This window comes from Alosa alosa, chromosome 22 (assembly GCF_017589495.1).
Source record: "Alosa alosa isolate M-15738 ecotype Scorff River chromosome 22, AALO_Geno_1.1, whole genome shotgun sequence".
In the NCBI taxonomy this organism is placed as follows: Eukaryota; Metazoa; Chordata; class Actinopteri; order Clupeiformes; family Clupeidae; genus Alosa; species Alosa alosa.
In genome coordinates, this window is record NC_063210.1 from 14,637,182 (window position 1) to 14,709,270 (window position 72,089).

General features: G+C 44.0%; 2 protein-coding genes across 2 annotated transcripts; both read left to right on the top strand.

Moving 5' to 3' along the window:
* Window positions 1–12,391: 12,391 nt before the first annotated feature.
* kcnj16 (potassium inwardly rectifying channel subfamily J member 16) lies at window positions 12,392–38,692 on the top strand. Its single transcript, XM_048233541.1, has 2 exons — window positions 12,392–12,496; window positions 36,837–38,692. The coding sequence occupies exon 2, from the start codon at window positions 36,847–36,849 to the stop codon at window positions 38,002–38,004; it is 1,158 nt and encodes a 385-aa protein (XP_048089498.1). The 5' UTR covers window positions 12,392–12,496; window positions 36,837–36,846; the 3' UTR covers window positions 38,005–38,692.
* Window positions 38,693–45,985: 7,293 nt separating this feature from the next.
* Window positions 45,986–53,752, top strand: kcnj2a (potassium inwardly rectifying channel subfamily J member 2a). Its single transcript, XM_048233905.1, has 2 exons — window positions 45,986–46,136; window positions 49,428–53,752. Exon 2 carries the CDS (start codon window positions 49,701–49,703, stop codon window positions 51,009–51,011), a length of 1,311 nt encoding a protein of 436 aa, XP_048089862.1. The 5' UTR covers window positions 45,986–46,136; window positions 49,428–49,700; the 3' UTR covers window positions 51,012–53,752.
* The last annotated feature ends 18,337 nt before the right edge of the window (window positions 53,753–72,089 follow it).

Here is a 72,089-nt window from a genome sequence, read left to right on the forward strand (position 1 = left end):
CATACACTGGCTCACAGTACCATCCCAGGGTGCCACAAACAAACACCATCTCTGGGGTCCGTCACACAGGGGGTCAACCTAATCTCACACAGGACACCCACTGGACATGCCTCCAACGGCCTCACAGCAAGCGACACCCACTGGACATGCCTCTAATGGCCTCACAGCAAGCGATCCCACTTCTGACACCATATGTAGCAACTGTAACCAGGGATGGATTACTGCACGGGCCTACTGGGCCCAGGCCCAGGGGCCCAAGGGGTCAGGGGGCCCTGAAGCCCAAGCCTTTGCATGGAATCATTGCCTCAATATCAACAAATCAGGATGTAGGCTATGAATCTGATTGAATTTAGTACTGGCCATCCCCAAAATGCACCAGAATACAGGAAATCACATCAAACAAATTAAAAAATTTCTGGGGGAGGACCCCCAAACCCCCTCTCCCACATATACGACAATTAGTGGGGGGGCCCTTAATACATCTGGGCCCAGGGGCCCAAAAGTTCATAATCTGGCCATGACTATAACTCTCTAGTCTGAACTGTTACTTTACAGAGGTCTGGATTTTTCTCCATCATTGAATAATGCTGAAGTATAAACTCATGCTCTCGTGAAAGAGGGAGAAACGCCCACAGAGAAGGGCCTGAATGAGTGGAGGGAGGAGGAGGAGGAGGAGGAGGGGGGGGAGGGAAGGGAGGGAGGAGGAAGGGGGAGAAGAAGAAGGAGGAGGAGGAGGAGGAAGGGGGGGAGAACAGGAGAAGGAGGAGGGAGGAGGAGGAGGAAGGGGGGGAGAACAGAAGAAGGAGGAGGAGGAGGAGGAAGGGGGGGAGAACAGGAGAAGGAGGAGGAGGAGGAGGAAGGGGGAGAACAGAAGAGGAGGAGGAGGAGGAGGAGGAAGGGGGGGAAACAGAAGAAGGAGGAGGAGGAGGAAGGGGGGAGAACAGGAGAGGAGGAGGAGGGGAGGAGGAGGAAGGGGGGAGAACAGAAGAAGGAGGAGGAGGAGGAGGAAGGGGGGGGGAGAACAGGAGAAGGAGGAGGGGGGAGGAGGAAGGGGGGGAGGAGGAAGGGGGAGAACAGGAGAAGGAGGAGGAGGAGGAGGAGGAGGAGGAGGGGGGAGAACAGGAGGAAGGTTCCCAGGAACAGGAGAAGGAGGAGGAGGGTGTGGAAGGGGGCCTGGTCTGGCTGTGGGACTGTGCTGATGGCTCGGGTCTTCTCTTTTACTGTCCCACGCCGGTTCACCCCAGGATACGGCCTCCTTCCCAAACAGCCAGGCGTTGCATTGCATATAAAGCCTGCTACATGGCAGCGAGAGAGAGAGAGAGAGAGAGAGAGAGAGAGAGAGAGTGTGGTGTGGTTGCTGTCCTAAAGCATTCAAACTTCCACGCCTGTCTGTCTCTGTGTGTGTCTCTCTCATAAACTGATGAAAAGCTGTTTCTGTGTCATGGAGAGAAAAAAAAGAATTTTGCTGCTAATGTTAGCTGCTAATGTTAGCTGCTTTGTTTGCTTTTCCCCTCCGTGTCCAATTTGTCCATTTACATTTATTCATTTAGCAGATGCTTTTTCTAAAGCCACTTACATGTCAATTATATTACCAGGCCATTGTTACATTGCAACTAAGGGTTAAGTGCCTTGCTCAAGGGCACGACTGTGGAAGCCGGTCAACTGAACCCACAACTTTTCTGGCTACTGCATGCTAGCCCAGCTCCTTAACCACTACGCTACCACTGTCCTATTCATGATCCCAATTTGCATTTTTTTTTTTATGTGTTTATCTTTTGTTAAGTCCATTCATAATTAAAGGTCAGAGGTCAGGCTAACTTAATCTGGACATTACCCTCATGCCATAACTTCTGCCCAGACAACACTATGTTGCAGCCTCATGCACAACTTTTATTAGCTACTTTCTCTCTCTCTCTTTTACAGATACCGGTATCAACATCTCTCCAAGCATGCTTTTAGGCAACATGGGCATGAGTGTGAGAGAGCATGCCTCCGTCGCTTTCTCTCTCTCTCTCTCCCTCTCTTTCACTCTCTCTCACACACTCTTTTCTTCCTTTATTTAATTATCTCAATGGGATCTCACAAGTTTTCCAGACACGAGCCTCTTTGATGTCAGTGTTTCCTTTTGCCTCCGTTATGTTCTTTCACGCTCTGTCACAATAAGCCCATAAGAGTCAAAGACTGAAGTCAGGCTGTGGCTTTTGTTTTTAATGTGTTCACTGGTGTGACTTGCGAAAAAGTCAACGAGAAACATGGAACACTATACAAGCTTCAAAGCTTCTATCAAAACTGCAATTACGTGACAACCTTACTTAATACGCTTAATTAATCACCCCGAAATGTTTGTCGTAAAACAAAGCTTACGAGATCACAACACATGTCTTCAGATCCGTTTAAGGGGCAGCGTGGGGCCTGTCAGTGGCTTATCAACAAAGTGGCGCTCGGAGAGAGAATCGTCATAAAGTTGCTGAGTCAACCACAAGAGACACTCAAAGAAGAAGAAAGCATGGAAAAAACATGGCTGGAACCATTTACAGGCCCCTCTTCTCCACTCGCTAACTACAAATAAACGCCAGTACATTTTCCAAAGCTATGCTAGCTGACAAAGGAGGATGGTATGTCTGTGCGTGTTTATGTGTGTGTGTGTGTGTGTGTGTGTGTGTGTGTTTATGTGTGTGTGTGTGTGTGTGTGTGTGTGTGTGTGTGTGTGTGTGTGTGTGTGTGTGTGTGTGTGTGTGTGTGTGTGTGTGTGTGTGTGTGTGTGTGTCTGCGAGAGAAAGAGAAATGGAGGGAATGGAAAGAAGCTTCATTTAAGGCTTAAAGAGCTGATCACTAGTTTCTAGTTTGAAACAGGCTGGTCACCATCATCTACAATTTATCGGTTGTATGTGATGCTTCCCACTTGCTATTCCTTCAATACACCTTAAAATAAGATACAACATAATGGATCCTTTAATGTTTACTACTTGTTGTAATTGATATAAATAGTAACAAACTGCTTGTCCTACTTGTTTTTATCCTTCCTTTTCCTCTACTCGTTTACTTCTGTTTCCTCATAAACACGCCGTTAAGTGAAGCTCCAGCTAAATAGGGCAAGGCATTGCATAATGTCAGGCTCTGTCTGTCTCTGAAGTGCTGCCGAATGGGTTTGCCTGTGGAAGATTCCCTTCCCCTTGATCAGTCAGCCACTTCTTTATTGTTCCCTTCCTTGTGTGCTTTGCACTTAGTTCCACTACCACACATGCTGTACACACACACACACACACACACACACACACACACACACACGTGCACACCACACACCCACACACCCCCACCCACCCACACACACACACACACACACACACACACACACACACACACACACACACACACGTGCACACCCACACACACCCCCCCACCCACACACACACACACACGTGCACACACACACACGCACACATTCTTGCTCTTTGTTGTCCTCTCTTTCACACATACTCGCTCCCTCCAAACCTTTAACTCTCCCACTCTCTCTTTACTCTTACACCACACACTCTCTCTCTCTCACACACACACACACACACACACACAGTAACAACACACAAACACATATAAATCCGAATTAAAAAAAATTTTTTCGACAGTGTCCAAACTTCTGTGTCCTGTACTAAATTTTACAAGCTCAATAAGTATTCTAAAAATTGCTCTGGACAACCAAGAATGCCTTGCCACCACTGGACGTGGGACTTTGACCATCAAACGCATAATCAACCCAGCTGATGTGACACAACAACATTCATGCGAGACACTGCAACAGGTTCTCGGTGAGGTGCAATACACATATTCAGTATACTGCATTTCTCCAGAACAAGAGACAAAGGAGCTGGCTGCAGGTTCCTTTGCAGGACCATGGAGTGCTGAGAGCTGGCTGTCGTGATTTAGCGTGAGTACACTGTGCTATGATGTCACTGTTGTGTGACCAATTTCATGGATTGTGATGACAATTCTAGGAAACGTTCCTTCTTCAGAAAAATGGTTGAACACCGGCAAATAGTTTGAACCGTATGAGAATGATGAAGTTAATAGAGAAAGCAGAGAAGACTTGATGGTAACCAGGAAAAAGATTTCCATTTGCACTTGAGAGAGTGGTGCTACCATTATTGTTTTTGCTGGCCATTGGGGGATAACCATTAACCTGCTGCCTGTCTTCTACAAATGTCTCTCTATCTCTCTCTCTCTCTTACCTAATTTACCTAATTTGTAACAGCCCTATTGAATGACTTATCATACAGTAAGGTCCCGCCGAGTGATGGGGCATCAGCCAGTGTTAATCCTCACCAGTGCTGTCAGTGAACACACAGCACTTTCGCAGCCCATAGTCTTTCAGGAAAATTATTTTCCATCTGAGACCTAAATGACAGAAGAAGAAAAAAAAACAGTATTCCTGGATATATAAATAGCACTCTGTCAAATGAATCCTGCATTTCATTTGTGTGAGGACCATTACTCTGGCATCACTTTGGTCCTCTAGGAAACCAGAGGTTGATGTGATGCGTCCAAGGAAAGCTAATAAACCCAAGCCTCAGAGAGACAAGAAGAGAATAGTATTTTTAGGGGCAGCTGCGTTCAAATAACAGCAGGGCATATCCAAATGAGGGAAAAACTAACAGATTAACCTTCAAACTAGGCGCAATGGCAAAACATGTTGTGTGAATTTGTTTAAAGAAAAATGTAAAAAATAAAAAAAAAGAATCTTCATGGTTCTGATTATTCCACATTATTTAAGGAAGGGATGACTACATTGGGCCAATCAATACAACGCCCATTAGGATTAGAAGTCATTACGATGCGCCGATTAGAACAAGTGAATGGCGGAATCACATCAAACACGCCATGGAATTTAAGAATGGAAAACATCTGAAGACGGAACGGACACCGATTCCACATTGGCCTGTGCAGCTTATCTGAACTCATGTATGTTGTCATCGTCACAGTGTCATGTCCATGCAGAGGGACAACATCATACTTCAAAACAGTGGCCTTGGGAACCAGGCCTAAATTGGCCACTGCACAATCTACTCCCAGTGAACAGTTGTTCAGTTCTTTTCCATCGTTTTTTCCTTTTTTTCAGCTTTTCATTTTGTTCATTATTTAATGGAGACTCACGCCTAGTCAAAGCCATTGCACATTGTACCACTGCAAAAATTATGATTATCTATACAGAATATTCAAAATACATCAACACGTCTGACTGTATTGTAGCTTGACTTTACTTTTACTTTAGTACCTTGCCTCTAGCCTTGAGCCACATTTACATTATGTTATATTGACCTACCAGCCCTAGATGTTTTCACAGTTCATTCAGCTACCAAATAATCTCTCTTTCTAAATGAAATCTCAGACCAGGAGGGAGACTTCAGCAGGATGAAGGGGATGAAGTTAGCGACCGCTAACGCCAGGAAATAAAATGAGGATTTATTATTTTTTTGCTTTGGGGAGACTCGACAGTAGATGATAGTGAGACAGAAATATGAAATTCAACATGGAAAAAAGGAGGGATGTGGGGGGGGGGGGTGGAAATGGAAAGCTGTGAGGCACGCCAAGCCGTCAGGTCTGTCTGTCTGGGGAGGGTCCAGGCCTGGACTGCTGACTGTTTCCCCTCGTGCTGCTAACTCACATTAGCATCACAGAGGGGCCACACCAGCTCTGACATGCAAATAGTTGGGAGAGGCTACATCTAGAAGATACACGGGAGGCCTCCACTGTAATCAATCACAAACAGAAAGTAGTAGGTCCTTGTAAGCTTCACAAAGGAAAAAGCAAAACATACCTTCGAGTGTCTGCATTTGATGAGAATTTCGCTGAGCGTGTTGAAAAACTGCCAACGGAACCTTTGAATGCCACAACTACTTTAAGAGACTTCCAACATGTATCCAGAGACTATGACAAAATCTCATTTGCACTAACATGTTATTTAACCATGTTGAAAATGATAGCATTCCACAAGGTAAAATAAGTCAGTGTTCGTTTTATGAAAAGGATTGAGTGATCTTTTCATCAGTGGCCGAGGCCTAGTGAAGAAACCCTTCCTTTGGTCATCTTAATGATTTACACATGAGACATTACACTAACCCGCGGTGAACCCCCAACCCTGGTACTGCGTCTGTATACAGCAGCAAGGGTGGCCGACAAGCTCCTTGCAGTTCCGTGTTTGCTTGTTTGTCAGCAACTGGGACGCATCAGGGAGAAGGACGGACGCTTTCTGAGCCATTAGGCCCAAAACACCGAGAACCCATAGGACCCACAGCGACCACATCAGGGTCAAATGTGCAGGGCAAATGTTACAGCAAGGCATTCTCAGTGTCAGCCATCCGCTGTTACAGTAGGCCAGCGGAAAAGACAAAAAAAGAAAGAAAGAAAGAAAGAAAGAAAGAAAGAAAGAAAGAAAGGAAGAAAGAAGAGAGGCAGGGAGAGAAAAGAGAGAGACTGTTGGGTGGGGGAATAGAGATGGAAAAGATGGAAGATTAAAGGAAGCCCAGAGAAGGGAAAGGAAAAAGGGAGAAAAAAAGCACATAGTTTGGAATCATGCAGCACTAATGGAAGGAATTAGACAAATTTATTAAAATATGTGATGTATTAGTTGGCGTTTGGACATGGTCAGGATAGCTCCAAGTTGGAGAGGCTACTGTAAGTTATTTAGAACATACCGACTATGACGCCACAATGCAGCACAGAAAGAAAGATGTTGCTCCGATGGTTAGAAAGCTCATTCTTTAATTAGTACGCGGCATTTTGGATCAAGATTCAATTATGCACAACAAAAACAGCTTTATGTAAAAACCCTGTTGTGATGCAAGAGAGACAAAATGAATGAGGCATAAGAGGGCGTATGTTGCGGATATAAAAGTCACAACAAGCCACGAATTTAATATTGTCTCATTGAAAGCATGTACACCCCCAAATCTTTGGGTGACATTTTTAGCAGCAAGGACAATAAAAAACAGGACAACATATTTCCACTGCGCTATTGAAAGCATGTCGGTTAACCAACAGGCTCGTTTGGTAGGGCCAAAACCATACTGGTCTTCATCTTGTCCATCATGGGTTTCATAAACCAAAGTCTCTCACACAATCTTCCTGCTTAAAATACATTGCACTCCTTCACCTAACCACAGGTGCATTTATAGTAGAACATGAATGACCCAGTTAAAGGTATAATCTGTTATTCTTGATGAAAGGTTGTTGACATTTGAGTTCAACCAAAGTATTGCCTATCCCTAATAATGATGCAACATTTATTTGGTGAAACTATTTATGGCAAAGTCCGAGCCAGAATACTTGCTGAGACAGGATTATCAGAGTTTTATTGAATAAGGAGCAATTAGCTGACTATCACAAATTATCAGATAACATCATGGACTCCATCTATTATGTGAAATTAAAGAGACCATGCAGAAGATGTTTGTGTAATCTCACAGTATGACACACTATAAATTTATTTTTAGAATATACAAATGAGAATTTGCTTTTTATTTATAATAACTAGATGTACCGCAGAGCGGTACAAAATATGACCGCCGCCCAGTCCAGCACATGTTTTCCACAAAAATAAGTCACGCTGAAAGGCATATATGATTCTAACTGTCTCACTGAATTGCATTATGCACACTTGCTAGACAACAAGTACCAAAACATGATTAGTTCATAGATTTCACATGTAAAATACATTTTATACAACCTCACCCCCATCTTGCCTGTTCATAATTCTGAGAAATTCTTGAATTATGTGCATGTGTGCATGTACATGTTTATGTTTATGTGTGTGTGGGTGGGTGGGTGTGTGCGTGCATGTGCATGTGCTTGTGTGTTTGCCTGTTTATGTGCCTGTGTGTGTGCATGTGCATGTATGCATATATATGTCTACTGTGTGAGTATGTGTCATCTGTAGGATTACTGTGAATGTATGTGTGTGCGTGTGTATCTGTTTATGCACATGTGTGCATATGGAATGGGTTTACATGACCCCTGGAGGCAAACATACACAAAAAATTGGTCATCCTAGGCCCTATGGTTCTCAAGATATTCACAGAAAACTGTGTCTGCCCTACCCTCCTTTCGAGGGGTCCAGTCCAACGGGGGGGCTACAAATCAAAACGAAAAACGATGATTCCATGCTATCCATGTGGGGTTACATGCCCACCAAGTTTCGTGTACCCCGGTCTTTCAGTGTCCCAGGAATCCTTGTTGGTGTACGGTCACTAAATGTACACATAAATTATTTTATTGTAAGGCCCCCCATGAACGAAAGTCCACAAAACTTGGCATGCATTCGGAGGGTGTCATAATTATCCTACACTTTCAATTTCGTGCAGTTTTGACCATGTCAGCCACAGATATTGTGATGAAAACACCTAATTTTTTGCTTTTTAATTTTTAACTAGGTGGTGCTATACATGAAATAAGTGGTAATGGGATAGGTTGACATGCCCCCTTAAGACCAACATACAAAAAAGGTGGACCTCCTAGGCCCTACGGTTCTCGAGATATTCACAGAAAACTGTCTCCGGTTAAAGATTCGGTTTACTACAAAGCATGTTTGACGTGGTGTTGGGCAGCTTGTATTGCTTTGTTTTGTGTCCCCATTCAAGGCATTCACTTCATTATCTTCATCCATCCTCCTCACAGTATCACCTTTCCAGACTCCTTTCTTTCGCTAAATTCAAGCACAATGACTCTCGCACAATATGTTCTGGCACTCAAACCAGTTTGGCCGAGCGCGTCATTTCAACGTGGCCGTTTCTACTGATATCAGGTTCCTGTTCCCATTAGAAACCATGAACTGGGACAAGACCCACATGTGGAACTCACATCACATGAAAGTTGTGACTGCATAACGGAAAATGCTCTATAGCTGAAAACACATCAGCATATTTTGAGCAGAAGTTATAAAAAGCTCAAGGAAAGGCAATAAGGCTATGAAAGTTAATTTTGAAAATGTTCTCCAATGTGTATAAGATGAGATAATGACACAGTTAAAGGCTTCTCCAGTTGGCCATTAATTCACACTGTTCCCCAAAATACCGTCGCTCAGGCTTGCGCAGGTTCTTTACATAACAAAGAAGGTAGCCTTTCCTTCAGACGTAATAACACTGAAATAACTGCAGCAGCATATGCTGCTGTCTGTTTTCGTTGCTCATCATGACACTTACTGTCCATACAGTACATTTGACAGTGTCAAGTTACTTTTTTTGAACTACAACATCATAGCTCCCAAAATGTTAAACACTGCATAACCCCTTACGCCATATGCTAACTTAGATGTCATAGTATCATCTTGAGAGCTAATACGGTCAACATGACATTTGTTACATCACTGGACAATTACTAGAGATTACAGCATCTACATTGACATATTCATGACATGCTTATGTAAGTTTAAGTGCTGCACTTTTGGCATATCTAGACTGTTGCATTCTACCATAGGCATCCCAGAGTACAGTGAACTAAGACCACACGCCAACACACGAGGTGGTCTCCCTCTCCAACTTTTAACAGTGTGCAATTCTTATATAGCACAAAACAAAAATAGTAGCTTCTTTGACTACATTTTTATTACCAAAACCAATTCTGTTGGTCTGTCCAGTCCTGGAACTCTCGGAGGACATGTAGTTTTAGTTGTTCTATTTTGTCCATTCTGTCTATGAATGAAAAGAGCTTTTTGCAGAGTATGGCATGAAAGAAATAGACTGAAGTAGTTTTAATACCGATACAATGCTGGTGTTATTTGTGCAAGGAATGAAAAATAGAGTGACATCTTGTTATAAGATGGGTTTTACTGGTCATTAAGTTGTTGTTATTCCTCTAACTATGACAGACACCAGTTCTCATTGTGGCTCAGAGATCTGAACATACAACCATCAGTGGCCTTGGATGGCACTCACTTGAACTATTCATCTTTTAACACTCACAGGCTGCCCATGTTTGGCAAACATAGGCTGACGCCAGTGTGACCTTGACCTTAAAGTGTTCTTATGGGGATTGCATCATCAGGACTACCATACTGCTAAACCAACTCACCAACTACCATATACTTTAACCATGTCTGGACCAAAGAGATTAGTTTTTGGTTCTACTCAGGTCAAGTCAAGTCAATTTATTTTTTATAGCACATTTAACACAACAGGGTTAACCCAAAGAGCTTTAAGAGTACTAATCTAAACTTCATTCTTCATATCCATAGCCTGCACATTCAGTCATTATATTTCAGGTAAAATAATTGGTTATGCTTCTGTCAATGTGTATTGCATCAAGCATGGACAAGTAAAAAAAGTATTTTCTTTGTGCCTGTGATGTATAGACACAGCATTTCCTAACTTTCCTTGTGGAATTTCCATAATACATACTTTTCTGTATGGAAAAAGTACTATTGATCCAACCATTAATGCCACCTTTTCATTACTCTTATAAACACAGGTGACTGTCAGATAGTGTTTATTGTGGAAAGAACTCTGTGTACAGTACATAATATCTGGACCATCCCTACTGGGAACCTTGAAAGACTTTGTCAGCAGATCTTTGTAACTCTTCTGATTTTCAGTGCTTTTGAGGCAGGGCAAACTGAAAACCAAGACATTAGCATCTATTGAAAGATTGAGGATAGCTATTTGGTATTAAAAGATTAAGAATTAAGTATTAGCTATTGACTACTGAGATATTAAGGATGTATTAGCAATTAGCTATTGAGAGAACAAGAATATGTACTGTATTGTATATGTATATATGTATTTAGCTAATGTTAGTGTGGTTTAACTGGTGGAGCAAATTGCAAACAATACACCATTATCACTGGCTTGTCACTGATACAGTTTCTCTCCACATTTTTACAGACATAATGTGATAATGAATCAACATGAGACAGGAACACAATGGGAGGTTAACATGTCTCGGTAGTAGACATGTTAACCTCCAACTCTTTGGCCACTATTGTTTATCAGTGCTTTAAATTCTTCACATCACTGTTTTAAAGTTGCCCAGCAACTCTGCACCTGCTGGTTGAGGCTGAAAAGATCCTATTTGAAACCTCATTGAGACTTAGGCTAGGATCACACAGCAAGTCTTAATGCTTAATTCTGATTTTTTGTTGTTGTTGCTGAAATCTGATTTTTTTGTGTGGCTGTTCATTGTTTTTTTTAAATGTGGCCAATATTAGACTCCTACCCCACTGTGGACTGGTGACAATCCTAGACTAACCCGCATGTGTGGCCTGACTGCCTGACTACCTTCGTTGCTCTCTTCCATTTCCAGAGTGATGCTATAACCTTGTGATGCTATAACCTAACATTGATGAATGTCAATGAAGTCACATTCATTCTGATATAACTATTCAGACAGCGGTCACATGGCAAAAAAAATCCCACCTGTATCTGATTTATGGGGCCACATATGGAAGAGGCCCAAAAAAAAAAAGATTCCATGTGACTAGCACTGTTTCTCACTGTTGTGACAACATCAGTTATGTCACATCAAGTGAATAAATCACATTTGGCCTAGTAATGTGACCCCAGCCTCTGTGAACAGAGAGTAGACACAGTATTATATCAAGGACTGGAGATGGTGTGTTATGCTGGGCCACTGAGGATGGCAGTGGGTTGTGGTGAAAAGTGTGACGGATAATGACCTAGTACTCCCACCTTATTGTGTGCCCAAGTAAAGGAGACAATCTCATAAAAAGTTCAGGGACAGTTCTTCAGGGTTGCTGTTGTCATTGTCCCTCTGGGGACAAGAAACCCATAACAAGAGACAGGCTGCAGCTACAATGAATTTGAACCTGATCCCTGAGGCGTTTGTCTAGAGTGTAAGCAGAACAATCTAAAGAAAATACTGTACCTACATAGTGTTCTTAGAGAAAGGACGCTGACATATCTAGGGCTGGCTGTAATGAATATTGTCTGTAACACATTGTAAAGTATACATTTATACAAAATGCATACAGTAGGTTATAGTATCTATAGGGAGACTATGATATGGTTCATCTTTAAGCTGTTCATTCTGTTCATAAGGCAATTGCAGTACATTGGTGGACTGTATAAATCTGGCTACTTGGTTAATGTGTATTTAGAAAACTACAGAGCTCCACTCCAGAGGGAAAATGTAATATATTCATGTTTGTGTGTGTGTGTGTGAGTGCGTCCGTGCGCACTTTGTTTCAGGCCTGTTTAGTGAAGCACATCATGTTTCTTTCAAAAGATGGAACACATACACCCACCCTACCTAACTACCACCACACTCACACACACACACACACACAATGTGAACTGTACACAGATGGCCTTGCCTTAACTACCTGTGTTCCAAGAAGGTGTTTCTTCTTCTCTGTGTGTGCGCATGTAGGACTGCAGGTGGTGGGCTGGATCTCTCTCTCTCTCTCTCTCTCTTTCTCTCTCTCTCTCACACAAACACACAGTTGCATTGCCTCCACTGCTCCTGCAGATTGTGTGCTCCACCTTCACCTGCAAAGGTATGAAATCTGAAATCTCTCTCGCTCTCTGTCATGCATTATCGCTATCTATCAGTCGAGTCTTCGAGTCTTTTTTTATCCTCATTCTCTTTTTTCCAATACTGTTTGTTTCCATATCTTCTTGTTAAGTCTTCTCTTATTGTATATACTTGACATTGATTTTGTCACCAAATACTTGGACTGGACTCTTAGCCGGCGTTCAGCAAATCTGCAGGATACAGGAAATTTAAGGACAAAGAACTGGATGTTCATGGGTATAAGTGTTTTTGGGCGTATGGGTGTGAATCAGAAAAAAAGAGATGGGAGATTGGACAGAGGGTGTGTGTGTGTGTGTGTGTGTGTGTGTGTGTGTGTGTTTTAAAGTGTGAGTCAGGGGGTTTGAGTGACACGAGTACAGTAAGTACAAGTATGAGTATTTTGGGTTGCTGACCCTAAAATTTAAAGTTGTCTCAGCTTCCAGTCCGACCCCATTCAGTGTGTCTACATGTATATGTGTCTGTGAGTGAATGTGTACGTACGTGTGTGTGTGTGTGTGTGTGTGTGTGTGTGTGTGTGTGTGTGTGTGTGTACATTAGTGTGCATGATTTTTCCTGGCTTCCTGAAGTTGTCACTGCGGGATCAGATGTGAGGCATGTGGACAGAGATAAGTCCTGGGGGTTGGAGAAGGAGGCTGAATAGGAAGGGCAGTAGCCCAGGCTCTGGGGCTTAGGAACAGAAGGATATGTGTGTCTTACGCAACGTGCGGGTCCCAGGAGCGAGGGGTATGCGAGGTGCGGAGAAGGAGAGGGGTGTGTGGGTCTGAGGGTGGAGAACTTTTTTTTTTGGAGACAGAACACAGTGTGATCTATCTAAGGCATGTGATAACAGGGGGATGGAGCACATCACATGAGTGACTTGATTTACAGATTTCTCATAACAGTTATCAGAGATGGAAAAGTTCTCTCTCTCTCTCTCTCTGTGTGTGTGTGTGTGGTAGGGCTGCACGATTATGGCCAAAATGATAATCACGATTATTTTGATCAATATTGAGATCACGATTATTTATCACGATTATTTCTCAGTAACTGAAGTTACTTTGCTTTTTAATCCAAAATTGAGAAATGCTCAATTGGCACCAGAGAAGATTATCCTAGAATAAAAAAAAATTAAAAAAAAGTCATCTATCGTAGCCATTATTCTCAAACTATTTGCATTAAGTTTATACCACTGTAAGTGGAATGATAGGCAACCAGCAATGATGAGAACCATTTAAAGTCAACATACAATTTCACTATGGCTATATTTTACTATATTAAGTTGTGAGTGACCTTTGGGGCCTACATTGTCCCATGAGCCATAACTGCAACCATTATATTGTTCTTTTGTTAGCTTTAAGCCTAGCTCAGTCATTATGTCATATCACATCACCTCCTGCCGTGTAATGAGCTGCATTGAACACATGAAGATCTATTGAGAACACCAAATCCATATTTCCTGTTATTTTGGTGAAAGTAATGTAAACATAGTGTAATGCCTTACAATCCAAAGACAGTAATATTGTAATGTAACAAATTACTTTGAGATGACAGTAACAAGTGTAACAAGGTGGACCTTAAATGCGTTGCAGGTGACCCAAATAAATGGATAGGAACAGAGAGCTTTGGTCAATAATTGTTGCTTTTTATTTCTCTTGAACTGCTCCAGGAGGGGGAAAGGAGACTTGGTCAGGGGGAATGTCAGACAAAAACAAACAAAAATAACTCAATAAACTTGGGGATAACACAAAGACAAGGACACAGGGAAAATACCTGGGTACAGCTGTGACTGTCTTTTAAGCACTAGTTAGCAAAATACCATACACAGTCGCTCAACTAGGAGGGAACAAAACTGTGCTCACACTCACCCACAAGTGCCACTACACTGCAATCATCAGGAGTAAGTAATCAATCACACTAAAGAACTCATGAAATGGTTTGAAACCCACACTGGCCACTAGGGCATATACTAAGAAGGAGCCTACTGCTATACAGGCATTGGCTATCTAGCAGAATGTTACAATAGGTCACAGCTAGGAGGGGCAAAGAGACAAGAGGAAACAAATGGTGGTTAAGAGGGCTGCTCAAAAACACTGGCCGACTAGGCCAGTGCCGACAGGGTAGGAGAGGGGAAAAGCAGAAAAACAAACAAACTGGGGATGAACAACCAACTAACTCACCCTGACCATAAACCAACCTAGCGCCGCTACTTGGCATTGGAAGGCACAATAATGGGCTAAGGACACTAGGGGCATGCAAACAAAAAAAACACAAACTAAATTTAATCAGGGGAAAACAGTGGTCAGGCTGTCACGCTGACAGCCAGCTGTGATCTACTGTATAGCAAACAAGAGAACAAGATTTTACTAATAAAATACATCATCTTCAATTATCACATATGCCACATAAGTCATAATTTTACAGTTATCAATACAAAGAACTTTTAATCAGTACAAAATGTATGCACTTGAATCTTAAAATATAAATAACATACAAATACATATATTTTTAGACCCATGTAGCAACCCCAATCATTACTGCATGGTTAACTGGCAGTACAAGTAAGCCATTGCTGCCTACCTTGGCCTTGTTTGTGCTATGGGCAAGAGGCCCGAGGAGTCAGAGTGGAGGAGGGAGGGCGCGTCAGCTATAAATGGAAAAAAAGGAATATTGAGCCAATGTACAGGGCATAGCTAACGTAAAGGCAGGGCCTGGTTACGGCAAGACAGAACAACAGCTGTAGACGTCATTGCTGCGCTACGAACACAAACACTCAACTATGCTACTTGCTAGGCTCATTAGCATGCATCGCCTACCTTGATGAACATGGGTAGCCTACTAGTCAACTGTCGGGTGAAATAAGGCAGGATTCCAGGGAGCTTTCGTCACACACTGCAGTGAGAATGGGCCATACGGAACAGCACAATCAGCCAACATACTTAAAACCCACCATAAAGCTAAACAGTATGCATCGTCCCCCCTTACCGTCACTAACCAAGCAGCCCAAGGTTTGTTTGTTGGTTAGCAAGAGAAACAAACATAGCTAAAGCCCACCGACTACGATACTGCAGTTCAAGGTGAATCACAACCGCATCCGTTAGCCTAGTATAAAAGTCCACCTACCGATGCCCAGCGTGAAATAAGCACAAGAAAACGCTCCTGTCCTCCAGAGTAGCCTACTGCCAGCGACGGCAACTTTCATCCTACGAGTCTCACAGAACACCATTATATTTCCAAGGAGTGATGTGCCCATTGGTTCCGTGTCATGTCCACAGGTGGGCACAATTGGTGTGCGCCTAATCAGTAGGCCTGCTCACACAAGTAATAAATAATGCATTACGCTTTTGAAGTAACTTGCCCAACACTGCTCTTCAGAGTGCTGCAGAAAGTTCCATTCACATGAATGGGCCTTCCCAACGTTCGGGCCTATGTTAAATCTACATAAATCACCGGCAAAGTATATAATCACCGCTGTCAATGGCAACGGGTTGATTAACGTCTTTCATATCCCTCCGCAAGACGTCTGTTCACTTATTGCAATGGAATTTCATTGAAAGGGAAAGTAAGCTAGTAAGACGTTGCCACGCAACACCTGAAACTGTCAAGTTCCTACAATTCCTGTCAACATAACAATAGAGGCTGTTGCTGAAGCGTCAGCATAAGCGTCAGCCCTCGTTGCAGCCGTACTCGTTTAAGACGGACGCGGTCATGACGAGCAAGTTTACCTGTGCAAGGTTCACCGAGCACAGGCGCCGATTAAAGGCAAAATGTGCCATTCCACCATATCTGTTATCACCGCCATCGCCGAAAATGGCATCATGCCAAAAGGGGCAGAAATCGCCTTAACCTCCAGCAACTTAAACGGTCCTCACCTACAGAAACCTCCTTCTCCATGGGCTTGTGGAACTGTCAATCCACAGTCAACAAAACGGACTTCACAGCTGCCTATGCCAACCACCTTTCGTTGGAACTCCTTGCTCTCACCTAGACTTGGATCAAACCAGAGAACACTGCCACCCCGGCTGCACTCTCCACTCACCTTACACTATCCCACACCCTCGCCCATCTGGACTGGGAGGTGGGACGAACCTGCTGATCTCCAACAAATGGAAATTCACCCCGCTACTGCCTTCAAACAAATATGTCTCATTGAATTCCATGCCATCACAGTGATAAGCCCCAGCAAAACTCTATGTGCTGGTCATCTACCGCCTCCAGGCCAACTAGGCGACTTTATGGACGAACTTGACACTCTGCTATCCTCCATCCCTGAGCATGACTGTCCGCTTCTTTTGTTCTAGGCGATATGAACATCCACTTAGATGCCCCAGGCTCAGCGGACTTTTGGCCCTGATCCACTCCTTTGACCTCAAACTGGTTCAAAGCCCACCTACTCACAAAGCTGGCAAAAGCTTGACTTGATCTTCACTCCGGAACTGCAGCACAGACACCCTCATGGTGGCGCCTCTCCATCTTTCTGACCACTTCTTCATCCAGTTCAACGTCAGCCTGACAGAACAGCCTCCGGCTCCTCAGCCCGATGGTCGCGTTCATTCGCAACATCGGAACCTGTCTCCAAGCACTTTTCCTCTGTGGTTGCCTCCGCTCTACCTCCACTCAACACCTTCTCCTCTCTGGAGGTTAATGAGGCCACAGACTCGCTCTGCTCCACACTGAGCTCGTGTCAGGCGAGCTGTGCCCTCTTACCACAAGGCCAGCTCGATCCAAACACTCTCATCCATGGCTAAATGATACCCTCCGATCATGGCGCACCAAACTCAGAGCCGCGGAGAGGAAATGGCACAAATCCAAACTAACTGATGACCTCAAAACTACCAGACACTCCTGACCTCCTTCTCAGTCAGCATCACTGCTGCTAAGACGGCTTTCTACAATGACAAAATCAACAGCGCTACAGACACTCGAAAACTTTTCTCAACCTTCAAATCGCTACTCAACCCTCAGCTGCCTCCTCCTCCATCCAGCCTTACTGCAGATACCCTCGCCTCATTTTTTACAAAGTGGCGGCAATCAGCAGTCAATTCTCTACATGCCCACTCAACGCATCTGACTCAGATACCGCACTCCTACAACCTCTAGGGACTGCTGGAACATCTTTTTCAGCATTCACGCCTCTCTCCGAGAGTGAAGTATCTAGACTCCTGACATGCAGCCGTCCTACTACATGCTCGCTGGACCCTATACCTACGAGCCTACTTCAGTCCATCAGCCCGACCTTCGCACCAGCTATCACACATGTGATCAATGCCTCACTAACCTCCGGCACATTTCCAACAGCGTTCAAAATGGCCCGGGTAACACCGTTACTTAAGAAAGCTTCTCTCAACCCTGCTCAAGTCGAGAACTACCGCCCTGTCTCACTCCTGCCTTTCCTATCCAAAGGTATTGAACGAGCAGTCTCCAAACAGGTCTCTGACTTCCTTTCACAGAACAACCTTCTGGATCCAAATCAGTCTGGGTTCAAAAGCGGCCACTCTACGAAACTTGGCTCTGCTGTCTGTAACAGAAGCCTTAAAAGAAGCCAGGGCGACCGCTCGGTCATCAGTACTCATTCTGCTTGACTTATCGGCTGCCTTTGACACGGTTAATCACTGCATCCTTCTCTCTATACTCACTAACATGGGAATCTCCGGTTCTGCTCTCTCCTGGTTTGAATCCTACCTCACAGGGCCTTTCGTTTAGCGTATCATGGCTTGGTCAGCTATCTGCACCTCACCATCTCACCAAGGGGTCCCCAGGGTTCAGTGCTGGGCCCCTTCTCTTTGCTATCTACACCACCTCCTTGTGACAGATTATCCGTTAAGCATGGCTTCTCATACCACTGCTATGCAGGCGACACACAGCTCTATCTGTCCTTTCCACCTGATGACCCCTTGGTTTCAGCACGGATCTCGGATTGCCTCTCAGACATAGCTACATGGATGAAGGCACACCACCTCCAACTGAACCTCTCAAAGACTGAACTGCTGGTCCTCCCAGCTAAACCTACCATACACCACAACATTAACATCAAATTTGACTCCCTGTCTGTTTCACCTACTAGGACTGCAAGAAATCTAGGAGTTGTTCTCGACAACCAACTAAACTTCTCAGATCATGTTGCCTCAGTCGCCCGGTCATGCCGTTTTGCACTCTACAACATACGGAAAATCAGGACTTACTTGACTCAAGATGCTACCCAACTTCTGGTTCAGGCAATAGCCACCCCACGACTCGACTACTGCAACGCCCTCCTGACAGGTCTCCCAGCCTGCGCAGTGAAACCACTTCAGATGATCCAGAATGCGGCGCGCCTGGTCTACAACCAACCCAAAAGGGCACATGTTACCCCGCTGCTCATCCAGCTACACTGGCTACCTATGGCGGCCCGCATCAAATTCAAGATCAAATTCAAAATCAAATGAATGCCCTCATACAGACATACGCTACCTCCAGACCCCTGCGCTCCTCAGACGAACGACGTCTAGCTCTACCACCGGTTCGCTCAGGCCAATCCAAACTTTTCTCATCTGTTGTTCCTCGTTGGTGGAACACACTGCCAGTTCCTACAAGGGCAGGGACATCCCTCTCCATTTTCAAAAAACTCCTGAAGACCCAGCTCTTTAGAGAACATCTCCTCTCATAGCAACACTTACAACAAGTCTTGCTGATCCTAGCACTCACTAGCCGTCTTAAACTGACAAGTAACTGTTAAAAACAGCACTCACTGATGCACTTATTCTTACTGTACTCTAATGCTTTTTAAATTGTCCTAAAATTGTTGAGAATTGCTCTAAAACTTAAACTGTTTACCATGTTGTAAGTCGCTTTGGCTAAAAATGCGTCAGCCAAATGTAATGTAATGTAATGTAAAAGTTCTATCTGTGTGGCGAACTATTTATTTTGTCAGCAGAAGACACGAAACGGTAGCAAAATAATTTTAAAGACCCATTGTGTTAGGTTTCTTTTCTCGTTTTGGGAAGTAGCCGTGTAATAAGCGGGATAATGTATTGTCCGCCGGAAATTATCAGAAAATAAGTCCCTTCAGGTCGAAGCAAAACTACCAAAATTACCAGCGGACAATACATTAGGCCTATCCCTTACATAATTCATGGATCCCGACGTTAGCTCAACTCTTATTATAGGCTATATCGGAGGAAGCAAACAAGGACTAAAAGTTAACGTGATAAAAAGGCATGTGTGGTTTACGTCATGTGATGTGTTTCACGGTATGAGTTGAGAGCCCTGCTTTGCTTATGTTGGTTAACTTCACTTGCCTGAAATCCGAAATATTTTCGAACAACGTTTGATCCGTTTCGAGGGACAAGCTCTTGGCCTTCTGCTGTGCCACACATTTGATTTTTGATCGTCGTTTTTTGTATAGGCTAACTACCCTACTCATAGTTAACATAATTCTACTAGTCCACAGTGTATCCAAACTGAGCAGTGCATCAGGCTGAGCAGTGCAGGGAACAGCTGTCATTGGTAGGCTGCATGCAGGCACTAGTCAGACAGGTTTAAGGAGCGCTTGATTTGTATTTTAGCGGATTGTATGGGTTGCCAGGTTGGTTCTATGGGTAGAGCACGCATTTTTAATATCGCTCGATCACGCAAATTTGATCGTGGGAAGCCAAAATCGTGATCGTGATTAAAATTCGATTAATTGTGCAGCCCTAGTGTGTGGTGTGTGTGTGCGTGCGTGTATGCGTCTGCGTGTGTGTGTGTCCAAAGGCTTTAATTCCATAGTATTGATGGCCCTAGCAGATGCAGACCTGAAATTTATTTACATAGATGTGGGAACAAATGGCCGGATTAGTGATGGGGGGGTTTGGGCCAAGTGTGGGCTGAGTCAGGCACTGGAAGACAACACACTAAGCATACCACCACCAAAAGGACTGCCTGGGTGTCAACTCCCTGTGCCTTAAGCGGTTGTGGCAGATGAAGCCTTTGGTTTGAAGCCATGGATAATGAGACCATACCCAAGAACACAACTTGATAACAGCAAGCAAATTTTCAACTATAGGCTCTCTCGTGCACGTCGGTGTGTTGAGAATGTTTTTGGAGTTTTAGCCAATAGATTTAGAGTTTTTCGTCAATCAATTCCACTGGAACCTTCCAAAGTTGTAACCATAACTAAAGCGGCATGTGTTCTTCACAATTACCTGCAAACTGGATCCCTTACCCGTTACACCTATACCCCGCCCAGTCTGGTGGATCAAGAAGACACAGAAACAGGTCAGATAATTTGTGGGGCATGGAGGCAGGAACCAGAGTGTTTGAGTCCTATTGCAGCCTCCTCAGACAGAAACCCATCTTTACAAGCAAAACAAGTGAGAGAGGAGTTCTGCAGCTACTTCAACACAAATGGAGCAGTAAGCTGGCAAGAGAATGCAATTTCCTAGTTTAGCATTCTTTTTCCATGCTGCCACTACTCAGGAATGGTTACTACTTGATAATAAATTGAACGATACAAATCAAATACATGTTGTTTTTTTTATTCTCAGCCAGTCTGGCAAACGTACATTGACACACTTAAATATAATTGAATACAAAGTGTGAGCCAATTCAATTACTTGCCTTTTCAGCTTTTTTGCTTTGCTCTCTGGCATGTCATCCAGCACATTCTCTAAGTAATGCAAAAACCCTGCATGTGATGAGGAGGCCTTTCTTTTGAGCACACCAATGGCATAGTCCATGGCCTCAGAAGCCTTGTCTAGTTTTTTGTTTTTTATCTGTTTTTTTGCTTTTAGAATCAGACACAGCCTTGTGATCATCAGGGCGAGATGACATTGGAGTAAGAGGTGCCATGTTCTCTGGGGTCTGGGAGGTTGTTGGAACAATCAACTCTGACGACCTAAACGAATTTAAATTGTCTGAACTTTAATCAGGGTTGCAGGCATCACGGAAAAAGGACAAGACCTGATAATATTTCCACTTCGGGACATAGACATCGTCAGCTCCAGCCCCAGACTTGTTGCTAATAAGCACCAAGCTGTGCTCCCGTATGAATACAGTCCTAAGATTCTTGAACTTCTTCTTCACATCTTCCTCTGAAAAAAAAAAAACCCAGGATTATTATCAAATGTAGGCTACACCAGGCGTTTAAGAGACAAAAAGAGACCAGGCGTTTAAAAGAGACAGGCTTCTATTTGGGACTCAGCTATTGTTTGAAGTTTTACGGTAAATTGACAAATGTATGGTTATGGATTTGGCAGACGCCTTTGTCCAAAGCGACACACAAATACAAAACAACATAATATTTAAAATTGAACAGGGAACAGATTAAAATGTTGGTCAAACTATAATAAGGAGAATAGTAATAATAAACAACAATATAAATTCAATCAATAGCCTAATAATAAAAGCAATGAAAATGAGGGGAAAAGCATAATTATTTGGGTTTGCGTTTTTGTAGTGCAGTATTGTATGTTTATAAAGCACATTTGAAAAAAATATATTGGCTGTGTTGCCACATAGCCTACTGTGGGTCCTATTTAGAAATGGCCACTTCATTCGCGCTTGCTGTGTGAAATGTATTACAACTTATCGCCACAAGGTGGCAGTTTAAGTCTGCTGTAGCATTGCCGGTAAACAGAGCAGCGGATTTTGCAATAAAAGCTACATGCTCAGAGAAGTTAAGTCGGTCATCAATTACAACGCCTAAGTTATGTGCCGATCTAGTTGGGGTCAGTGAAGTTGAGTCAAGCTGGAAGTTACTATTAATGTAGGCCAAACTAGTTATAAGAATCACAAGCTGTGAGAATCACAATAATAAATACTGATGCCTACCTTACAATAATGTTAAGCTAACGTTACATGAGTTGCCGTAAACATACAACTAATGTTAAAAGCCTTTTCAAAAGTTTTCTCTATCCCACGTTGGTAACTTAACTTCCGCATTTGCACTGCACATTAAAAACTTATTTTCTCCGCATTAACAAAATATTCGACAGTGGAGACAGAGAGGTAGAACATTTCTCAAACTGTGGGCCGCGGAGACATGCCAGGTGGGGCGCGAACTGACGTGAAAAACAGGAGTTTTTTTAATTTATTTTTTTATCTGTAGCCTAGGCCCAGGTAGCACCCGGCGCAATGGACGACTGTGTTATTCATAGGGCTGTGGCTCGTGTCAAGGCAGCTTAGTTAGTCCCGACCTGAATGAGATTTTGAACGAGGTTGTGAGAGTGGTGAATTTCATCAAGACCCAGCCCTTAAAAGCGTGTCTATTCTCCGCACTTTGAGAGGAGATGGGAGCTGACCAAAAGGCTGTAGGCTACTGTTTCACAGCGAGGCAAGGCTTTCCCGAGGTAAAGTGCTGTTGCGTGTTTGAGCTCCGAGTCGCCTCTTCTTGGAGGAAGAGCGCATGTTTGAATCTGCAAGCACGTTCACTAATGAACATTTCTTGACGAAGCTGGGCCCAGTTTCCCGATAACGACGGAGACACACTCTTAAGAGGGTTTTCTACGATTCATCTTACGATCGTTCGTTTGGTTTTTCCGACTGTTTCCCGAACATGCTCGTAGCGTGAACGCGCGTGCACTGCTCTTAAGATGCTTTTAAGGGGAGCTGTCCACGTTAATAGTTCTGAAATATCCTCTGATTTGATGGTGATGTCCTTCGCTGTTTCTGGGTAGCATGGTGATGTCCTTCGGATGGTGATGTCCTTCGCTGTTTCTGGGTAGCAAGTGACTGCTACGCTAAATCCCCACTAGCTAGCGAGTTAGCCATCAATAAACCAAGCTAAACACATAGGGCTCACAATAAAACGGTTGAGCAAACACATTGTTCAAGAGACTATCAAATCACATTACAAAAACGAAGTTCACCCAAGGGTAGGCTACTTACAATTTCAACAGCAACAAAGCCAAGTCAGAGTCCGTTTTGCAGTCTAGAAATTACAATCTGACTACATTTTTGAGTATTTCCGCCGAGTTACATCCGGATGTATAAGTAGCCTATAAGTATATATACTTTTTTGATCCCGTGAGGGAAATTTGGTCTCTGCATTTAACCCAATCGGTGAATTAGTGAAACACAAACAGCACACAGTGTACACACAGTGAGGTGAAGCACACACTAATCCGGCGCGGTGAGCTGCCTGCTACGACGGGCGGGCGCTCGGGAGCAGTGAGGGGTTAGGTGCCTTGCTCAAGAGCACTTCAGCCGCAGCCCACTGGTCGGGGCTCGAACCGGCAACCCTCCGGTTACAAGTCCAGAGTGCTAACCGTGTTCGGACCGCGACCAGAAAGTTGCATATTCGGTTTTTCCGCGGAGAAGCACTAGGGGGAGACGAAGCACCCACCAAACGACCCAAAAAGTGTTGTAGAACCATCAGAACGACTCTTAACCTGCATAATTGACCTTTCGCGAAGTCCCGCCCCCCTTAGTTACTGTTGCTAAGTCCGACAGCTAAGACCGGAGTTGACTAGAACTTCAATGGTAGCTGTAAGCCTGTGTGTAAAAGTTACAACCTAAGAGGCTCTTTTACAGAGCCACGGACTTGATTTCATTTAGATATTTCTAGGGCACCAGGTCATGTCATGTAAGGAACATGGTACTGCAAATAAACGGAAACATAGTCTACATTGCAGAGCGACTTCAACTTTATTAATTTATGGTGAATAAATGTTATACTACTGTGCACAGCCCCATGCTTTTCTGACGAGGCGATGCTAGCACGTTAGCAGCGGTTAGCTAACTATGCTAACCTTAGTTGTCTACGAGTCTCCTCTAAGTGACAATCATTTTATACATAATGCTGGCAGTGCTGAGAACAATAAACAATCTTGTTTATCTTACTTACATTGAGTTAACTGTTTGGCTTAATCCATAGATGTGGTGGAGCACTGTTTCATTGTGGTTTGCTAAGGAGTAAGCTTAACCCTTTGCTTAAAATAGGGGAGAGCTGAGAGGAGATAATTTAATCTAATTTAACATAATAACAAAAAAGCATAATCAAGATTGAAAGCCATTATTCTGTGCATTGGTGTTGCGTTAATCCCACACATGTCGTTTGGCCGTCCCTTTTCCATTTACATCACTATACAATTCCATAAAACCGGAAAAAAATCACGGCTTGCAATGCATTTCTATGGAGCCGTAAGGTGAAGCTGTCGGACTTTATCTACATGTGAGCTACTGGACTGCCATTGGCTCAACCGCGTTCGATGGGCGGGGTTTGCGATAGGTCAATTAAGGTCATTTTTGCTAAAAATTGTTGCATAGGGCCTCTTTAAATTCTACATGACCGATGTTATCTTGAAATATTTAATGAATATAGCAAAGACATTAGCCTATATAGCATGGTTTTAGAGTGCTTTCTCGAACAATCGCAGACACACTTTTACGAGGGTTTTCTACGATTCATCTTACGATCGTTCGTTTGGTTTTTCCGACTGTTTCCCGAACATGCTCGTAGCGTGAACGCGCGTGCACTGCTCTTACGATGCTCTTAAGGGGAGCTGTCCACATTAATAGTTCTGAAATATCCTCTGATTTGACGGTGATGTCAGGTGACTGCATGTCACAGCTATAGGTCTACCATTTAAACTTCGGATCTACACATTAATTCACATTAATACGAAAATAGAAACACTTTGACATCTGCATGTAAGCATCCCAAGTAGGTTATATACCACACAGAGACATAAATAATTGTAATTATTTTAAGATTAGATTGTTGCACCATGCAATATTTTTTCGCGGTGTCACTTAAGAACACGTTTGAAGATAAGAAAGAAGTTGAGTAAGAAAGAGAGGAAATGTGTAGGCTTAGATTTTGATGCAGTAGGCTACAGACTACACCGCATGTTGCTTTCTCTGCTTTTTACCTCATAGGCCTAATAAAATATTCACTTAGCAAAGATAATGTCAAACTATTCTGGCAACGTCTCGTTTCATAACTTGATTGCATTTTTGTCCGCTTTTCATCACATTATTATGACCATTTAATGTAGGCTATTTTGCACGCTAAAATCTGATTCATCACAGGTAAACACAATAAAGAATGGGAACGTAAAATGGATTATGTATTCTAAGTTGTAATTCCTCTGTATGTCCTGTTGGTGACCTCAGTGAGAAGTACTGTTAAGGCGCTCTTAGCGGTAACGAGTACTCTGGAGCACTCGTAGATCTACGAGTGTTTTCACGACGCTCTTAAGCTACGATGGTTTCGGGAAACAGTCGGCAAATCTTAAGACGTTAAGACCTACCTTAGCAGAGATGCCACTGATTATGGGCTGCTGCGGTAAAACGTTCAATGATGCTTTAGTCTGAAGCTGGAAGAAAGTGGTGAGACGGCTAATATGGGCTTCAAATCTTGTGCTCTTTAATAAGCTATTTAAACTGTTAGGCCTACATCTGGCATCAAGATAGGGCAATTTGATCTTCAAAGCTGCCAATGTGGCAAGCTGTCAAGCCATTTCATGGCGTCATTATTTCATGTAGGCTCTCAAGGGCAGGATTTCACTGTGAATACGATAACGGAGGCTAACTGAATCTTAGGCACAGAATAAATTGAGAAGTTACTGAGTCCAGTTGTGAACAGTTGCATTTTATGTTTACATTTTTAAGTTCAGGGTATCACCCTTTCAGGGAATCTCGAGCTTTAGCATGAAAGAGAAGAAAACGAACTCGGGCATCTCATTTAAAAACTGCATTCAAATGAGTGTGCCAAATGGCAAGTAGCCTAGCTAGTTCTAATTCTTTTACAGATAAGACTACGCCATGCTAAATGGCACCTCACATTTTCAACACAATTGGTCAAAATGTTTCAATATTATATGGTAAAATAGGCTACCTTGTTTTCAGACATGTCCTTGAACAGACGTTTCTGAATAGGGTGTTGATAGTTGTACGATGGGCTGTTCATCACATAGCCTACATTTCCATTGCGTTTCTTTTTATGTGTAGTTTGACAAGTGTTAATCCATAGTATAGCTTTTGGTCCAGGTTGGTTTAGCTTCTTAGGTTGGTAGCACACTATGGAATGGTCTGTTGCAATCAGCACTGTCTGTCATAGGATTGTGATCTGCTGATAATAATGTTGCTGCTGAACAGCAACATAGTATATATATTATATATATATATATATATATATATATATATATATATGTATATAATGTAAATGTCTCATAATATAATATTTTTTTAACACAATGCTGAAAGTGATCTCTACAAGACAAGTCGATTAGACTTTCAAGTTTTACCCCAAAAAAGTGTGACAAAATATTGTAGATTGCTAGTCAGTCTGGCCAAGGATAATGAAGTGTAAAGAGTAGTTCAGTGGTGTCCTTAAGATAGATTTCCCCCAAATACCATTTCTGTCATCATCTCCTCATCCACATGTCAGTTGATTGTCAGCGATTGTCACTAGGCTCCCTATGTTGATGTTTGGTGGAATGCAAAAGAGTTTGCCAAAATAGTCTCTTCTAGTGGATTGGTGTTTCTCTACACCATGAAAGAAACTGGTCACTTTCATTTCTCTGGCCAACTAATTTCAGGCCGAGCCGTTAAGCCGACAAGCCTTCTCATGGAACTCAGAATTTTTATGTTTTCACCAAATTACCCCCATTAACCCATTATATCATAATATTGCTAAACCAGCACTCTGCTGACTTGACTGGGGAGCGTACCTATGTTCCCCCGGGTCCTATGTTCCCCGCTTTGTATGGGACCGGAGAACATAGGACCCTTTTTAAAACCCTAACCATAACCCTAACCCTAACCCCGAACGGGGAAACTACTGTAGGACCCGGGGAACATAGGGATGACCCCTTTGAATGAGGGAGCTGCTACTGGAACCAGGAAAAGTGTTAAAAATAGAAGAGTGGGGTGATTGCAGGCAAGGTCAGCAGAGGAGACTAGTGGCTTATGGCAGGTGAACCGAGAGGGCGAGCCTGGCCTCACCCGAGCACATGGTTTCATGTCACTGATCCTCGCATGGCTAACAGGAATGCTTATTTGCAGTAAGTGGCCATGTAATGGTTTTGTAAGGGCCCAGGGGCTATGCAGGAAACATGCCTGCTTGCTTTGAGGTCTCGGTGGGGGGCTGGGGCCAGAGTCACAGTGGGTTACGGATGACTGGGTGTCACCTCTCATTCTGTGCAGAGGTTACTTACAAATTTGTACAAGCAGGGCTTCCCGTGTGTGTGTGTGTGTGTGTGTGTGTGTGGCGTGCATGCCTGCTTGTGTGTGTGTGTGTGTGTGTGTGGTTGTCTGTCTGTGCCGTTGTGCGTTTTGATGGAGTTAATCGAGTGAGAATAAACAGAAGTAAAACTGAAAACATGAGAAAAGGTGCATGACTGGGCACTGGCTGGATGCTACCCATTGCTTCCTCATCCTGTGTAGACTGGTTCGTTTGACAGGTGCATTGGATTTTTTGTGAAGGGATTACAAGCAGTAGCCTGGGTCATAGCAAATGCTGTATTTTGTCTGAGAGGACAAAACTGACTAACATCTAACTAAACTGACAAGCATTATTTCACTGCTTTACTTGTGACAAAGTGGAACTCTTTTGAAAGTGAGTGAGTGTGTGTTTGCATGCCTACTTGCGGTTGGCATAGACAGTGAGGGCTAGACTGCGGCCCCCCCGGCCGCCTCTGTTGGTGGTGGTGTGCGAGAGTGTGCCTCTGTTGATGCTCGACAGAATGCGTTGTTTTGTACACAGCGCAATCTGCTCTCGGGCAGACGCACCCGCAACAGAGCCCGTGTAATGTGGAAAACGTTGCTATGAACACTCTTAGGTCATTCCATTAGTACACAAGGCAGTTAAAGTGGGCTGTGTGCCTGTGTGTGTGTATGTGTGTGTGTGTGTGTGTGTTGATGGGGGTCATAAGACCAGGCCCCGGTGGCTGTGTCTGTCCAGTTTGGCTATAGAGTTCTAAAACAGGTGAAACGGCCTCTCTCTGTTTTTCTGTGAAGCTACTTGATTGGTGGGTTGAGGTCGACCTTTTGTTGTTTGTTTGTTTTTTTCTTCTGGTTTCGTACGTAGTTTGTTTGCCACCAAGCAGTAGGCTAATGTATTCCCGACAGAGACGTCTTACGTATTATCTCCTTTTAATAGCAACGTGCGGTCATGGCTTTGAGATTATTGGAGATCCTCTTTGAGCTTCTCTGAGATAGTTTCCCATAAAAGTTTACAGTGTCAAGGGCTCTGTGATATACAAAAGCTTTAATCTGAAGGGTATGTTGGTGTGAGGCACTGAGGTGTTTAGTACAAACGCCTGTTGCCATCTTGTGTTCCCAGACCTGTGGAACAGAGCACGAACTACAGCCACTGCTTAAAGGAACACGGCAACTTTTTGGACAATGACCTGATTTGCTGTCAACCCCAGAGTTAACTAAGATGATACATACCCTTCTCTTCTATGTATGTGCAACGACCCAGTCTGACGCCGTTAGCCTAGCTTAGCATAACTCACTGTAAGTGGGTTAGACCAGTTAGCCTAAAGGTAGTCTATACACTTATTTCCCCAAAAAGTGGCCATGTTCCTTTGAACCAGCAAAATCACATCAGTTGCTGGTGAGGCTTATGTAAATGAGGTAGATTGAAGACACAGGACGAGGATATTGTAGACACTTTCTACTATTAAATCACAGGCTACTGATAACTTTAACAGCACCCCACAGTAGAAAATAATGTAATGATTCAAATGATATAATTTGATTGGAGAAGTTGATTGATTTTGATATTGACATCAGATATTGACAGAGGTCTGATATCTATTGAATGAGATGGTGTGTAGAGATTTGACCATGACTGAGGAAAGTTAGGGCTACATGATGTAACAGTTGAGCACTTTTATGACAGAATTGGCCAAATATGTATTGCACACACTGTTTGGTCCACACATAATGTCCTCACGGCGGGTCATCCTCAGTACAGTGCGTCTCTGTGTTTCATTAGGATGGACATCGGCGTTCCTCCCAGTCTTCCAACCCAGCGTCTGCCAACCCTCGTCCGCCGCCAGCAACAGAATTACCGTTCATTACCAATTCATTCTCGCAACATTTCTCTCTCGTTTCTTCTTTTCTTTCTTTTTTTTCAAAAACATGTTAAGGCCATTTCTATTTTTTTAAATGAATAAATCGATTTAGCCCCATACCAGTGCCACTCAAGATCCAAGTCTCAGAATCGCCGGATGGAACGTCTCTCTCTCTCTCTTTCTCTCTCTCTCTCTCTCTCTCTCTCTCTTTTTTATCTCTCTCTCTCTCTCAGGGGATTTTTGGGCCACTCTTTTGAGGCCCTCTGATATACCACATGAGACAGGACATGGTTAACTGCTTTATGCCACTAATGCACTTTTCAAGCCCAAAAAGGGGGTTGGCGGTGGGGGTGGATGAGGCGCAGAATTAGCAGGGAATGGGTTCTCATTACAGCATCAGAGGAGGCTGTTGTGAATTTCTTGACAAACTTTTCCTTGTGGGACATAAAGTGGGCTCTGTGTCCAGGAAGGCATGCATCTTCATTAGCTGGTATTGGATTTGACTCCTTCAGGCTCTCAGGGGTGTGTAATTAGGAATGCTTGCTCTACTGACCTCCCCCTCTCTCTCTCTCTCCCAACCAAACGTATGGGTGATACAAACACAGAAGAATATTTAGGCTGCATCCATATTCCCTGGTCCACCAATGCCTTAAATCAAAGTCAACTGGGCAATTAAAATCAATTTAGATCCTGTGGTTTGACTGTTGTCTAAGATCATATTATTTCCCCCAAATCTCATGTGTGTATTCATTGCCAAAATAGGGCATGTGAGATGTATGTCAGCATTCATCTCAGTGAATGATTTCTCTCAATAATTCCACTAGTATAGTATTACCAAAACACTAAATCATTGAGCACTTAAAGGAAATTAGGAAATGTTTTCTTTAACACTGACCATTAATGCATTCTGTTGCCTGCAATAAACGATTAGGATGAAGTTCATGTAGTGGGAAATGCCAAGGTTTTACAGTAGTTTACACAGCAGTATATGGCAGATGTGTTAGATAAGCAGTCACTGCGACCTTAGAGATAAACAATGGAATTTTCCACTTGGGTAATTACAGGTGTCTCTGAAGTTCAAATCAGGATAAATAGAATATAATAGAGTATTTCTAAGTTGAATGTAAAGCTTTCTAATAATGGGTAGGCAATAGGTATGCAAGGTAGGCATGCAAGATAGGCATGTTTTTGCATGACTATAGTAGCCTTGGTGGCACATAAAAAGACTTTGTACATGTAGGTTTTGGAATGGTGTCATCTGGACAACAATGTTATCAGGACTTAATCGCAACACTCTTTCCTGCTTACATATTGGGTATCATGGAGCGTAGGGCGAGGGAGGGGTAGAGGGACAATTATTCAGCCCTCTTTTTTTTCCTCCTCTTCTTTCAATGAAATCATGGATTGTGTTCCATGTGCTAGGCAACAGAGGCCAGGGTTTTTGCCGACAGGATGTGGGCTCTGTCGAACCGACACCGGTCTCTCGGTGTAAGATAGCGCCGCTTGCTTGACTCGACAGCCCTTTTGGCCTGAGCGAGGTGGGGGTTGACCGTACACAGGGAGGATGCACTCAGTGGTTTGGCCGCCACCGAGGCGATCCTTGCTACTGATCACACGATGAAGACGCCCTTCAAGTTTCCACCCAACCCAACCCCCATCACAATCACCGCCATCACCATCTCCTCCTTTTTCACGTCCTCCTCCAACCTACTCCAACCTCTCTCAACTCTCTTTACTCCTTCTCTTCTTCTTCTTCTTCTTCTTCTTCTTCTTCTTCTTCTTCCCCTCTGCTAACCTTAGGGCAGGCAGGGGAAAGCACAGTGGCACTTCCTCGGGTTGGAGCTTTGACAGCACTCTGGTTGGCCTTCGCCCAGGGAGCCGTCACCAGTGGGCCCCGCCAAATGCTCTGCTCCGTCCAACTAACCTCAGGCCCAAGCCATTAGAGCGCACTGCCTATCTAACCACAGAGAGAGAGAGAGAGAGAGAGAGAGAGAGAGAGAGAGAGCGATAAAAGGTGAAGGGGAGAGAGAGACAGAAAGAAATGAAGGCAGAGAGACAGAGAGAGAGAGGCAGAGAATGCAAATCAAAGAGCGAGAGATGGGAAGAAAGATGAACTGAGAGAAAGAGAGAGAGAGAGAGAGATGAAAGGTGAAGGGGAGAGAGAGACAGAAAGAAATGAAGGCAGAGACAGACAGCGGGAGAGGGAAAGAGAGATAGAGAGGGAGAGAGGGTCAGAGAGGGAGGCAGAGAATGCAAATTAAAGAACGAGAAAGAGGAAGAAAGATGGACTGAGAGAGAGAGAGAGAGAGAAGTGAATGAGAGACAGGAAGTAGTTAACTTAAGTGGAAAGTGGAGACAGACAACCAGTCAGGCAGCTCACAGAGGCAAAGCTGGAGGAGTTCAGTTACAGGTAGAGACAGAGAAGGAGACGACAGTCAGCAGCAGACACCGTGTGTGACTCTGGGTCAGATCTGGGCCAACTTAGGGCCGTCTCTCTTCCAGACTCACCTGACGTCTGGGATGCCATTCAACATGTAGAGTGTGGTGCCAGCAATGTACAGGCAATGCAATGGGGTCAGTTCCAAGTGTGAAGACATTGAAAGAAAGTTAAGTCACTTAAAGTGATTAAATGCATTTAAGTATTCTTCTCAAGCTTGTTTTACATTCGTTCCATATTTGTTGTCTGAGATGAAGAAATGGGGAGTAAATTGTAAGCATTGTGGTTGTTTATTTTCAAAATGAAGAACGGAAGATGTAAACAAGCAAACAAGTACGCAATGTGTTAGGAGTATTTTGAGAGTGGCATATCAAATGACAAGGTTGTGGGAATTTCTTAAATAATGAAAAAAGAATCTGTTCTTCACATTTAAACACACATTAATATGCACACAGATACACAGACACACACACACATACACACACAATCTACAGCAGCCTGTTGAAACAGGGTTTGCATCTCTAAGCAACTGCCCCATTATGATAAACTGTATTGACACAGTGGATGAAGGGAAGCTGGAAAGAAACCGAATCACAAACGATAAACATTCCCAGATTGACCTCTTAAAATAGACGGGGGAAAACACAACAGGCAAAGGAGCGGCACCGTCAGCCCAGACGTAGCCCCATGAAAATATGACAGAACTATGTGAACGAATATGACAACAAAAACCCACTGTGGAAAAAGAACAGGGAACAAGGGCCAGCTCGCTTCATCTTTTCATTCTCTCTCTCTCTCTCTCTCTGTCTCTCTCTCTATCTGTTTCTCTCTATCTCTGTCTATCTCTCTCTGTCTCTGTCTCTCTCTCCGGTTCTTTTTCCCTTTGGTCCCTCTGCCACTTTTCCCCTTCAGCCGACAGAAAAGAGACTTCCGTCCGGCAGCGTTCCTAAAGATGTTGCCGACGGGGGGACTCGGAGGGAGCGGAGTGGAGGAGAGGAGAGGAGAGGACTGGAGAGGTTGGAGATTTCCAGTGATCCCGGTAGGGTGGGCGGAGGGGCGCTATTTGTGTGATGCACAGCAGACGGTTTGGCATAGGGCGGTTCCGCCTGCCGCTAAGTGGCGGGAAAAAAGCAGGCGGAAAATGGGCGAGTGTCGGGAGCGAGTCTCCGGGCGGACACTGCACAGCCACACAGACTGACTTTCGTAAGGACCGGTTCGGGGAAAACACGGGTCCCTGAGGGGGCCCATCACAGAACTGGACGAGGGACCGATCTGATTCAGAGTTAGTCAGTAGGATCTGCTATCAGAAAGAGGAGCGAGAGGAAACTGCCAGCTACAATGAGACATCCAGTTCTACTCACAAACCAAACAAGCTGTGAAAGTCAATCTGATGGGTGTGTGCTGATAAAAAAAACAAAACCAAAAAAGCTGTGTTATGTGCTATGATGTTTATTTGTGTGTGTTTTTTGTATGTTGTGTGTGTATGCATGTTTGTATGTGTGTGTGATCTGTGTGTGAGTGCTTGTGTGAGATTTTTTGTGTGTGGCTCAATCCGAATGATGAGAGAACTAAACACAAACAAAAAAGCAAAATACCCCTCCCTCCCTCCCATGTTCATCGGACTGTATTTTCCATTTTCAATTCCTCCAGACCAGCATACGATCCCCTCCCTCCCTCCCTCCTTCCTCTTGTCTTGTCTTCTCTTCTCTTCCAGGCGAGAGACACATGCAAGACGAGGTCAGGGGTGGCCGAGGAATACAATTAAAACACAAAACAGAAGTAGCGCGTCAAGTGTAATCATAAGCATCCATTTCTAATCCAGCTATGCTAAACAAGGAATTCCTTATCATTACGGTGAGGGTGGAAAATTTGGCGGTATGTGTGTCCACAGAAAAGGAGCCAAGTGTGTGTGTGTGTGTGTGTGTGTGTGTGTGTGTGTGTGTGTGTGTGTGCCTTTGTGCTTGTCAAACATGGGGAACATTGTATTCTATTCAAAGTGTGTGTGTGTGTGTGTGTGTTTTATGCCTTAAAACGTGTGAACCTGCCAATGTGCCTCTTCCACTGAAAAGGCAGCGGCCTCCGAAGCCCACAAATCACTGAGATGGAAGCAGGATATAGCCTATTCTTCAGCCCGCGTAAATCACCCTGAAGGACTATACCCAACAGTGGGAGATTGCAAACCTCTGTTGTATGTGAGTTTGAGAGAACAACTGTGTTTTTGAGTGTATGTTAGTATGGATTTTGTGTGTGTGTGCTTGTGTGTGTGTGTGTGTGTGTGTGCGTGTGTGTGTGTGTGTGTGCGTACGTGTGTGTGTGTGTGTATCTGTGTGTGTGTGAACATTTGTTTGCGTTTCTAGTTTTTTTGAGTGTGTGTTAGTATGGTTTGTATGCATGCGTGTGTGTGTGTGTGGGGGGATTATACTTGCATGGTCTGTTTAGCAGAACCTCTGCATATACTGTATGTTTGTGAGTATGGGTGTGCATTTGTGCATGAGTGTGTGTTTGTGTGTGTGTGTGTGTGTGTGTGTGTGTGTGTTTGCATATACTTATCTGCAGCCACTCAGATAATCCTGCCCCACATTCTCCTACCAACCCTGCTGTCACGCATACTTCCCTGACCCTTAACCTTTCACACGTGTGTCTGACAGACTGAACCATCATTGAACGCCACGAGCTCCCATTTTGACAAGAGGCGTCGACATTGACGGATGTCATAGTTCTGACAGGTTGACATACATGCAGACAGGCCCCACACATCCCAATAGCTCTGGGACAGTGTTAAACTGGAAGTGGAGCTGGGTGTAGTTTTGGAAGCTCCCTGGCTGCACTGTGTTCTGTTCTTTGGAGGCCACGGCAAGTGAGTTGTGGGTGACCCTGAGAGGGTTGGTCCCTGAATGCTGTAGGCGTTCGATCATCATTGTGGAACTGTAAAAACCCTCTGGCCGGAATCCCGGCCTGACCCCGAAAAACAAAACCCTGCCCCAACAGCAACAAGTTTAAGCTGCCTAACGGTCAAACAGTGTGGGTGTTCGGAGTCTTTGGTCATTAAAGTCGGGCTGATGCATGCTATACTTAGATACGGTTATGTGTTTACTAAAAAACTAAGCAATTACAGGGCTTTTTAAAGTACTTGTACACCAACAGAGTCAGATGGAGATGTTTGACAGCTGCTAGATCAGGCAATAACAACCACAGGCAGTTTGAATTCTCATTGTTTCCGTATGTGTCAGTGCTGATGGAATGTCACTACTACATGACAGTTGATTTAGCTACTACATAACACTCCAACACTCCTACTTTCTGATGCAATAGTATCTAGAGTAACACAAAACCAGTGATGCATGACTTGTAAAATGTTCCACTGGGAGTAAATGAAGGTTTCTACATGTGTATCGCTGAAATCATTTGTTATTGATCCCGAAGGGATCTGGTGTGTTTGTATTGATAGGAATCATGTCACCATGTGGATTCACTTGTCGGATGGTGTCCTCTATGAACAGGACTTTGTAGGACTGAGACCACAGTACCACTCCCATTGAGACTCCAAACATAGTCTAGGCTCACCAGCATCTCCCCATCTATACATACACACATATAATGTGTTTTTACCATATCTGAGCACCTGAAAGTAGGTTTTCCAGACATACAGTTTAAATAAAAATGTATGTATTACATCTCCTTTACTCTCATATTATGTTCGCTGAGGATGTCCAGGATATAACCAGGCCCGAGACTCTGAAGTGTTTACCCTTGTGTGGAGAGAATGCAGAGGGGGTAGAGATAAGAGAGTCATGGGGTGGAGGTATGGGATGAGTCAATCAAGTGGAACAAAACAACGAACTCAATCACTCAATCACAAGTCAGCTGCCTTAAACCTAAAGTCTGTCTGTGTTTGAAGATCCAAGAGGTTACAGCGTGGAAACATAGATCCTTACAGACATACTGATCTGGGTATAACCAGCTCATAGCACAGGACAGGAAGCAGAGAGAGAACAGATAGGAGAATCATGGGGTGGAGGTATGACTCAGATGAGTCAATCAAGTGGAACAAAACAAATAACTCAAACACTGCAAAGTCAGTAATCTTAAACCTAAAGTCTATATGTGTTTGAAGATCCAAGAGGATACAGCCTAGAAACTTCCTAGAAAAGAGATATTGTTCAGGGTATAAGCAGTTAAGTGGGATCTGGAAAAAACCTGCAACCTGTTACTGAAGGGTGTCTTCTTGAGCAATAATTAACTCCCCATGTCAAACATTTCTGTGTTGTGACTTGCACATCCAGGAGCGGGACATCCTGCTGGCGGTGCCCACCGTCATAATCCACAAGATTGGCGGCCCCCGGCAGCCTTCTGTTTGGCACTAGCCTGCTGAACCTGCGTCGTGAGGGTATCTTCTTGAGTATTAATTAACTCCCCATGTCAAACATTTCTGTGTTGTGGACTCAGTAACTCATGGCAGGGAGTCGCCATGTGACTCATCATCCATTCATTCATGAATAATGTCCACTGTAAAATTACTCTCTCCTCCCGGCTTGTTTTGTTTTGCTTTCTTTCTGAATCATTTATGTCACTTTCCTTTGGGACACAGTCATTTCTCTTTCTGCACGCATTACAACCAATACAGAAGAAAACAAGAGTAGCAATGAATTGCAAGGAAATGGTGATTTGTTACAATTGGCAATTTCATGGGAAATGTTTATGTTTTGCTGTGCATCAACAGAACGTGATATTCCTCACATGTATTGTGAAATTAGCTTGTAGCACACAAAACACTTTGTTGACACAGAACATACAGACACATGGTTGCTGTTCTTGTCTTGTACATTAACAGGCTTTACACGAAGGTCACACAGTAATATGTTAACACTTATATCTTATATCTCTCTTGTCTACTCCATTGGCAGGTCTTACACAATGGCCACACAGTACTCGACGGTCCAGCGATTCGATGACACTCTCAGCGTACGGACGGAGGACGGGTGGCCTTCGGCCAAGCGTCGCTACGTGCGCCGCGACGGCAGCTGCAACATGTTGTTGCGGCACATTCCGGAGGAGTGGGTCCACTATGTGACGGACATTTTCACCACGCTCATCGAGATCCGCTGGCGCGTCATGCTACTCATCTTTGCCCTCTCGTACATCCTGTCGTGGCTTGGCTTCGGCATCCTCTTCTGGATCATCGCGCTGGCGCACAACGACCTCAGGGACCCCACCAACGAGCCGTGCATGTACGAGGTGCGCAGCTTCACGGCGGCGTTCCTCTTCTCCCTGGAGACGCAGACCACCATCGGCTACGGCTCGCGGGGCATGTCCGAGAGCTGCATGGAGGCCATCGTGCTGGTGACCATCCAGGATGTCCTCAGCGCCTTCATCGACACGTTCGTCATTGGCATCGCCGTGGCCAAGATGGCATCGGCGCGCAAGCGGGCGCAGACGGTGGGCTTCACCAGCTGCGCCGTGATCAACCTGCGCGACGGGCACCTGTGCCTGTCGTGGCGCATCGGCGACTTCCGCCACAACCACATGGTGGAGGGCACAGCTCAGGCGCAGATCGTCCGCCACACGGTGCACACCACGGGGAAAGTGGACATCACCTACAAGGACCTGCGCATCCAGGAGCGGGACATCCTCCTGGCGGTGCCCACCGTCATAATCCACAAGATCGGCCCCGACAGCCCTCTGTTTCGCATGAGCCTGCTAGACCTGCGTTGCGAGGCCTTCGAGCTGGTGGTGACCTTCACCTACACGGACGACTCGACGGGCATCCTGCACCAGACGCGCACCTCCTACACGCCCAACGAGATCCTGTGGGGACACGTCTTCCAGGAGATGTTCAGGACCACGCGTAGACACTACCGGGTGGACTACGCCCTCTTTAACCAGACCGGCAGGGTGCACGTGCCGGAGATCAGTGCTGAGGACTACCACCGCGCCAAGTGCTCCCCGAGGCTCAAGCACTCTCCCCGACTGCCCAAAGCGCCCACAATTACTGTGGAGCATGCGAGCGGAAACGAGAATGAGATCGAGAAAGACATGAAAAACGATTCTAACACCCTCAAGGTTGAAGAGTAACTAGTGAACAGTTGTCCTCAACTGTCTTCTATTTGCTAAGAGAACATGATGCTTGGACACAAATGGAAGGAAAACATTGAAAACATTTATCAATAATATACCATGGCTAATAAGGTGTTATTATGAGACAGTAACTTGTTTTAGTGGGGAGTGAGATATTACTGTGATGAAGAAATTTCAGACAGGAGTTTCTTTCATCCATGACTACAATTCATGGCACCTGTCATAGAGTGAGTGATGTCATACAGTATGTGTATTTTGTGTATTATGTAAGTAAGTGGGAAATTTAAGCCATAGCCCACGCCCCCCAAATTGATGGACAAGTGAACCGAATTGTATCCGTTTTAACACAACCCAGGTTCAGATCTGTCCAGGTTATTCATAGATATTTGTAGCCTTTTGTATATAAATAACTTTACTGATGAGTCAGTTGCAATTCAACAATATCCAAATCAGACCAAATTACAATAGCTCTGGCACTACATTTTTATTTGAGTTTCTTTGGCTACTAACTGTGCTGTATATGAATTTGATGCTTTTACCCCTTAGACTTGTATGTAATGTCACCACATCATACCACATCACCTCGTCTTAGAGAGGCTCTGGTATGACGTGGCATGGATTCAGTTTCAGCAGCTGCGATGTTTTCTGTTACAAAATACCTGTATTAAACTGAACATGTCATATATGGTTTATTCCCAACCACTCTGTGTTTTGTTCCCAAAATCAAATAGACATCTCTGATGTAAATCATGCACAAGCTGATGTGCCTGCTGGAAGTAATCAGATGTAGGATATAAACAGGTTATAAAGTACAAACGCAGACTTTCTATAATCTGGAGTGATAAGCCACAGGTCCTCTTGAGTGGTTTCTTTTGTCAAAAGGCGGGTGACTTGGCCATATTGAATGTTCGAAGGGGAAGTTAATGATGAAGGATAACTATGCAAGCTATATGCTGAATATGAGGTCTAACTTAAAGGAGAATTCCGGTGTGAAATTGACCTTAGCTGCACTGAAAGATGTTGCCGAGTACTTACATGTGTCCAATAGGCACCTTCGGTCACCCCTAGTATTCAATGCGCCCGATTTTACCGCCTTTTAACTTGCATAAGGTTTTCAGCTAGCTGTGGGGGCATAGCGTAGCCTATGCAGCTAAATCGCTATTTTTACACCATTAAAAATGTTCCAAGTAACTCCACACTGCATTGGTAGACTTCTGAGGGTCCTGACATTTAAAACGAGATACTGAGAACTTTATAAGTGCACAGGAAGTTTATTAAAAAAGACTGTTTATACAAGCAGTACCTTCAGAGATTCTCTCCGCTGGTCGTCATCTTGTAATGAAGTCGCGATCAGTCGACTGCCGAGCACGAACGAACAGGAAGGACAGGGGAACAGATTGCAAAAGTAATTACAAAATTACAAAATTACTAATTACTAATTACAAAAGTAAATAGGAACTATATAGTTACTGTCTACATGAGCATGATGACTACACGGTATCAACGAAGCTCAAAAGGTTTTACATCAGTGATGGGAATCTCACGTAATGTTGTTGACGGAAGACGTGCTGCACACGTGAAGGAAACAGCTGATCAGTTGCTGCACACGTGAGGAGTGACCGGCCGGGATGTGTGAGGCTACCTACTGTCTATGGAGGCTACAGGTAAACCTGACATTACGGAGGAAGACGAGGTGAAGAGCAGGAAGGATGGTTCGCGTATGTGCAATACTAGGTTGTGGATGAGGAGCTACAATCCAGAAACGTTTCACAGGCTTTCAAAGAGCCCACTTTGAAACAGTGGCTTGTTGTTTTGCAACTCGATGTCGAGACACCTGTCAATATTCTAAAACAAAAGGATTACCGTGTATGTACTCGACATTTTGATGCAGATGAGTTTGCTATCCCTACAAGAGGATCAAACCCCCCAAGACGGGTAGGCTACATCTGAAGAAAAATGCCATCCCGAAAGCGACGGTAATTGCTCCGGAGGTATGTATGAAATTGTTTGCATGTAACACCGTTTTGGAATCGTGTAACGTTACATGACCAAACTTTGCTTGCTAACAAGCCACTTAGCTTTGTATTCCAGAGAGCAGTTTATGCTGGCGTTACTTTTCCTAGCCCACCATCAGAAATAGAAAGAAATATAGTTTGGGAGGGAGGAAGGGGTGGGCGTTGTTTCAGTGTGTATTTCGATAAATGGAATAGATGCATGCGTGGGGGACCGGACGCTTTCCAGGTAACCTAAACTGGCCGAACGTGACTCGGGATCCGCCGAGGTGAGTGGGGGATGGTTGCACCCAATGCACTGGGAATGGTGTCCAAGCCAGTCACTAGTATCTGGACATTTTGAATAGCGTAGTCATTTATATTTTGCAGATCCGATGATTTCAAATTCCTCGTATAACTATGTGTCTTCTTCGTATTCTGCCATCTTCTCAAGATTTGCAAACTTCCAAGTCCAGTCCACAAGTAATGAAAATAATCATGTAACTGATCAGCTGTTTCCTTCACGTGTGCAGCACGTCTTCCGTCAACAACATTACGCGAGATTCCCATCACTGATGTAAAACCTTTTGAGCTTCGTTGATACTGTGTAGTCATCATGCTCATGTAGACAGTAACTATATATTTCCTATTTACTTTTGTAATTAGTAATTAGTCATTTTGTAATTACTTTTGCAATCTGTTCCCCTGTCCTTCCTGTTCGTTCGTGCTCGGCAGTCGACTGATCGCGACTTCATTACAAGATGGCGGCCAGCGGAGAGATTCTCTGAAGGTACTGCTTGCATAAACAGTCTTTTTTAATAAACTTCCTGTGCACTTCCAAAGTTCTCAGTATCTCGTTTTAAATGTCAGGACCCTCAGAAGTCTACCAATGCAGTGTGGAGTTACTTGGAACATTTTTAATGGTGTAAAAATAGCGATTTAGCTGCATAGGCTACGCTATGCCCCCACAGCTAGCTGAAAACCTTATGCAAGTTCGGCGAAAATCGGCGCAATTCGGAATACTAGGGGGTGACTGAAGGTGCCTATTGGACACATGTAAGTACTCAGCAACATCTTTCAGTGCAGCTAAGGTCAATTTCACACCGGAATTCTCCTTTAATATAATTAAGATTACTTAAGAACTTCAGATCATATTCAACCACTGTGACAAGCAGGAGTCAGTGCTCCAATAGCATTGGCCTAGCTGGGACTTACCACCAGCTCAACACAACACTTCAGACATGTGACTGCAGTGCCAACTGACAATACGCCAAAATTCACAGAGGAGGATTACAGTTCAAATGGAAAATAGAGTCTCCTTTTTCTATGTGTATTTAAAGGACACAATATAAAGATGTCCCCGTAGTTGTTTTCCTTGATACCAGAGGGCTTGTGGGCTTGTGATCTGAACCCATAATAAAAACACTGGCTTGCATTCAGGCCTGGTTCCTGATCCTGAGAGACCATTTTTCCAGAGAGCTGATAATGAAAGTGTCATGTTTTACAGATGAAAAGACATTCAGTCACCTGTTTACACCTCAGACAATCTTATCTCATGGCCCAATACTGCCTCAATAGGTAAGAACATGTAAGTGGAGGAGATAGTCGACAAGGAACTAATATTCACCATAGTATCTCTTTTACTGCCTGGCTACACCAGGAGGTCAACTGAAGCATTCCGTTCGCGGAGCGTAAACATAGTTTTAGAAGACTCGTCAATTTTTTGTTCATGTTTTGAATGTGCTCACATCTCACGTGTACTCATGCCTGGTGTAACCAGTTCCACTGATTATAGTGGAAGCTAATTGTTGCAGCATAAGCTAACAGAACCCTTCAGTTGGATGCACAGTGGAGCCCTGCTGTCAGCTATACACTTCAGACCTTTCACTGAACATAACACAAGCATTATATTATAATGTTATTGTGAACTACCTGGACGTGCTTTACAGTGTGTGGTTAATCAGTGCAGCTTGCCACACAACCAACCACAAGTGACAGAGCACAGGCCATACAATTAAACCTAACTGGGGCTTCACATACATTCTAAGATCTTAAGATTTGGGATTACGTGTGATACAAGGGAGACGATTGCACACTTTGTCTTCACAAAATTACACACGTTGCCTTCACTGTGAAACATAGACTGATGACATTCCTCTTGGGGAACATAGCAAACGCCTCTTGAGATCTTGAGATATTATTTGACACATAATGTGACAAAATCTATATAGATGTTTTGGTAACACTTTACTTGACGGGTGAGTTCATAACACATTCATAGCAGCTGTCATAAACTGCACATAAAGCATTCATGACTGTTTCATGAGACATGACTCAAAATTCATACCAAACCTTTCATGAATGTGGAAGACAGAACGACAAAAATGTGTCAAAATAAAAGTCCAACAATTGCAAAGCAGCATTGCCGTTTTTGTTCCAAACCTCTTACCTGATCACGTCACATCTGAGTCAATGGGCTACTCCAGTGCCAAAAAGACAGAACATGGTCAAGCAAATATTTTTTGTTTCATAAAAATTTATTTGTTTTATGATACCTTTGCAGATGATTTCTCATCTTTTGCTACTGGGAATGTCCAACCGTTCCAGGTTACACAAATACGGGTCAGCTGAATGTACAGTAGGCTAGTTTACCTCCCAGTGTTAAATTCAGTGATTATGAATACTTCACAACTTGTATAGTAAAGTTGACATTCGATGTAGACTTCATAAGATATTCATGAATATCTATATCTAAGATATCATAAATATTTACAAAGGCTGGAGATAAAAACGGCAATGCTGCTTTGCGATTGTTGGACTTTTATTTTGACAAGTTGTCATCGTTCTGTCTTCCACATTCATAAAAGGTTTGGTATGAATATTGAGTCATGTCTCATGAAACAGTCATGAATGCTTTATGTGCAGTTTATGACAGCTGCTATGAATGTGTTATGAACTCACCCATCAAGTAAAGTGTTACCGATGTTTTTATACAAACAGGAAAAGGAGTCATACCACCTTTAGGAAAATACCCTTCAAGACCTCCTACAATGTGAATGCTAAGATTGAATGGAAACAAGCCACAAGCCAAAGCTAAGATGGATTTAATGGAAACAGGCCACAAGCCAAGCAAGGTGACAAACATGAACTTTCTACAATATTATTTGACACATAATGAATTAAAATCGACATGTCGTAGATAATTTTACACTAACAGGAAAAGGAAGCCATGCCACCTTTTTATACATATTTTATAACATGTTTAGTTTTATTTTTTAATATATCCCCATAAGTTTAAAGTGCTATATTTACTTCTTGCTCTGTGCATGATAATTGCATCAAGCGACAGTGTCGTGGCTGTGCACTACAACCACAAACTTCAGTGGCTCACAACAAAAATGTGATTTAACAGGCTACATCTTGCACGAATTATAAGTGGTCCTGTACAAAAATATTTCTAAAATGTCCCATGTACTGATTTATTTTAGTGGTTATTTTAATGAATTTTCCATTTCATGAGTCCGGGGGACAATGAGGTCATTCAAGGGTGCTCTTAACAACCACGGCAAGTGTGTCAAGCATCAAATGATTTGTTTGACAATTTCAGGAATAAGTTAGTAGGCCTACCAGAAATAATTTATCCACAGTAATGGAACTGATTAGATGCCACACTTTATGTAGTTTTATTCTATTGCACTTTTATTGTCCCATGTGTAAACTTTCATCTGTGGTTTCACATACATGTAGACATCCGGGATAAGTAAAACTAATTTTGCAATCTCCTTAAAGGTGCATACTATGTTTTAATTGCTTATGTGTGAGGAGATTGTAATATTAAAGGGGGCACCCAGTGTGCTGCAAAAAATGTCAACAATGGATTCTAGCCAAACATAACTATGTGGCGAGTTCAGAGTGAGACTATAACAGTAAATATGTTAACAGTTGAGTGAGATTGGCACAAGTGAGTGACCATAACATGCTGTCATCCTGAATGACAACACACACACGCACGCACGCACACACCCACCCACCCACACACACACACACACACAGGGAGAATAAAAACAGGCACTCTTAAATCCGATGGTCAATATATTATGTTGCACGATACCACGCCTAAGTATCTTACTAGAAGTAATAAAATGGGCCTAGATGACAGAACATGTAACTTCAAACTGTTCTTTTAAAACAACTGATAACAAATAAGTTATTATTATTATTATTGTTTTTATAAACCCCTGATTAAACCACCATTCTCAAAGTATAGATAGGGATTTCTAATGAAATGGGGTGCAACACTAATGCCTGATGGACCTGAATGTTTGCTTAAGTACCTGAGCAAAAGAGCAGACTCAAGCTTAAGCTCAAACTAGATATGAAATATCAAGTAGGCCAGACAATGATCAGACAATGCAGTGGTACCTCTCCGAGGTTGTAAGAGACAATCACTGATACAAAGGCTAATGTGAATGAACTCATTTCTGAATCTTTCAGGAGGTCAGATCTGAACATACACATAGAGAGAATGGAGAATGTAAAATGTCAACACTGCAGAAATTATGTCTAATTGTAGTTAGCAGAGGTCATTGGTAGTAGGACTTTCACTCCACTAATTTCACAGCTGAACCGTTCGTGAGAGAGTGAAGTCTCTAGCTCTCCACCTTGTGGTCATAAGCAGCGCTACCCGCCCACTCCCTCAAATTGGGCATAAAAAGTAAACACACGGTGTGAGCGCCGAAGTCACACACCATGGCCCTACCAACATAGCCGCAATTATTTATAGAAAGGCTTTAAAAAGTAACAAAAATAAGCATTTCGGAACAGGTTCATAGAGAAAGGCGGCTTCGGTCCATTAGGTAGCGGTCTGTCATTGCATCCTCAGACACGCAGCTGCAGAGAGTGACTGGCTGTGTGTCCAAACAGAAATTTGGCACAGAAATGGTTTAACAGCGGAGGGGCGCTGGATCAAATGCTTCAAGGTCTGTCTCTCTGTCTGTTTAATAACCTACATGAGACATCATCCACGACAATAATACAAGTAGTCCCCTGTTGAATTCAAAACTGTATGACAATGTCAGGCAAGTTAAGGGCTACTGTGGACAACAAAATGTTGTGTTTAAAACGATCTTCCTCGTTCACTTAAAAAAGACGCTACTTCAGACACAACATAGCCAATCCTACGACAATGCATTGCGACATTCAACAAGTGTTTGGCTGATGCAAACTCAGGAAGAGATTACTCCATCAGAAATAAAGTAGTAGCTGGTATTCAGTTTGCCGTTTTAAAGTTCAGAATAACCTGAAGCCCCTGATTAACTGTAAGGTTATAGACTGCCAAGAAAAGCTACTTGCGCCCAAGAGACCAATAACGGCTACGTGAATGAGGAGAATTCACCATTCGGTTCCAACACAGCCGAAAATCCAGAATGTATGAAGCCAATGAAGCATATGAGTATGCTGTAGATTACCAGGAAATAAAATATTACCAGATGTAAATGGAGAGCTATTTGTGCATATCTAGCCTAATTTATAGGATATTATGATGGTGAATCATATGCGCATTAAATTGCAATTATGGAACTAAAACGCCAATAAGGGTTTGGCAATGATCCAATCGCTGTTAATCTGAACCTGCGAATGGAAATCGTGAGTTTAAATAGGCTACACTTTAACCATTATGAAGCTCACTGACTACAATTCTTACAGGAAGTAAATACTAAATTGATCTAAGATTAAAAAAAAAAAAAAAAAACGGTAACTGCCTTGTGTCTTTGTAGTTCAAAGGGTGAATTTCCTCAGTCATTTATTTACCATAGATAACTATTTGACATCAATTCCAGTGCTCCTGCAGCTGATGTATCAGCAACAAACGCTCATATCTTCCTCTCTCACACTTGATTGGTTGGCTACAGGCCATCGGGCGGGGCAAGCCCTTCTTTAAATGGCATTGGGGACCCCGCCGGCTAAGCACATTGTCAAGCGCAGTCAAATCAGAACCGTGAAAGTTAGTTTTCTCTTACATCCAGTTCAAAATACGGCAGATATGAGACGTCTGTAAACATAGTGTGGATAGCGGAACAACCCTACTGGTGGGATATACTCGATATCGATCCTTACTGATCCACAAATGACAAACAGGTAGGGCATTCTCTATAATGTACTTTGAGTTATTTTTTACATTCAATGAGTGAATATACTACACAGAAGCAATCTGTTCACATTACTTGCAACATTAATATGTCAAGGGGAATATTTGTTTAGAAGCATGTCACCCTATTGGGATTTATATGCAATGATATTTATCAAGGTACAGATTTTTCTTTCGACAGTTAAAACAGAAGTATTTGGATAGATGTGTAATCTCTGTGTGTAACCACTGAAGCGTATCTGAAAACCTTGCCGGATGGATGCGCTCTGCGAATGTTGGATGGGGTAACAGTGATCTTGGTAAATCCTCGCGCAAAGTCCGCACACTGATGTACGGACTTGGCTCAGCTATCACGTTAGTTCAGGCATAGTTGAGGCATACCACCGGCGTGAATGTTAATGGAAAAAAGTCGTCAAAACTTTGATAGCGCTGCAGTTTCTGTTCACCGCACCTGTTCCCATTTGTCGTGCACAAATGACGCTGCTGGCTTCGCGCATGCAGAGCTGCGCCTTGTGTTGTCAATCAAATATTCCATTCACTTTACACATTCATTTTTGCCAGTTCACTTCCAACACTGAAGCCGCAAAGAGTATTTGATTGTCAGAAACCTATAAGCACACGCTGTTTTATGCTAATATTTTAACAATATTTAAGACATGTTGAAGGGATGGCTTTATTAATGAAATCAGAACCTAAGTCTGTGTTGGCAGTTTTTCTATTTTTGACATATTTATGCAAATCCAGAGTCAAAATATGAATTACAACGGAGCCTCACATGTAAAAAGCATGCAGGTCCTTGTCTCAAAAACGAACAGATATTTACAAAAATAGAACCGTTTTATGTAACTGTTTTCCCAGCATTCTTCCTAGAGCCAAATAACCAAAATAAACTTCAATCATCAGTCAATGTTCTGTTGTGTTCCGGACTTTCAAAAGAACAGGACCAAATGCATTTCACATCAAGGAATTGCACTGATGCAGTTCTGTGCTTAGGCCTATCTGTTTATTAACTGGAAATCTGATAGTTATGCTTAATAGGAACACAAAGGTATGGCCTTTTGTTTAGTCTCCCTTAGTACACTAGCCATGACCACAATAACAGTTGCCTAGAACAAGGATGCTTTGCAGCTCTGCAGCAAATGTCTTTGGAATCTGTTTGGCTTGCAGCGGTGTGTGCTGTGATTTTCAAATTTTAAGTTCTCACTCTGCAGAACATTAACACTACCCTTTTGAATGGGGCGACTCAGCAACTAAGATATGTGAGCTGCCAGTGCTATAATTTCATTTTCACCATTAAATAGGCGAAGAACGCAGCCATAGAACAACCAAGTCATTGGATACCTTTAAGCCTTCTAAAGGGATTTCACACAGTCAGTCTTTGTCTGTCTGTGTCTTCTTTTCAGTTATTTAAAATGAAGTAAAAATACATAACAATACTGAGTGTTCACAGAGCTGGTTGCTAGGAGAGTTTGAATTTAGGACATGTGGAACAGACTCTGTGCTCTAATGAGTTGTGTTTTAGGCCTGCCAGGGTATCCTCCTAGGACTAGTATTATGCTGCAGAGACCATTAGGTCCCAGGGGGTGAACAGAAAGTCAACAAGTTCTGGCTCTCATACGCTTACTCTCGCAGTGGAACATAGCCTGTGTGTGTGTGTGTCTGTGTGTGTTACAATATCTTTAATATCTGCTTTCTATGCACTAATGCGTAAGAGGGGTGAATTACATACATCAGACTCTGAAAGGTCATTAGCAGAACAGGAAAAAAGGTTATATTCCATAAAGTTGTAATGTTGTGACTGAAAGGCATCCCCAACGGAACAATTCATTTATTTCTCTGTGCATGATATATATGTGATGTGTCTGTCGCACCGACACTCTGTTAAACCGCCTCATAGCCCTATAGGCTAGAGCTAAAGAGGGCTGGAAACAAGGAAAGTTTCCGGATCCCCTTCTGTTTCTGCCGGGAGTGAGGGGAAAAGGTTTTTGCACCAGTGCACTGGTTAAAGGAGACAGTCATGCAAAACATTTCCCTCTGCGATTTGCTGGTTGTTATTAGTAAGGTATGTGAAAATGGGCATTAACAATGCACCAGTGGGCAATAAGCTTGGCAGTGCCTGGCCAAGCTTGTGACAAACACACTGGCCGTGGCGTTAGTTTAGTCTTTGCACGGATGCAAGTGCATGTCTTATCAATGTTGCGCTTTATCACCTTATTGGAAAGTCACCCCAGCCCTCTGGGCAGCTCAAAGGCCACTGCAAGCAGAGGTTCACATATTAGTATAGTATAAGTATAAGTATAGTATATATACTCTTTTGATCCCGGTTTCTTCATTTATCCCAATCCGTGAATTAGTGAAACACACTCAGCACACAGTGAACACACAGTGAGGTGAAGCACACACTAATCCCGGCGCAGTGAGCTGCCTGCAACAACAGCGGCGCTCGGGGAGCAGTGAGGGGTTAGGTGCCTTGCTTAATGGAACTTTAGCCATGCCTACTGGTCGGGGTTCGAACCGGCAACCCTCTGGTTACAAGTCCGAAGCACTAACCAGTAGGCCACGGCTGCCCCCACAACAACAACCAAAGTTATTGGGCTGTTGCTGGCAATGGGATGTGTGGTCCTGATAGGAGGCCTGGAGTCTAATGTGACATTGTCTAATGCTGAAGTTAAGTTCTCTGGGGTCAGATTGAGAATCTGTGACCCTTAGTCTGATGGGAAATTATCTTGTCAGCAGTACTCTGCCAACAAAAACGTTTTACTATCAGAGAGAAATTGGAGCCAATTTTGTGTTGACCTCTCCCACCAGGGGGGTTGAAAAGGCAGAACAGGGACAAATGCAGTCTGTTTCATCAAAACTAAGTGAAATATTGCCTAAGTGTTTGATGCTCTGTATATTTCTCTGTGTATATTCCCTCTAATGATAGGAAGGATAGGTATGGATCCTTTATACATGTGTAAAACAAGAATGTCATAGGTCTGCATCCAGAAAAGTATTTAGTAGTTCCATGTCTTTCGGTAACCCCAACATGATGTCAGTAAGTGAAAGTAAGTAACACCTTAATTAAAGATGAACCAAACGAGGGCATCATGTGGCACACCGGATAGCCACCCGCAATGTTTGTTGTCGGTTTCATCAGTGCTATTTTTAGGTTTCCGTCAGACTCCAACACTCTACACACACATAGTAGGGCTCTTTTCTCCTTGTGTTCTCCATCAAATATCTGACAGTCTCTTCTTGTCTTCTCTTGCCTCCTTCCACCCCCCCCCCTTCCCCTTCAGGATACCCAATTGATGAGGCCCAAGGAACGGACGAGAGAGGACTAGCTGGCCACCTCCGCCCCCCCCGCAGACCTTCCTGTCTCACCGCAGGCCGATAAAAAAATAGAGCGAGAGCAGAGCGACGCCATTAGCGTCCGGCTCTTTTTGCGCCACTGTTTCCTGCTTGTGTTGGTCCCCGGGAGCGTTTCAAAACTGTTTCTCCAACGCTTTTTCCAGAAACTCAGACTGTTTTCCAGAGCAGAAGCAGCAGCTCAGCCCTCCCCGACAGAGGTGATGGGAAGCTCGCGGCCCAACCGCTACAGTATTGTGTCATCCGAAGAAGACGGCATGAAATTGGCCACCATGGCCGTGCCCAATGGCTACGGCAACGGCAAGAGCAAAGTGCACACGCGCCACCCGGCGCACAGCCGCTTCGTCAAGAAGGACGGCCACTGCAATGTGCAATTCGTCAACGTTAGCGAGAAGGGTCAGCGCTACCTGGCCGACATCTTCACCACCTGTGTGGACATCCGCTGGCGCTGGATGTTCGTCATCTTCTGCATGGCTTTCCTCCTGTCCTGGCTCTTCTTCGGCTGCATCTTCTGGCTGGTGGCCATCCTGCATGGCGACCTGGACAACGGCAGCGGTCAACTAAGCGGCCAGCGGTGCGTGTCCAACGTCAGCACCTTCACAGCGGCGTTCCTCTTCTCCATCGAGACGCAGACCACCATCGGGTACGGGTACCGCTACGTCACGGACGAGTGCCCAGTCGCTGTCTTCATGGTGGTCTTCCAGAGCATCGTGGGCTGCATCATCGACGCCTTCATCATCGGCGCGGTCATGGCCAAGATGGCCAAGCCCAAGAAGCGCAATGAGACGCTGGTGTTCAGCCACAACGCTACGGTGGCCATGAGGGACAACAAGCTGTGTCTGATGTGGCGTGTGGGCAACCTGCGCAAGAGCCACCTGGTGGAGGCTCATGTCCGTGCCCAGCTCCTCAAGTCCCGCACCACGGCCGAGGGCGAGTTCATTCCCCTCGACCAGATGGACATTGATGTGGGCTTCGACAGCGGCGTTGACCGCATCTTCCTCGTCTCCCCCATCACCATCGTCCATGAGATCGACGAGGACAGCCCGTTCTACGACATGAGCAAGCAGGAGCTGGAGACGTCCGAGTTTGAGATCGTGGTCATCCTGGAGGGCATGGTGGAGGCCACGGCCATGACCACCCAGTGCCGCAGCTCCTACCTGGCCAGCGAGATCCTGTGGGGCCACCGCTTCGAGCCCGTCCTCTTCGAGGAGAAGAACTACTACAAGGTGGACTACTCGCGCTTTCACAAGACCTACGAGGTGCCCAGCACCCCTCTGTGTAGCGCGCGGGACTTGGCAGAGAAAAAATACATCCTGTCCAACTCCAACTCCTTCTGCTACGAGAACGAGGTGGCCCTGCTGAACAAAGAAGAGAAGGAGGAGGCGAACATGGGTGGGGTGGGATTGGAGGGCACCCACACGGATACGATTTCGCTGAACATTACAGAGTCGGAGCACAACCAGGCCACTCTGCCTCTCGAACCGCGGCCACTGCGGCGAGAATCTGAAATATGACTTTTCCCAGACCTCCTGATGAAGGTTTTTTTTTAAGCAGTCACCCTTTGTTCAAAAAGGCACAATGAGAGCTGAATATAGGGCCCTTCAGGGGGGTGGAGAGATCCAAGCTGACGGTACTGCTGTGATAAAGGTTTTTTTGAGAAGGAGCTATCTGTCATAAGAGGGTTCACAGGAAAACGCATGGCAAAACAAAATACAGCACAGAGACATGGCACCATGACAGAAGAGCATGCAAACGAGCAAAAGCAGTTATAAAAAAATCTGTAAAACTACTTTTGTTTAGACAGTTGATTCTGTGTCACAGATAGTGGTAGAGGTGAGAGATGGCTAGCAAAACTTGAAAAAAAAACAACAACACTCACACAAGCATGTCATCTTGTTAATCTGACCAGCAACAACCAGAACAATGTCAATTAAGATAAGCATTTTATGATCACTTCATTCAATTTGTTGTCTTTCAGTGTCACTGTGGAGAAAAAAAGGTAATTTTACAGAGGGAACAATTTACTGAATCACACTGAGCTGAAGCATCCACTGTGGTCAGCAGGCACTGGGGCATATTTTGAATGTTTCATACTGTTTGCTGAAACCACAGAGTTTTATCATTATTATTATTATTTTTTACGTAGCATGTTTGCACATTTATTGACCCCTAGACAGAGCTCTGACATATAATTAATTATTATATAAACGCTGCAATTCAGTTCTATGAATCAGCGTTCTATTTCACAGAAGGTGGAAGATTCTTCTCCATATTTTCCAGGGAAAGTGCAAATGACTAAGCCCCTGGGCTTCAGATATGCAATTGTTTTGTTTGTCGTGTTGGGGGCAATAGGGATACTGGAAAAGACACAATTGTTTGGAAAACACACAGGCAATTTTATCCTTTTCTTTTTATTAGAACCAGTTTCCTAGCAGAGCCTATATTGCCAAGTGGAACAAACATTACACCTGAAAAACAGGAAATACAAGGAAAACAATCATGTGTCTGCAAGTACTATCGAAGATCATCAGTTTTTAAAACTGAAAAAGGTTGCATAAATGTGTTGTTCTTATAATGGGCTGGTCTCATTAAGGACTGAAATATATGAAAAAGGTGGGACAAGGTTTTCTGGTTTATCCCGTAAACCTGTACATTATTTAATGTAGCAAGACACTGCACACGCTTCCAAGCATGTGCACACAAAATACCTTAAACACATATGTTAGTATCAACTCTAAACAGAAAGATGGGATGCCAGTTTCTGAGCTTGAGATAGCCACTGTATCCCTGCCTAAGAGTCTTCACACATGACCAATGGTCAAATTATGAACAATATGTCTGAAAATATAATCATTCATGGAGGTATGATGATCTCGGTTATTTTGTTCGACATCCGTAGATATTTAGATTCAATATGGTGATATTGGTTATTGCTGGTCAAATAGACAGAGACATACCTGTTGAAGATAATGCATCAGACAGGGTCATAAGTTAAGAGTGAACGAAGCACAGATAACAACAAACCCAATAGGGTAAAAAAGAGACAAAAAAAAAAAATGTGTGAAAGAATGTTTTATAAAAAGTGCTGCTATGTTGCATATTGTGGGTTTTAATATAGAAGACTGAAGCCAAAGAGTATTACTTTTCTTTCTCGTAATAATGCATCCAACTGTTATACAGGTAGAAGTAGACATCTTAAGTCCAGAAAAATACAACTTATTTCCAAATGGAAAGATTTTAAAAGAATGTCTAATACATGTATGCATTCTAATATTTTCATATCAAGCCAAATGTATATAGGATTAAAATAATCAGTGAAAGTGTAGAAGGCTACAGGTTAGCTCTCCTTCCCTTTCAGTGAAAAAATGACAACAACTGATAATCACATGTTGCTCCCTGTTGCAGTGTTACATCGTACTTTATGCTGACAGAAGTGTTCATGGTTAAGCACTCCAGAAACACTGTTTTGTGTCTCTTTAACTTATAAAGACTGCATAGTTGGCAAGTGTTACACAGCGAAATTATATCTGGTTAGCAAATTGGGAATGATTGGGAGGGGTTTTGAGCATAAACACCAAAAAATACTTGTAGACTTTTTTTTATGAGAATTTTTTTTCCAAATAACTAATATTCTTTCACTCACATTTCCACAGCCTGCTGAAGTTCATGAGAGTTCATGGAGTTCGAATATTACAATCTGAATGGCCTTAGTTTCAAGCAATATAACAAACAAACTAATTGACTGTGTGTAGAAGAAGAAATAGTTTGGATTTTATTCATTACCTGCCTGGACAATCAGACAGCTTACCTCAGGGCTAAACCTGAAACGTGAAAAGCATCTCCCCCCAAGATATCATGTATATATTGTGTCATATCATGTCAAAGGCATCCCCTATAGCTTTATTTTACATCAGAGCATACCCTCTCCATAGCTCTTTAAATTGTGGAGATGACAAATAAATTAATTAAATTAATTAATCAGTTGGTGGACGACATTTGCAATCTGAATTTCAAGGCCTTCAAAAACCAGGTTCTGTTTGATATGCGGACAACCGCAAAGAATTTTATATGCATACAAGATGGTAGCCAGAAGCATTATAGCCTAGACTGATGACTGATTTTTCATTTGTAGAAGTGCCCCGTTTTAACACGACCCTTATCCCCTTTGTTGTAAATATCTTTGTCTTCTTTGCAGTCATTTTTTTTATCAGCCTTCCTATTGTACTGCGAAACAATGGAATGTACAGATTTTTATATAATGATTAATATTATTGATATTATTATTAATGTAATTGTTATTGTACATGCTATTTTATTCTTTTTTTCAATAAAAAATCAGTGAATGATTGGAAAATGGTTGTCGTGGTTGTTGCTCACTTGTGTGGTTACATAAACGCAAAAAAAAAACCGACTGTTTTTAGTGTAAGCGCCTATGAGACAACACATCTTACCCGAATTCACATCTGTACAGGAAAAAACTTTTAATTAGGACAGCTTGTGATCGGTGGCTCATTTAACATAACACTAGTACACCAGTTCTAGTTTTTGCAACACGTCTTCCCAACAACATATTCACAGCAGCAGATTCTCGCTGCTGGTTTCGCAGGGGCCACCGCCACAGAAGCAGATGATCAGAGGAACACAGCGGCCTCGTTTCCACCGCCAGTGCGTCACACGGAGTGTTGCAGGAACAGAGCTGTGCATTATGAAGCCTATCTGATATCCGAGTGATGACGGGGCAATCGCCACTCTTTGAGGGAACGCAGGAACCGCATTTGACCCAGCAGGGGATTAACACCTTCTCCTCCAATGCATACTCTCACACCGCATACATTGCCAACACCCTATACATTACAATGTATATGACACGGGAGTGTGCGTAGGTCTAGACGACCACACCCGCAAGAACAGTATAGTTTAGCTGTATTTCATTTTTAGTTACACTGTTAATGCTGTGGGCTACTTATCAGGGGGGAAAAAAACAGCGGACATGGTATGATTTAGAGTGACACCATAGTGTCCCTGTGAGTAAAGGCAGTGTCTTTGGAAGAGGAAATGGCAATGGCTTTTATGGGGAGTGACGGCAAGGTCTTCCCCTTAAAGATTCCTGGCCCATGTTTCTGTTTAAGACAGAGAGAGAGGGAGAGAGAGAGTCCACACAGTTGCTGGAAAACAGTCCAAGTCCATGGAAAATTTCAGCATTTACAAAAGGGGGCTAGATTGACACTAATGTCAACTTCTGGAGTCTGGACTTTGAAAGGTGGATTAGGGGGAGGGAGCTAAGGTCTACATGGCGGAGGTGATGAGCATGTGTGTGTATGTGTGTGTGTGTGTGTGTGTGTGTGAGAGAGAGAGTGTGTGTGTGTGTGTGTGTGTGTGTGTGTGTGAGAGAGTGTGTGTAAGTGGTCTCTGTGGTCAGTTAATGGTCATCATCTGATTCACTCGCATGATCCTGGCACAGACAGCAGAAAGAGAAAGAGAGAGAGGGGGGGAGTGAGAGAGAGAGGGGGGGCGAGAGAGAGAGGGAGCATTATTGGACTTGGTGGCTTCTAGGCGGATCTTTAATGTAAAATTATTCTCATTTAAAGATGAAGCCTCTCTGGTTACATTAGCAGAAAAAGACTTCCCACAACCGTTGCATAATTCACATTCTTACAGTAGATGTTCAAAGACCTTTCTGTCCTATGTCAGCAGTAACAAAAGATGGCATTTCACAACTATTAAGAAAAGTAAATGATTATGAGGGAAAAAACCTCAGAATCATTAGTTAATAACTTATTGTAACAGGACCCTGGAAAGCTTCCTCTCTCCCTGAAGCACACGTCATTACAGGCTTTAGAAATAGTCCACTTACACGTGGCATAATAAAAAAATAAAAAAATAAAAATTGTGCCAGAGCTCCAGAGTTCACACTGACAGTCACGGCGCTGGTTTTGAGATGAATTAAAAGAGCTGCTTTCCTTTCATGGCAAGGTACTGCCAGTGCCTCCTTACCAATGAATAACTAGAGAAAGTCGGGTGGGGTGGGAGCATATGTCTGTGTCTGTGTGTGTGTGTGTGTGTGTGTGTGATTTGGGGCCGGGGAACCAGGGGATATGTGTGTGAGTCTGCCGGTGACTTTGGTGGGAAAGTATGGCGCTGGGAGGGGCTTGTTTCCGCTCACACCATTTAATATTCCATTTATTTATTGAATTATTAATTTTAACGCGGTGGCCAGGAAAGGCACATTGAAGCTGGACTTCCTGTCCGAAAGGAAGAGTGCTTTCACATTGTTGTGTGCCGCGCAGGAGTCTTGTGTGTTGTGACTGTAGCTGCACTATGTCGCTGAATGGTAAGGGAACCTTTCGCCAGTATTGAGCCACACTCATTCATTAAGACTCCTCCCTTCCACTCACTAACTTTTAAAGACCAAAATGTATACAAGAGGAGCAAACATCCACATCCAAGGTTTGGGTACAGTTGGGAAAGTATAAACATCCTAAATGTTCTTGTCGCCTGCATGTTGTGCATCCTTTATTGTAAATGGAAATGTTGGTATATTTACTGAATTATTAATAGTTGAATAATATATAAAACATAACTGATTATGCTAAGCTTATGATCATAATCATTTTGTTCCTTTATATCAATGTCACAGTGATGGTAACTGTATTACCTTTATTACTGAGCCATCAATTTATTAGCGTTTTCTTGGAGGCTGGATTACAGTAATTCTGCTGACCATCATGTGACAGATTTTATTAGCCGGGGCTTGATCTTGGCAAAACATACTCCAGATAATGCTTTTTAATCTGATTGAGTGGACTGATTAACTCTGCGTTGTCTCTTGGCTGTATCAACTCTTGAAGTAGGCGTCTGCATACGCTTCCTCGTCCAACTGGGATCTGAGACAAGTGCATTGAGGACAAGCAGACTCCTGATCCAGACAACACAACCCTAACCCCCAAACCCCAAACCACCTGCACCCCATACTCCCTCTTCCCCAAAACTAAGGCCAGAACATCCTTGTTGAAGCTTTTCCCTCCTGGGAACCTCTCTCTTGGCCTCGCAGGCTTCCGACCTGTGATCCCTGTCATGCTGTGTCTGTCATGCAGGCAAACTCCTTCCTGCTTCACACAGACACCAACACAGCTTTGAGAATCCGAACAGGGAGAGACATCACTATGTTTCTTGTTTGCTTACAATTAGAATTACTTTTTTCTTTGTTTTGACTTTTACAATTAGAATGACTTTTTTCTTTGTTTTGACATAGTTTTCATAGTTAACAACAGATAGAACTAATCCTTGAGATTTTAAAAAACAGACCTAGATTAATCAAAGAGAACACCGAAAAAATGAAAATATACATCAATGTCTCTCCCTGATGATTGCAGGTAGACTTTTAAACATAGTTTGGAAAAACACTTCTATATTAAACGCCAGGCTGTAATAGCGTGACCAAGTATTCATCGCCAGTAAGAAAACATGACAAACAGTAGCGGACTGTTTACTTCTGTCCGTACACATAAACTGTATTTATGTCTACAGTACATGTATCTATAGATAGATAGATAAAAAGATAGATGATAGATAGATGTATGTACATAGACAAATACATAATCTATCCATCATGCAATCTATCTATCTAAATAGATAGATACAGACAGACATAGACACTTGTGGGCAGATAGATACAGTAGATAGATAGATAGATAGATAGATAGACAGATGTAGATATGTAGGTAGGCCTGCATAGCACTCTGAGGAGATTGTGCTGTATGTGCAATGGCAGTGCAGATGAGCTGAGCGGAGTGATGGTGGATTTTTCCATGGGCCGCTGAATGGACTTCAAAAGCCTCGCTGCTGTCTCACTCTTTCTTCTTTGAAGGCCGGCCAAGCGCTGTCCACTCCTCTTTGATGCCATGCCAAAACACGGTTACTGTCCGAGAATTGCACCAGTCTGTCACCGGCAGACATGCAACTAACGGCTGAAGCCTCCTATCCTGAACCCCCTATCCCCTCTCACGCCCCCTTATTCGCCCCCTCGTCCAAGAGCTGGTCTATTTTAATTCCTTCACAGCAGATTAAATGTTTGCAAAAGCTTTTCCTCTGGTTCCCCCAGAGCCTGGGCCCGCTCCACAGACTGAAAGGAGAGAGGTAACATTACTTGGCGGTGGTGTTTTTTGGCACAGGTTGCGGTGGTGGTGGTGTTGGGGTCGGTGGGTGGGTGGTGTAACGTATTTGTCAGGGCACCTCTATCTCTGGTAAAAGGGCACTCCAAAGAGTCCCGGGGGGGATCCAGGCCAGATAAAGAGAGCAAGGGCCCCTCTGGATACCATGGCCCCGGCTTTGCCTCAAAGCCGCTCTGTCACCGCACACGCTTCCATTTATTTTCACTGCTATTTCATCCCTGACCCGGTGGAATCCAACGCTACGCTCTCTCCCAACACCACCACCACCACCACCACCTCTACCACCACCACCACCACCTCCACCACCTGCCCTTGGGGAACGATAAAGACCAAACGATGCACCTTCGGCAGACTTTGCTTCAAAGAGACACATGTGGCGTGTGCTGTGGCAAAGCAAACTTCACGCTGCAACAAAAAAAGACAGGAATTGGCCAGACTGATTAAAAAGCTGAGCTAAACAGCCGGGCCAGTAAATTATTCAGGGAATGATACACTGCAGTGGTGCCCGAAAATGAAGAAGGAAAACAACAAAGCTTTGTACGATCATAGCGGACTAAATAGCAGATTAATAAACAATGTGGAAATGTTATGTCACCTCATGCATAATGCAGTCTAACCTCATTTCTCCTCGGCGAGTGGATTGGGTGGCCAGTGGATGGACCGAACCTTCCAGATCCCCACAGACATGCGATGCTTTCGAAGCATCTGCTTATCGAGGCTCACCGCCTCAGGCGATTGAACAAGCACATACCACAACATTTACAAAATCTGCCCCAACTTCACAAAGTATGCCGACTAAATGGGTCACAGGTATACTCTCAGACGGCCGTGAAATGGTATGCACTGCATGATCCTTGTTTAGTCTCATAGATAAGATAGCAATTACATGGTAGGATACGGAATCAGCAATTACTTAAATAACATAAACTATAAAAACAACCTTTCTTTCATATCAGTGATTCTATTGGGAAGTGACAACAAAGTTTGGACAGAAATGTAATTAAGACAGAAAAATACACTGTGCAACATGTTTTCTTCTGCTATTCGCATAACTAATCTGTATGCAAACACCACATTTACAATTCAAACAACAACCTCTGTGTGGGAACTGTACAGATTGTGCTGAATTATTTGATTAATGGTTTGTGATCAGGTGTCTTTTTCTCAAAAGCATCATGGCAACAAGGAGGAGGAGAGCACAGGGTGATCTTGGCATTATGAAATCTTCATTGTTCTTAAAAGAAAGAATAGATTTGCAATGACATCAATGTTTTCCCAGACACTTCCCAGAGGACGTTTTTTCACAGTCATAGAGAAATAAAACAAAAACATTCATGGTTCTCTTCCTAGGAAACATTACAAAGCTCATGGTCATATCTGCAGAGTTTCATTAAACTTTGTAAAACAGACAGGGCATAAATATTTGGCTTAAAGGAGAGTGACAGGCTCATAGATCACTCTTCCGCCGGATGAGACCTGGAAAAATGTTACATCTGAAAGAGTCTAACACAATCACACATGAGAGTGCAGTCAGACTAATTTATTTCAGATCCCTTCGTGGGACATCTTGCTTGTATCTGTCTCTCAAAATGGTGGCACTACTTGGCAGTCACTGAACTGGAATTCTAGACTATGCTGTTTTTTTCTGTAACTCAAAAAAAAAATGACCCAATAATGACTGTATATCTCCTTACAATTGCAAACATGAAGGGTTTGGAGTTAAAAAAAAAAAATAGCACTTGATACATTTCAGTGTGCATTTCACCATTCGCAATAGCACTGGATTGACACTGAATGACAGGCGGGTCGTTGACCCAAGCCTCCCAGTGATTGACAAGTAAAATGGATGGCCCTCAGGACAGAGAAAAATGCCCGACCGGCTGGGACCTCCCAGGCCAGACTGATGGCTTTCTGCTGACCCACAGAAGCAGGTGCCTTCTCCTGTAAGCCTCCAGTCTACAGCCCTGTGGTACTTTTAGGCCTCTGTGTTTATTTATTTACTCCTCGGTGCGAGGCATCCTTCCTTCTCCCCTCCAGAGGCCAATCCCAATTTAGCCCTGGTGGTTGATTGACAGCAGAGGTGGCGGGGCGAGGGGTGGGGTTGTTGTTGGAGGCCAAAACCCCCGAAACGTGCAATGGGTGACCTTGATCGGACAGAGGTGGCCGGCGAGACGGGGGAAACTGGGACGGTGACAAGGAGCAGGACGAGTGTCACGCAGCTGGTCGGCATTCAGCAACCCGAGTCCTGTCCTATGGGGTTTAACGCCCCAGCAAATGGTCCTCGCTGGCTACATTTATAGCACGGTGGCCTTGGGGTGATGGGGACTTAGCCCCCTTATCCTGACCTATAGGGGTGGGGAGGGGGAGGTGGGGAGCTCTACAAAGCCCCCTTCACCATGTGACAATCTGAAGTAATTAGTTACACTCAAATACACATACTCTCTGATGGTAAGGCAAAGTTAAAGAAAGAAATGACTGTGATTTTCCATTCTGACAGTAATCTGTTGGCAGAATGGAGTGGCGTGGGTGTGTGGATGTGGGGTGGTGGTGGTGGGGGGGACTTAACAGATGTTTGTCAAAGCCAGAGGATTGCAATTGGATGGCTCTGGTGCTAATCCAGTTCATAAGACCCCACCTTACCAACAAGAAGAGGAAATGTGACTAAACGTGTCATTTCCTGAACACTTCCACCACGCTGCTGCGATTCCATGACTCAGGCCTCTATTTAACGGATGACAGTCAAGGGAGGCGAGTTGCAGTCTAAATCAAATGTATCGGCTGGTGGCATGCTGTACTAACAACATAGAGGAGATCTCCATTGACTTTCTGAGACCACAAATACAGTTGCAGTGAAGAAATAAAGTAGAGAGAATATTCATTGAGCATATTATACAATAAGAGAGTAAAACATTATGTGAAGCGTACAACTCAAGACAAGGAATGAATAACAAGGGAACAAGAGCTGTTTGTGGGCTTGTGGGCTCTCACACCTGCAAATTGACAGAGAAAAACAAACAACTGAATGCAGTGCACTAGCGGTAGCACTTAGCATCTTTGTGCGGAGTTTCGGGCTACATGCACACAGTGTGGAATAATGCTGCCTGCAGTGCTCTCGGGGAGCTCTTAGGGAAGCAAGGGGACATGCTCCATTAAAGTCAATGCCCAAAGGAGGAAAATCTGATGCCGTGTATTTAAGTTCCCCTCCACAGACACACACACACACACACACACTCATGCTAGCCAGCAGAGCCCGTTTTATTTGGGAAGAGCAAATGCTCTCAATGGTGTTTTAAGCCCCCACTGTCGACTTCAAGGCACCTAACCCTAACCTTAACCTTAACCCTAACCCTTGCCCAACCCTAGTGACTTCCATGCAGCGCTGCTTGGAATACAACGTTGGGGGCTTTTAAAAACACCAAAAGACTGCAAATGCTGACAAAGTCATTGCCAGCATTGCATTTAAAATAATGAAGGGCTGGGTTGGCTATGAATGATCTCGGGATCAGACAGAAAAATCAGCGGCATGCACCTATACTATTTCTAGTGGGGTCCATTTTTGCATAACATCATCACTGGGGATAGTATGCTCCAGGGTTGCCTGAGGATTGCTTTGACATGGGAACAGGGAAGATAGTGATGACACTGTACAAGATTTCTTCAATATGAAGATCTGAGGATATTCCAACACATTATAGAAGGGGAAGTCCATCTCTCCATGAAAACATTTGCAGGACTTTCACTATTAAGACTGCTTAAGAAGCACAATGGAGACAAAATAGGGAAGGATATTCTAATCGAAACAGGAGACTCACAATCCAAGTGGCTTCATCGCCTGTGTTTTGTATTGCATCCCATCATAGTAACAGTGCCATAAATCCCTGTCGAAAGTAACGTGATATTACAGAGACCTCTGCAAACAAACACTGCGTCATGAGACTTCTATAAAAGGCTTATGAGTACTGCTTAAGATGAGCCAAATGCAAATTCATAGAGATAGTGGACAAGAATGGAGAGGGGACAAATGACTATAAATGCATTGGATACCTAGATTACACAGGCCAGCCCTGGGACAGATCTTAATCTGATCTGGCACAGAATAATTTGCTGTCTGGGTATCTGGGCATTGAAGACTGGCAGAAGAGTGAGCGAGAGAGAGGGAGAGAGAGAGAGGAAGAGAAGGAAGGGAGACATGAGGAGAAAGACAGAGTAGTGGGATTCCATAGACAGAAAAAAGAAGAGTGAGAGAGTAAAAGGACAGCTAGAGAGATAGAGAGAGAGATGGGGAGTGAGAGAGATACAGTAATGTGTGAGTGTACATGTGTGTGTGTGTGTGTGTGTGTGTGTGTGTGTGAGAGAGAGGGAGATGAGGACACCCAGTGTCTTTATACCCAGGGGGATGCTGTTGTTGATGAGGTGCATGATCAGTCGTGCTGATGAGTGATATGGAAAAGGAGATCAAACAGCACGTCAGGAGAACAATGACAGATAGATTAGTCACGCCTCAAACGTCACACGCACACACAGCAGAGTGTGCTGTTAGATATGTCATTTACATGTTGTTTGTGCATGCACGACCATTTTGGATGCTTACAAGCTCACACACAAACACACACACACACAGGCGAACACGCACATACACACAGTCATATACACACCTGATTCCAAGGTAGAGATTTCATCTCTCTACTGTCTCAACACTTTGTTGTGCCATGTGCTTATTTTGCCTAATTTTTCATCACCCTTTCCTATAGTTAGCATGATGTGCGTAAGACCCTTGTTGTTGTTTTTGTCTATCTGTATTACTTTTGTTCTCTGCTTGTTGTTTGTTGTCGAAGTCTGCGCTTGTACTTCAATGGAGCATTGTGCTTTGTCCGTCTCACACACAAAACCTAGAAAACAAACAAACACTTAACACAAGTCACATAAAAGACTCAAACTAAAAACTCTGCCAAAATACTGATCTCTTTCTCTTTCTACTAGGAAGCTTCCTCCAGTGCAGTTGGCAGATTGTGTTTTTGAGAGGCTCTTTCACAACAATTGTATTGTATTGGAATTAATATTACAATCATCCACCTCTCTGCTGTCTGGGACTAAGGTATTGGGAGGTATCGGCTGTAGATGAGTATAACGTGGGAATGGCACGCCACTCACTTCCTGTTACTTGTTGAAAAAGGCCTTCTCCGCACAGCTGCAGCGCAACTTCCATCTTCTCTGACCTGTGTAGCCGGGTAGACTTCTGCATGGTGTTGTTTTAATAAAGATGACCCAAACTAACACAGTATACAGCAACAAAGCTTTATTCTGTACACAAGCACACTAGTGTACGTCAGAGCCGTATATATAGAGAGAGTTATGACAACTAGGGAATCAAATATTCTGAGCTATTCAACATTCAGCAGATCCCCATTGACATAGTACAGTGAACAGAGGAAAACATATCTAAATTGTTAAAAATATATAATTATTTATTTAAATTCTTATGCGTATGCTCCATTTTGAGTTTTATGCCCGACATTGCACATCATCTACTTAGGAGATCATTGCTCTTACATACTTTGGCCTATAATCAAATGCCTGACCTCTTTGGAAAGCTGTTGCGCGTGTGATTGCAGTGCAGAACCAGGAAGTGGAAAACCGTTGCACAATTTTCCCAGTGACTCAAAAAGGCAGAAATTATGGGAGCAGAAGGTCAAGAGACACAACTGGAGGGCTAATATTGTGTGAGGTAAATGCCAATTTCTCTATTCGACTTAAAGGGAAACTTGGCAGGATTAGATATATATTAGCTGCTGGAGAAGTTGTGCATTATGCTATTTCAAACTGGAAAAAGGTAACGATAAAGCACATGGATTTGTATACAAGCTAGCGAAACGGTTAGCATAAGTTCGGCAAAACAATGTGGATGTTACAAGGTAAGAAACACGATTTAAAACAAGTTTCTTGTTTCTTTCTCTTACCGGGGCGGTAGTCCCAAAGTTACAATGTTGGTTTTCCGCCTGGGGACACTAGGGGGAGCGGGGAAAGTCACCATTTTCACCACCTGAACAGGTCATTTAACCATCCAAATGATTTCTAAATGAGTTTATTAAGTTGAAATAGTTGCCAAGTTTTCCTTTAACGTAATGTATTCGCTCCAGAGTTACACTGTAGAATTATCCGATGTTGGGGGGAAAGATGGCGCCCATGAGTTGTCGCAATTCTATACATATATATACCATCCAGTAGCATCTGTCAACTTCTCTCCCCATATAGATATTAAAACAGGAAAAATGCAAATATGCATTTAAATAAAAAAAGAACAACTTAATACACCTGCACCCTAGTACAAACATGGCAACTCCTCCAGTAGCTCCTGTCAACTTCTGATACTGTTAATGCTTATTATGCTAATTCAGCTATTTAAATATCACTGTGCTACTGGGCACCACTGTAAGGCTAGTTCAGGCATGTAGCTAGATGGAAAATGGAAAAATAACCAAAATAGTGTACATGAACTGAATTCAAATAATATAAGGTGAAGCAATCAGATGGATGACTATATTTAACATGAACATGTATCACATTGCTAATGTGCTGCTAGCATACAAGCTAACTCTCTCCATACAGATATAAAATCAGGAAGGGGAAGAGGGAGACAGGGAAAGGGGGAGAAGAGGGGCTACCAGAGACCCTCATTAGCAGTGTATCATCAGTCCAAATAAAACAAAGAACATAACTATGCAATAAACTTGATCTATTGTGCAATTATATTATTATGACACAAGTCTAACCTGTTACACCTGCTTCAACCATAACAACAACACATTGCATGTCACCCAAAGTAGAGCTGAAGATGTTTGCCCGAACAATTTCTATCATTTCACGCGGGCTCGTGCTTTTAAAAAGCTGTCAGTCTCGGGCTCGGCTCGGGCTGATTTCTGTCGGGCTCAGGCCTTGTCAGGCCTTACTTTTACAGCTCTGAGTCCCAAAGTGCTTTACAGTCAAGGGGGAAACTTACTAACCTTCACCAATATGTAGCACTCACCTGGATGATGTATGGCAGCCATTATGCGCCAAAACGCTCACCACACATCAGTAAATGACCCACTATTGGGTTAAAACAATAACATGGTAGATCCACATATGCACAATAAGTGCACAATGAGTGCACAATGAAGGTTTTTTTGTCAATGTTCCATCCATGGACCATGCACAAGTTTTGAGCTTCTTACTGGTCGACATTAAAATAGCACAGCCATAACATTTGTGACATCTGGCTTTTTTTGTATATAACAATCTGTTCAATTGGTAAGTCTCCAAACCTCACCATCTTGTTCCATGTCTCGGTAAAACAACAGTGTTGCAACTGTGTCTCTGACCTTTGCAAATCTAGCTTAGATTGGGAAACACTTACGCAATTCACGGTGATCTGACAGTTTTCTGGAAAGTCACAGATTATTTCGGGGTTTCTAACAGAAAGAGGCAGGCAACTGTCACACGTCGCCTGGTCATCAATCACTGGTTTTAAATATAATTTATATTCATGAGTTTCTCTGTTCTATTCCAAATATATACGCGATGGGGGGGAGAGGCTTTAATTATCTGATTGTATCATGTTCAGCAGGCCAACTCGTAAGACTTCAGAGGAATGGCCATACATCAAGAGTGTTGACAGAATTGTGGTTTGGGTTTAGGCCTCGTGGTCAAAACGTCTGCTTTGGTTACCTCTATATACAAGGGCAGTGCAAAATACTGGCCAATTAGGAGACGCTATCATATCATCATCATCATCATGCTAATTAAGGAGATAGATCCTTTGGCTAATTTGATCTGGCCACCCAGGCTATTTTTAGAGAATGACATAGGCCTCTTCGCCACACAAAGCGTTCTGGTAACGTTTTTCGCAAATTAAATCACTTGTCCTGATGTCATTATAAAGAAATAAATGGCAAAAAAACAAGAGGCAACAGCGATTCCACGGCAACGGCATGTGGCTAAGATTTGTCCCTGGATGGGTGTGTTTGTGTTGCCAGGATGGACAGCACGGAGATTAGCACCAGCTAGGCTACCAGCTTCCTCGCTTTCCAGGAACGTGTACTTCTACCAGAAAGACTCAGTAGACAGAATAGAATCAGTTAACAATTTAATTAGTAAAGGAACGGCTTGGATGCAAGCATAATAGAGTCCTGAATAGGTAACAGTCTTTGGCGTAGGCCCCGTCTCGGATCCGTCCAGCGATGAGCGGATCTCGCCTCCCGCCGATGGATGAAGGCAGGAGGGAGCCTACCCCCACCGACGCAGACGGGGACCAACTGGTGGCGGTGGCTGAAGGAAGATGATGTGGTAGGCAGACCGCGCCCGATGGGCGTGGACTGCTGGCAGAGGTGGCTGGAGGGGAGGTGGAGGGGCGTTAAAGTCAGCATACTGAGAAGCAGAAGCAGTGTTAGGTGGTAATGATTTAAAGAGCCCACTGAATTACTATAGGCTAGCTGATTGAATGAGTGAATGATCAGATTGCAGGGCTTTCCCGAAAGTAGGCAAAGCTAAGATTGGCTCCGTGTAAGCATGGGAGGAGTAAGTTACACTACGAGTCTTCCTAGTAGAACTTTCGCTGAAGCTATCATTTCTACCAGAAAGACTCAGTAGACAGAATAGAATCAGTTAACAATTTAATTAGTAAAGGAACGGCTTGGATGCAAGCATAATAGAGTCCTGAATAGGTAACAGTCTTTGGCGTAGGCCCGCCTCGATCCGCCCAGCGATGAGCCGGATCTCGCCTCCCGCCGATGGATGAAGGCAGGGCGGGAGCCTACCCCAAAAGGATGAGTGATGCCCGCCAGGGCAGTGACTCAGTAATCTGGTTCTGAGAGGAGCAGAGACATTAGTATACATACAAGATGAATTAAACAGCATGATTGGGCCTGGGTGAAGACGTTGTGCCAGGACGCCGACAGAATTTTAAAGTAGCTAGGTGTTAACCATAAACCTAGGGTTGTAGTGGGGCCCGCAGCATGCTTTCGCTTTAGTGGGATTTAGAAGCTTGACGAGCTGGGCAACCAGCGTCTAGGGCAACCTAGACCAACGCGGCGGTCGGCAACCGGGCGTCCAGGGCAACCTGGACCATAAGCACTTCACGATCTGAAGCCCAGTGACTAGCAAGCTAGTACATCGTGACCGAGCCAGGCCACCGCATCCAGAGCAACCTGGACTTTAGTGCTTATGCGAGCTGGGCAATCAGCGTCTAGGGCAACCTAGACCACGAGGCGTGCCGGGCTACCGGGCGCCCAAGGCAACCTGGACCATTAGCTGGGCAACCAGCGTCTAGGGCAACCCTAGACCAACGTGGACGGCAGGCGACCCGGCATCCAGGGCAACCTGGACCGAACTGGGCAACCAGCGTCAGGGAGGGCAACCTAGACGAAGCCGCCACGAGCCGGGCAAACCGGGCGACGACGCGACCTGAACCATGAGCTGGGCAACCAGCGTCTAGAGGGCAACCTAGACAGACATGACGGCGAGCAACCGGCATCCAGGGCCACCTGGACCAAACTGGGCAACCAGCGTCTAGGGCAACCTAGACGAGCGTCATGAGCCGGGCAACCGGCGTCCAAGGCAACCTGGACAGTGAGCTGGGCAACCAGCGTCTAGGGCAACCTAGACCAACGTGATGGCCGGGTGACCGGCATCCAGGGCAACCTGGACCAAACTGGGCAACCAGTGTCTAGGGCAACCTAGACGTGCATCAACGAGCAGGCGACCGGGCGAGAAGTGACCTGAACCATAAGTGTCGAACGAGCTGGGCAACCAGTGAAAAGGGCAACATGCCCATGGCTGAGACTAAATCACCACAAGCTACCGGGCATGCTGGGCCCCAATATGTTTCAGCGATTAGTGCAAGGCGAATGCCAGAATTTAACCACCGCTACCAGGATTTGTGAAGGTAAAATGAGGTACCTGAGTTAACATGGGAGAGCAACTTCTGAGCATCGAAAATGTCAAGAGGAGTTAGTTTGATGCATCCTGATGGATGACGTGGATAGCCCTTTTTGGCCGGCAGACTTGGCTGCGCCGATGCGGAATGAGTGAGAGGTGAACCTCTTTGAAGAGAGGTTACATTTAAGCAGCACGTTAGCTAGATGGCTGCTGAAAATCAGGTAAAGTGTGAGCCGTAGTTTAAGGTAGTGAACGGGGACCAGGGAAGCAAAACATGGTTAGGGTTAAAAGGTTAAACATAATGTACTCAGGATCAATGCAGGGGAATAGAGCTTGTGGTTGCAGATGCTTAGGACCGGAGCAATGAGTTAGTTGATATGGGTGCTTGAGTATATTTACATCGAAGTCATGTGGTTTAATATTTAGGATAGATAAGCATTATGACTAGTTTTGTAGAAGACTAGTGCTTGTGAAGCCAGATGTGTGTTCTGGTTCGATAGCTCACCTGCAGCGGCTAGAGTGAGATGAATGCATTGAGCTGCAGACCCAAGGCCAAGATGGATGCGTGTGCTACGCCTTAGCACCTGCTCTTGGAAAGCCCCCCAAAATAAGATGAGCAGCATCAGTAATGCGAGGGAAGCATGACCTTGCGAGGTAGACAAAGGACTTCAGGACAATTCATGCCTGTATATGACAGGAGGAAGAACATGTGTAACTGAAATATGACGAGACAACGAACAGATGAGTGCTGGGGTACCACCATGGTGCTTATGCATCTCAGAGTGCAAAGAAGCTCTGAGAATGACTTAACGCGAGCTCGCTATACCAGCTGCACCACTGTGGCAGGATAGGACAGTTTAGAACTGGCTGCTGGAGAGACAATGAGTAAAGGTAGCAATGAGGAGAGAATAAGCAATACATATCGCCCAACTGGATGCAGAAATTATATTAGTCATGCGCCAGCACTGGCCCCTGAGTGAGTGGAGGGGTGTGCATTCATGTGACATTCCATGTGGCCAGGACATTTTTAATCAAAGCGACTGAGAATGTACCCTGGGAATCCAGAGTTATCACGGAAGCGTTTGCTCAGGGAGAGACTCAAGTCTGGCAAGGAGTATGATGCACGTAACTTTTGCCCCTTGCATCGCGGGGAACCAATATCTGTGTAGCTGGTATAACGGGCCAGAGGCGATCTAAACAGACGACAGACGTAGTGTCATCCAATTGCGTCGAAGTCCGGGATCAGGCAGTTATCATTGACCGTACAGCGGTATCCTGAACCATGAGCTGGGCAACCAGCGTCCAGGGCAACCTAGACAGACATGATGGCCGGGCAACCGGCATCCAGGGCCACCTGGACCAACTGGGCAACCTAGACGAGCGTCATGAGCCGGGCAACCGGCGACCAAGGCAACCTGGACAGTGAGCTGGGCAACCAGCATCTAGGGCAACCTAGACCAACGTGACAGCAAACAGGTTAAAGCTAAAACAATTCTCCCACAATGCCAGTGCAATTAAAAACAATTTAGAAGGTAGAGCGCAATAACGAAAAGTGCATCAGTGAGTTTTACACAGACAAGAGTTAGTTCTAGACAGGTGATAAGTGCTGGGATTAGGAAGGCTAGTTTTAAGCCGTGCTACAAGAGGAGATATCCTCGAAAAGCTGGCTTGGCCCGGAGATTTGTGAAGGCGGAGGGATGACCCCTCCAGTATGAACTGGAAACATGATCCACACGTTTGCGTGATTCCGTGAACCGGCACTGCCATCCCTGTAAGAAAGTAGATGTTAGTGTGATATGTGGAACTGCTTCTCCATTGACGAACTGCATCCCCTCAACGGAAGAGGGATGATGCACCTGCAGGGGTTAGCAAATTAAAGATTGGGAGGAGAATGTAAAAGGAACTTGCACGTCCTCCCTCCTGGCGATCACTTCGGGTGAGCATATCTGCCAAAACAAAACAGCCAAGCCAAAATAGGAGAATGGAAATTAGAGTACACATTATGCAGAGGCTCCTGCTAAAACGGCAATTCGAGTCAGCAATCAATGTGACTGATGGCGTGACTAGATGGGCTGAAATCACAGACACGCAGAGACCCGTTGTGTCTAAAGAGAGTGCATGAAGGGCGCGGCGTTGGCCTGAAGGAGACTTGAGTCTGCCAGTGATGATGGACCGCTCGGTTTGACCTGCGAGAAGGAAGGAGTGGTTAGACAGGCGACATGTAGCATCGTCATCGGTAAAACAACCAGCCAACGGCTACGTTGGTAGTCGTGATCAACGAACTTCCAGCATAGGCCACCAATTAAACCACAACTAGCGAAATGTAAAATTGCCGACATAATCATGAACAGCCGGTAATCATTAACACCAATATATGGAGTGCTGAAGCGACCCACTGGTGGGCAGTGAGCAAAGTAGATATACTTAAGTAGATAGTACAAAGTAGATAGTGAGCAATAGAATTCCTAGGAACCCAATACACGATATGGAATCAGAAAATACATTTTAAACATACAAAAGACGCTAGAAGGATATGTTACATACACAAATGACACAGCTTCTTAATTAAAAGCTCAACCATGTGGGCATGAGCCCACACTGTGGTGTCAGCTCATGAACACTGACATAATACGGGCATTGAAAAGAAAACACCTATTATTGCCTAGATAATAGCTTGTGTGACATACTGGCAATTGATGACCATGGGGCGTGCGTCATTTTGGTTCGAGCTTTGGTGTAAGACCCCCCAAAATTGAGAACCCAGATAGCCGAGAACGTCGGGGACGTCACGGCATACCTGGGACATGACAGATCCGCGGTAGCTGAGAGTAGTTTGAGCAACGGCAAGTGCATGCAGAGAATCACCCGAGGAAGGCCGTGTAGACTTCCTACCAGAAGGTATGGGACGCAATCCCAGATGATTAAATGAATGCAACGATGAACTGGCTTCCCGCAGCCATGCACAAGGAGTGATACCTGAACCGAAGGTCCAGCAGGCAGTAGCCTAGCCTAAAGCCTATGCAGCCCAACGAGCAGCGAGGCAAATTAAGAGGCTACACAAAAAGACAACTGGTTTGACGACGCTCAACCAAGGTAGACATCGAGATAACCACAGTGAGTGTAGAACATCAATTAAACAGGTCTTAATACAGGGTTGGGTTCAACGGCAGCGTGGTGCAGGCCAGCAATTTACAGCACAAATCGCAAGGATTATAAAATCAGCAGGAATTATGTAAGGAGGCTTAAGTGAAAGTTAAACCGTGTCAGACAAGTCAGTTTGTTTGCTGCCGCCGAATATCGTTGGCAAGCAGGTTGCATGACTGTGGGTAGAGTGTAGCCCAGCTCGAGGAGCTTGGGGAGAGAGCACGATAACCTTACCAACCAGGCGCTGAAGCTTGAGAAATTGTTGCCGACAACGACATGGGCCTGCAACAGAGTTGCGCGAGGACGGCGACCGGCAGTAGGTTATCGTGAATTGAAGGCTGCAACAGCGTGGCGTGACTGGCTCCGATATGCAGAGATTAGCGATGAAGCGACATGCAGTGGCCCTGACTGAAGGACGCACAGGTCTGAACAGCGCAGCAAACGAGCGCGGTAGGATTGTAACAAGTAACGCCACTGAGGGCAGAAGGGGCGAATGTAAAAATGCAGAGAGCCCAGGTCCACGCGGAAGCCTGAGCTAGGACGTCAAAGTCAGCGTACTGAGAAGCAGAAGCAGTGTTGAATGAGTGAATGATCAGATTGCAGGGCTTTCCCGAAAGTAGGCAAAGCTAAGATTGGCTCCGTGTAAGCATGGGAGGAGTAAGTTACACTACGAGTCTTCCTAGTAGAACTTTCGCTGAAGCTATCATTTCTCAGGGTAATGGACTGCCCCAGAATGGATCAAGGCAGCACAACTTCCGTTTTTCTTCGCAAATCAGTCAGTGTAGCATATTCTCATTGCATTCAGCAAGCATTTTGTCGGTATTCGTATTTGTTGTATAGAAATTCAACTTGTTATTGTTTTGAAAAGGCACTGTAGGCTATGCCCCTTGACAAATGCCAGGCCTACCAAATGAAAACCAAAACACGCTGTAATAATCTTTCTCATCAAAGTATCAAATAACACATTAATTAGGTTGTTTATTTAGGTAATGTAGGAGAGGAACAGCCAACATTTCTGGTAAAGAACAGGATGCTTCTGTTATGATATTTTCCTCTAAATGTGTTCTCCTTATGGCATGCACCATGGTGCCAAATGCAGTTGCTATGCAGATGGGGAAAACCTGTGGTAACCTGTAATCCATAACATAATTGTCTGGGCATATTTCTCTCAGCCTAGCACGTCATAGACTCAGCTGTTATTTGAAAGAACAAGTCTTAGATTACGCACGTTTGATGTTCCTCTCTTATTACAACCATAAAACAGTGCTGCCTGCCTGTTACACAACTTTGGAAAATACCGCAGCACGCTCAGTTTGTAATACCTGGCTCTGTGAGCTGGGACTCTAGGATCAGTATGTGGGAAAG

Excerpts from the sequence above, each read along its gene's own strand:
- kcnj16 (XM_048233541.1), top strand. The coding sequence starts at position 36,847 with ATGGCCACACAGTACTCGACGGTCCAGCGATTCGATGACACTCTCAGC.
- kcnj2a (XM_048233905.1), top strand. The coding sequence starts at position 49,701 with ATGGGAAGCTCGCGGCCCAACCGCTACAGTATTGTGTCATCCGAAGAA.